The sequence below is a fragment of the Wasmannia auropunctata genome, unplaced genomic scaffold, assembly GCF_000956235.1.
Source record: "Wasmannia auropunctata unplaced genomic scaffold, wasmannia.A_1.0 LD336076.1, whole genome shotgun sequence".
NCBI lineage: Eukaryota > Metazoa > Arthropoda > Insecta > Hymenoptera > Formicidae > Wasmannia > Wasmannia auropunctata.
This window is the reverse complement of record NW_012026814.1, coordinates 2,395,062-2,466,659: the sequence shown is the minus strand read 5'-3', so window position 1 is coordinate 2,466,659 and position 71,598 is coordinate 2,395,062. Positions and strand designations below refer to the sequence as shown.

The following is a 71,598-nucleotide window of genomic DNA, read 5'->3' as shown; positions in this document are numbered from 1 at the left end:
GAAATTTATAAATTCAATGCTGTAGATTTTATCATTATTTTTAGATACACGGTGATACAGTAAGTAAATATTCAGTTGATGAATATTGTAATGCGGACCGGAAGATTGATTTTATTCATAACCCGTCTCTGTTGAACAGCTTACTAAATGTAAAGACCCAAATTCGAGCCACACGTGTATATGTGTATACGTGTGTAACAACCCAGAATCAATAATCTCTAGCACGGTACATCTCTTGTTCCACGCGTTCGCATCGGAGTATTCTCGTGAGTATTCCCGACTTCGTTAATTGCTAATTACAGTACATCGTGAAATATTAACGACGAAATCAAAGTTACCGTTATCGGCAATGTGTACGTATATATCGCTCATTAAGAACACCAATTAAGATTCGCTAGTTAATCGAATTCCCTCAGCGCGAAAGAAGAGAAAAGTTATAAATTCCAACTCAGATCCTTCGAAGGATATTGGGATTAAATTTTTCCATCACGTTCTAACAATTAGACGTAATCATCGATTAATGTGCATAACGGCGAATTGCGGCCTTGCCCGGGTTCTTTGATTATCCCAATCTAGGTGTTGACGCTACCACCGTCATATTCAAAGGGCTTTTCCGAGACACCAAACCACAAGCAGTTTAGGTACTATATACGACGTTAATTGTCACTTCTTTGGTCGAATTTCCTCGAAGGCTTCGTGTACGCTCTTGCGCGCAAATGTTGTTACTTACGTAACCACGTGAGTCTGAAGTCAAGTATCCGCACACGCATACATGTGCACACTAAACTTCTATACGATTTATATATGTATATGTTACCGTCAAAACCCATAACCTGTTGAAAGTTAAAACCCAAATTCACTAGTTAAAACTATAGAATGGTTGATTAAACGTAAAACCGAAAACCTATGTGGACAGTATAATTATAGACTTCGTTTCGCTCCATAAACAAAGGAACGGAGGAGGAGTTGAACCTCGCTATACGCGCAGAAAATCAAAAACCTGTGTGAAACAGTACAATTATAGATCTCATTTCAACTAAATTTAAAACTAATTTTAACTAGTGAAATCGGATTTTAATCAGATTATGGATTTTGACGATAACATATACATATTGCATGTCAAATCTCGGAAATAAATATTAAACATTTTTAAGTGACCTCACTGCAGTAATGCTTTGGTATCATTTCAGGAGTTTGAGAAAAATAATCTTGAAGTTATAAGAAACTTAAATTTAGATTTATCTTTTTCAAACTCTTGAAAGAAAGCGCATTGCACACTGCTGTTGCAACTGGATTCTTTAATTTCTCTTTAATAGTTGCTCGTTAGAAAAATCAAGATACATGAAAAATATGCTTTTCGATAAAATATATCCTACTTTTGGATGCAACACGTGCCGTGCGATACATTTGATTTTGATATTACTGTTTCACTTATTCAAAATGAACGGTTTCTACGTAAGTGACGTCACTTTCGAAAAGTCAGTCCTGTTACTTAAAGATCGTACTGTACGTTATTGTAAATTTAAATTGCGTTAACCGAGCGCGTGGTGTGGCGCCCGTAATGCATTTCCCAAACGGTCGGTGATGTATGCTCAAGCAGGATGTTCTCCATTTCCCGCCGCGGCGTATGCGGCCTGGAGGCCAGGATGACGGAACGGGGCGGGGTTGAAAACGGGCGGATGACGATTAACGAACGATTATTAAGGTGGACCCTTATCGCGGTAATTGCGCGGAATAAATCCAGGTTGCGGACAAATGAACGAACGAATGAACGGACGGACGAACTGAGCGAAAAGAACGAATAAACGGACGAACGAGCGAGCGAACGAACGAACGACGAAGACGACGACGGCGCCCGTAATTTTCTGGGTGGACGAGCGCTCGGATGACATGCTCGGTTTCTCGCATTACTCTAGCTGCACTCAGTTAACCGACGCGACCGGCACGGATAATCTTTTTAACTCGTCCGCCGTTAATCGACGTTCGGCTTCGCACCCCTCGCACGTAGGGAAGCCGCTGACGGCAACACGGGAGTCCGAGCGTTCCTGTTTTGACAAACGCGCCGGGCGACCCGTAAACGCCGATGATAGCGAAAATACCGTTCAACGGAGAAAGCAACCGGGAATGCAGCCAATTCCCGGCGTGATTTAAATTGGAGCTCACCCATGGCTTCCCCATTTTGAGCAGATATCGCTAATAATGCTTTGATTATCGTAATGTAAACGCTAGTCATGAACGACTAAACATTAGTCATTTGTCTGTCAAATGCCACTGATTTACATTACAGACGTATTCAACATATGTTGAATACGAGTGATTTATATAATGTATATATGAGATTTTATTTTTACAGAATTCACATATTATTATTTTTATCTCTCGGATTGCTTGGAGAAATATCTAGTTCTCTTCTAGAGTAAAGACTCTTTTTGATTCCAATATCACGTTCTATCGATGTACCTAACATGCAGAGAGACTTATCCCGACACGTACGCTGATTTAAGGGAATTCATATGAATCGATTCGTAATAAAAGGAGAGGAAGCAAAGTCACGCGCGCCCGTAAACGTTCCCTCCGAAAACGGATGTAGGGGATAATAGCGCTGCGGGATCATAATTACTGTTATTACATCTCTGAAACGAATCGCCATTCTTTATTATCTCGTTCGCTATCAATTCTCCCTCATATGTTTCCGCTTCCTCCCTCGCCCAACTCGCCGCGTAATTTTCATGTTTAAATTCATAAAACCGCTAAAGCGCTTTAACACTTAAGTAAACCAATTCTTTTTGAAATGATATTTTTACGTTCCGATTGGTCGGTGCCGGTGAACGCGTGAACAATGTTATTTGCCATCGGACGCGAATAATTAATATTCATTCACTTTGTTCTTTCACATATATCTATAGATTACTCTCTATTATTTTTTTAATATTTTTTTCTACCTACGCTTCACACTTGTCTCTCTCTCTGTCTTTCTCTCCTCTCTCTCTCTCTCTTTTCTTTTAAGTATTTTTTTTCTCCGATGCGTTTCATCCGCTTCCTGCTGTTGCGCTAACGATAAAAATACCTTACGTGATAAATAAAACAATCACACACCGTAATCCTTTTGCTCGGTCGGTCGACGTTAATCGCCTATCGATTCTGCACGCACGAGGCGCAGATAGAGAGGTACGCGAAGGTAGGAAGGAAGGAAGGAAACGAGACATGGTTACCATCATTTCCGGAACGGATGCCAGAGGGGACCCGATAATTGTTGTTTCTGTTATGTTCTCGTATGGCCAACCAGGCGAGCGCTGCGTGCAATGACGTTTTATTTACCCCTGGCATCACCATAAAAACACAACACACTTTGTAACAGGACAATATCACTTGTATCTATGCAATTGTAAACCGCGCACAATGAGAATAATTCAGCGCAATTGCCATGCTACCGGAATTATCCGAGATAATTATCTGTAGTACACTTAAGCCAGCTGCAAGCCTGTCACGTGACAATAACAAGCTAAGATATTAATTATACACTGAGCAGTTTGCTAATGCGCAACTGGTTACCTATCTGCTGCGGGAGTTAATTAAAATTTAAAGGTACTTATGTAATTGCCATGATGGATTTAGTGTTTATCTACGTATATTAACAAGAAATATAATTAATAAAATTAATATTTGATAAAGAAGTTTATGTCAGGACTAAAGGAGGGATAAGGGTACGAAGATCAATTTTTTTTAAACAAAGACCACAGATATTATAGTAATAATTCGTATTTAGTACATAAATTTAAAAATACATAAAAAAATGTATAATGTAGAAATTAATTTTACACAAATTTTGGTACAACAAATTTACAGAAACAGTAAATTAATGTCAAGTTCGTGTATGCAAAACCAACTTTCAAAGCAAAGTAACTAATATTTCCCTACTTTAAACTGACAGAAGTTGAAAGTTATTGCGTGTAAGATAATCTTTGATGTTTGCTTTTTGGCAATCGTTGCTATTTGCAATCGAAAAACATCTACATAAAACATGAATACTTAAATTAAAATTTCTCAAGTATAAAATGTAAAGTTACGGTGTCTGCCTTTTTGACAAGACAACTTAATTTCGTCCATCTATTTTCCAAACAAACTTATTCAATTAAGAAATATTATATGTATTTTCACTTAATTTTTGGTAGATGTTTAAGCGTATACACAAGCGTATTACGATAAAATTCCCAAAATTCTAGTACACAAGCACACAATCGTACACGGAAAGAACGATTTTGTTGAAAGGTTTAAAAATTTTGCTAAATACAGACCTGAAAATAATTTTTTTGTTGAATCATCAAAATATTTTGTTGGAATGTTAAAACTGATAAGCGTTGCTATAAAACGTTTTGATATTCTAGCAATTATTTTGACCTTCGCACAAAATTATTTTGATTATTGAACAAAAATTATTTTCAGATCTTGCAGGATCCAGCAAAATTGTTCTTTCCGTGTAACAGTAAGTTCTCTTTGGGACTCTTCTTCTTTTACTTCAAATAAAATTTCTTTTATCCTTAATTAAGCAAATTGCGACATTACCCGACTAGAAGTATCCTTTCCGCCGGATCTTTCAAAGATTCAAGCGATGCATGAAAGCTCGATTCGTTAATTCAGCACTCGGCAGTCGAGTATGTGGCGCTTTTCGAGGTGGATTACGACACGGATTAGGTATTAATTAATTTACAATTCGACGACGAGATTTGCAGGCCCGACGAAAATGTGAAAAGAGGGATGATCGATTCGTGTTGCATCGGCCAGTCATTAAATGAAGCCTGTTGCGGCGATCCGTTCGACAATGCCGGAAACCCCGCGTAATCCTCGCGTAATTCGAAGCCGATTTCCCGGAATTTCGGCGACCGAGTTAATGTAGCCCGCGTATTCCTGCTCGCAGTGGAAAATAATGATGGCTTATGGCAAGAAATTGCATGCGCGCGCGTTCCATCGTGAACCGCACGTATCGTCTGACATGCCGTTGATTAGTTTTACTCATAGATCACTCGCGAAACGGGCGGGATCGATTAGATATCCGCGCGATGAAAATTGATTCAAGGGATAATATCTCGCTCAATTTACAGAGAAGGGTGGCAAGGTGGAGCGAGTCGAAAGTCAACTAAGGGCGATTAGAGCAAAGGAGAGGAAGCGGTTGACGAAGGGTCTATACTATGGGTATGGCGGCTTACTGCCACCTTCGCGTTGAACGACCGCCGTCCCCCGCACATCTGCGTCTGTAAAATTGGAAATCGGTGCTAAAAAGATAAGGGACCCCATTTCCGCGAAGACGCTATCGCGACACGACGATCTTCGACAGTTCGCGCTAACTTCCACGATGCAGTTAACGAGTTCGTAATAATGTATTCGACGTACCCAGGCCCACGGCGTATTGCATGCTAGTTCCGGATGCGGCGTTAACGTAGATTGGCGTAGAGAGCTTATAATGTGTAACTTTTCCTGAAAGACTTCTAGTTCTATGAGTGCAAAATGTTTTTCAATCATCGTATATAAATTTTCATTAAATGATAACCCCACGACAGGAGCAAACGTAAAATTTTTATCTACTCACTTTTGTTTATCGTTGGTAAACTATATTCAATCAGAATTTCTGTGAGAGAAATCGGCTCTAAAAAGTTTTAACGAGTGATAAAACGATATTGATTGTGTAACAGGGCTATATAGGAATTTTTTCAACGATAATAACACATTTTTCGCATTTTGCGCCGCTTCACTAGTGAAATAACAGGGAGGCATGTTAACAACGAATTAACTTTGTTGGCTGGGAGCTTACAGATGCGCATGTGAGAGCTAACGAGCTATGCGCAACCGATTCAAATAGCGGACGTAATTCGGCAATCGCTAAACTGCCGAACCACCGCGGACCGCTATAGGCGCGCTGCATGTTACGAGATTAATATGAAATTAGCACTAATATGTGAATCTAATCATCTGATTATACGGACGACTTCCTCGACGGAACAAAATCGATTCTCGCGGCGGTCGCAAATCCCCCGGTCTGCCGAGCTATTGCGGCGCCGCGCGCCGGGGCATAACGCGCGCCGCTACGTCGACATAAAGTTAACTTTACACGCATTGACTTGCGTGGGCGTGCGATCAAATTTCTTCTCGCGTAAAATAGCGACTCGCGCAACGAGGTTATCGCGGTGCACCGTAACGCGCGTGTGCATAATTTTCGCGAAATAATTGACGGGCATACACGTAGCGACGTTGAATCGCGTACACACTTCTTGTAACTTCAGGTTACCGACACTTTATGAATGCGTCGTGATTGCTTTTATACGACGTCCCATCACGACTCGATTGCGGAAAAGCGAGCGTTGTCGCACGGATGAATCGATCGTGTAATTTTCTCCTAAAAGAGAAAAGGGTGAACGAAAATGGAAAAGGGAGAAAAGGAATTGCTAAAAAGGAGATTCATTATTTTTACACGAAAATTAATTCGTTGCAATTGTAATCACGTTTTTTTAACGCGAAAGTGTGAAATTCGATTAGTTGATGTACGTATGAAGTTCGCAGAGATAAAAGGAGGAAAGTGAAAAACTTTCTCAGTGACATGTACTTGATTAATCCTCTGTTGGCACACGCTAGAACGCGCGGAATCCCCGAGAAAATCACGAACATACTCGAACGCTGTGCTGGCATGCGCGTGTTTCAAACCGATCGCGCGATTACCGAGGTAATTATTTATCACTGTTGCAATCGACTGCCGCGAGCAGCACCGCGGAATATCACCCGGGAAAATCTGCGCTGTATCGCGTCGGCATTGCGACGCGCGAGCATGAAGTGGAGAGAGAAAAAAAAGAAGGCCAAAATGGCCCTCTCGTGACCCGGCTGCCTTTCATTTGCTGGGTGGGAAGCGATTAATTATGTGCTCGAAGGTGCGCAACTCCGTTATACGTGCAGGTGACCTGAGCCTGCTTTAAAGTTGAAGTGGGTCAGTTTTAGCGAGATGTTGAACATGATGTTGGAAACGCTGAACAGCGATCGTAAGACGTTCGAAAGCGCGAGTTTTTTAATGATCGGTTAAACGCATGCAATTAAAACGCATTACATGATTTTGACAGCGCGCGATTCTCTATCTCCGTCCGCTACGATGACAAATTAGAGAGACGCGGACGGCAGATTTATCAATCGATTAATGCACTATTTGTCATACGCAAATGGATATTGCGAGCAAATAAGCGCAAAAATGAAGTAAATTGCCAATATTTTATCGTGAAACAGATTCGTTTTGATCCGAACGTCTATATACATGCTGGTAACAATGAATCCGATGTCGAAAGAGTGAAATATTTGTTTGTGTATAAAGCGTAAATGGCAAAGCATAATAGTATCTCAATCGAGAAAAATTGTTGAGAAAGAGATATAATTTTCTGCAATATATCCAATTGTATGGATTTTTATCAAAATCAAATATTATAGATTTCGTAAAAATTATACGATGCTCTCTATATGCATAAAATACATTGTAATAGCTATTTATTGTCATTAATATCTAATTACTGGAATATTATAATTTAATCGATTTTCTATTTCGCGCTTATGCTTTGATAGTTTCTATAGAGCGACTAAATCGCGATTAAACGAATTGAATAATGTGCTCATAATCGCATTTAAATATCGGTAAAAGTTAACCGAGAAGAAAATGCGCAACGATGCGCGTTAATCTCATAGATTATGAATAGCGTGGGAATATTTTACTGTTGTTCTCATGAATGAACAAATGTTTGATTATCGACGTGCAACGGAACGTGATGCAAACCGTAACGTTTAGCGTGCACGCCCGTTTCTTATTTTTTGCGTTTCAACATGTCGTGTAAATGTCTCGCTTTTTTCTCACGAACATACTTGTGCGCACGGCCTTTTTTCGCGCGAGCGATAAAAATGCTTAATTTATTTACCTATCGGTTTACCACGTCCAGGGTCAGTTGCGCGATGAAACAAGGTCACGACGATGGTATCTTAACTCTACACCTATCCACCTTATAATCCAACTGAATGAACGCTATATAAAATATATAGATGTATATACTTTGGAAAATGTGCGGATTACGTATTGTATATCTACTAAGCCGTATACGACGAATACGTGACGAAATTCGATGTATCATTGCACATTTTGTTGAATTAATCAGTCCAGTGACGAATAATTAATTGTATCGTTATACTAATTATTCTAATTTATTTTCAATTTACTATACTAATTATAGTTATTTTCTGTGTGTGTGTGTGTGTGTGTGTGTGTGTGTGTGTGTGTGTGTGTGTGTGTGTGTGTGTGTGTGTGTGTGTGTGTGTGTGTGTGTGTGTGTGTGTGTGTGTGTGTGTGTGTGTGTGTGTGTGCGTGTGCGTGTGCGTGTGCGTGTGTGTGTGTGTGTTTGTGTTTGTGCACATAATATATACTAATAATCAAACATTGTAGATCGATAAAGCTAATTGGACTTGATCATTGAACTAAATGAAATGTTGTCCATACTCATATAATTACTTCATACAATTTATACAAGAACGTAAAAAATTTAAGTATTTTTTCGTGTATATACATATATACGTTTATATGTACTTATGTATATACATATGTATAATGACATTTAAAAAATGCTAGAAGTATGTAACACCGCGATTACGTTGTACTAAATACGACTTGTAATATTTACATGGACGAAAGTAAATCTGCTACATCTATCGATTGCATTTTTGTAACGAATCCAAAACTTTCACGTAAAACGAATGATACGAATATTTGTGTACTTTATCCGAGCAAAACGCGAGTTTACGTGACTTTTTTAACCTGATTTACTCCGGCGATTAACTCGCTTCGTGCCCGACTCGATGGAACGCGATTTCCACCATGTTGACGTGAAGTCCTGCTCGTCAAAGTTGCTTTTTCCATGTTTCGCGGTCGATCCTTCATCATAGCTGCGTTCTGATTTTCGATCTTTACGGAATCCTCAGATACCGAATGCATTAAAAAAAGATGGATATTGATTAATGACTTTCATCACTGATTATTCCATATCTCTCCGTTAGATGTCTCACTAGCATTACATCACGAAATCGGTGAGATGAAGTCTACACAAAAAATTAATCAGTAATAAATAAATAAATATTAAAAATGTTAATATAATAATATATATTATCTAAACGTTATTATATAATATATATAATATACATTATTATACTATATATGTATATTACATATAATATACATTATTAATAATATAATTTCAAATAGAATAAATAAAACTCACTGAACCGAAATAATTTTTTTTGTGTCTAATGTTAAACAAATATAAGTGGAAAGATAAAAAATAAAATAATTTTATTTTATGAAAAAACATATTTATATGCAGATGCATTATACGCAAAAAAATGTTAAATATAGACTAATTATTTTTACTAAATCTGTCTAATATAATAGTGTTTATTATTTTATTACTTTGTTTTTTTAATCTCTTAAATATTTAGCATCATTCTTAATTGGATACCATAGTAGTTAAAGTGTTAAATATTTAGCTTCAGCACATTTAAATATTCCAAAAATTAATTAAAATTCTAAAATGTTTTTAGAAATACAATATATTAAGCTAAAAGCATTTTGTTTTTCAAATAAACGATATGTAAAATATACTTTGAAACAAGCATAACATATTTTGATATAATTGAAATTTATATGAGTATGCTTAATTCATATGTATATATTGGGAATTATTTTCGACGCAGAAAAGAGGAGAACGCCGAAGAGTCTTCTTATTAGAAGTTTAGAACATCATACATTCACGTAGAATACAAAATAATATCATTATAAAATCATATGGTATCATAAAAATGTCATTAGGACTTTATTTGTCATTTCTAAGTCACAAATAATGTAAGAATTGACATCATGACATTATTTGCTTCTATGTTTTGGGTAGCTTCTTAAGAGGAGAGACCCATTTTATTAGTATACGATATAGATTATTATAAGATATTGGTAATCTAAAACAAAGTCAAAATATTGAACTACGCGATTCAATTTCGTGCATTATCAATTGCTTAACGTAAGATAATGTTTTTTTATAGACAATTTATGTAAATCCGCGGCATCTGACTCAATTTACAAGACAACTCGATAAACTCATTATGCAGCTAACCCGTATACAAGGTACATTTATAATTATTTCTTTCGTCATATTTATCTGGCGAATTAAATTTGTTAAAATTTGTTGATAATTTGTTAATAATTTCGGAGTAATGTTATTCCATAACAAAAAGCGAGGAATGTGGTATCGAATGGTTTTAGATTTCATCCAATTATCAACTGTCGACATTAGGTCGATGTTCTCTCTTAGCCGTGCTCTCAAGGTTTTACGTTACTGTACGGAAGGTTCGTTAGGATAATCATTCAACGGCGAAATTATTTTCGATAAAAGATAGCTGCTTATTCTGTGTAATAAAAGCGGATTAAATAAATCCCGATGCACGCGATGATAATGCAAAAAATAACTAGTCTGTATTTAACAATTTTTTAGCATATAATGTATCTGCATATAAATATATATTCTTTCGTAAAATTTCTATTTTATTAAATAAAATTTTATCTCATTATTACCTTAATATTGTTTCAACATTCATTAACATCCGATATTGTTGCAATATTTTCGCAATGCTCGTCTCGAATCTTATTGCATTGCGAAGTAATGAAAATGGCGTGAAATAAAAAATTAAAAATATACGTATCTGTATTGTTATATAAAAAATTATAAATACGATATATTAAAAAACTTTCAGCTCTTTTCTTTTTGTTTCATGTAAAATAACTAATAATTTGTAGTTTTTACAAGAAAAAAAATTAAGATAAAAACTGATTCTTGATAATCTGTTGTTAAATTGCAATATTATATCTCACTACGTTATGCATTAAATCGAGTGTGGCTTTTCTGTGTGGAAATATAGAAGTGGTGGCGACAACCTTTGGTTCACATATAAAGCTTCACGTGCCCGCATTTGTGTACTTTATACCAACATTCGGTATAACGATTTCTTTCGCTACAATACCTGCGACCAATAATTTTTATTTATCATAGATAAGAAATTATTTGAAATAAATTATGTCCCGTTTTGTTACTTTAATCATCTTTTCAACGCCACTGCGTTAATTGAAAATGGAAATATAATTATATTTTGGTTATACTTAACAAACTAAACTTAAGATATACTATTTAAAAACTGATTAAACTGGAGAAATGTGTGAAAAAAACTTATTTAAAAAAATTAAAAATTTAGAGAAAAAGATGAGCAATTCCATTTGCGAATTATCTCTTTTATTCTCATGCACAATAGACATATCTTACGTAATAACGTAAACAAGATGTTTCTGTACAAACGTCTTACGTCTTACATTAAACTGTAGTTTTATAAAAATCACGGCCAATTGCTACATAGTCAATCGCGGAAATCGTATTTCATTCAATCATTCAATTTCTAAAATTTCAAATAACCCATTAATCGAAATCTTAAAAAAAAGCGACGTAAGATATAAACGACGTAGATGAAAACAAATTTATACACTGATTGTGAGTAATTTATAAGATTGATTATCACATCAAATATCAACAGCGTCGCTTCGTATCATTTCTATAAAACAATTTTTTTTACATAAAAAGTATACGTTCCATACACTTTCAGAGATATTTAAAAAAAATCATTTACGTAACATTTATAATCATTCTGAATATCTTATCTAATATTGAAGCAGTTAAGACTATTGTGGAAAAAACATATTTACATGTTCGTATGTACGTTATGTTAAAATACTTTCAATTCAGATGCAAGTGTACGATATCTGTCTCAGAAGTAACAAGAGTATTTTATTTTAAAAATTATTAATTTAATTTATACATGAGAGAAATACGATCTCTTTCAGAATATCTTTCTTAGGAACGCACTCACTGTTCACAGCGATTTTATCACTCGTGATAAAGTTTTGGAAATGAGACAGACTTCGTACTTCTCTTTCTGTCACCATCTATCGCTTCTTCGTTTCTACATTACTTTGCCACGAGAACACAGACTTCATCCTGCAAGTTTCCGAAACACTATTAACGTAAACTGTTATGTCACAAATATGGATACGTTATGCGAATATGAAATTTATCTTTGCAAAAAATTAAAATATTTCTGCGTTATGAAAAAAGTTTGAATCAAAAATTCTCACTTTAATCTCCTCCAATGAGAAAATTACTAAAAACATTTTTAATGAAAATATACCGAATTCAAATTCTGCCCATTAAATAGATTAAAGTTCGTCAAATTTTTTTTATATGAAAAATTATAATTTGTCTAAATTTAACTTGAAGGCTTATAATTAGTTAAAAATTATAATTTTTACACTCTTGGCCATTTCCAGCCTCTTTTGCTGTTATCTATCATATCTATAATTCGGGTTAGTGAAAAACGTTGCCTTAAGCGTAATCGAGGAAATGGTCGATGCTGAATTGTTTTTAAATACACGATTCTTGGTCGACCAAGATCCTCGTTTATGTCGCCACAGCGTGTGAAGTGTCAATGAAGCTTTGCTGTGATATGGCCGATGAGTTTTCCCTCGTGCGGGCGCATATTTCGGACACAAGTGACACTTGAACATTTTTTGCGATGCCGACCTCTGGTGAAATTGAACATTCTTACTAGCAATTTTGAACTTTTGATGTCTTACATTTTGCGAACCTAGTGCAGGTATAAAATATTTCTTTCGATGATCACGGTGCCATATGACTTGTTTGGGCGAACTCTGTTTTCGGGACTGTTTTCGGGACCGTTTCTCTTGCAGCCTCTGATGATTTTCCTTTTCATCCGACCTACTCGGGGATCCCTGTAATGACGGTGATCTCGAAAGTCGATCAGCGGCTTGTGACGTTAATGACAGCTGATTTTCGTCCGACATACTCAAGAATCCCTGTGGCGGTGATGATCCCGAAAGTCGATCAGCGATTTGCGACGCCATTGACAGCTGGTAACTGCATGTAAAATTACTATTAGACGTATCGATAAAGCTATTTCTATTCCCGTTATTGTGATCGTTCAAATACGACTCAAGATCATCGTCCCTATCGTTCTTGAAATGGCAGAAGCGACACATGACGAGATCACGACTGCGTGCCTCGCGGTTACCATTGCTTCGGATATCGTCATCGTCCTCGTCGTCGTCGCCGTCGTCGCCGTCGTCGTCACCATTGGTGCCGCCTATACGACGGTGCGACCGCTTCTCCTCCTCCGTAGGATATGCCATAGTCGTTGCAGTTGCAGGGGACTTTACCATCTCGTGGCTGCAACCACCGCGGCACTGTTCCATAAGTTACGTTCGCGTCATTTTTCTACCAACGTACGAGTGTTCGTCGTAGCACGAACGTGAGAGAAACAAAACTGTGTAACTAGATAAGAATACACATCCAGCAACAATTACGCGTACGCAATCAGAGTCGCACGCGCGGCCTACGACACCGAAAGCAAACGAAGCGTGCACATGGTGACATATGTGAGATCGATAGAGATCTCGTTTTTTTTTTAACTAAAAATAATCAAAAAATGACGCCAGAACGTAACAAAATATAGGAGGAGGAGTGGATAATGACACGCGAGATGACGAATCGTTAGACCGCATCGCGAACGGGTTACGATCAATATATATCGATTTCGCATTAAATACAATTACAGAAGATATCATCGAACGCTTCATAAATCGTCCGTACAATAGCAATAACTGACAATCAGAATCGATGACAAAAAGTTAATGTACAGGAATCGTGACCCGTCGCCAAGCGCGCCAACATTAGCCGGATGAGTAAACGTAAAATTCGGAAAAACTTGCCGTTTAATGTTGTGCGGCATTTTTTGCGCAATTATAATGGTAATCAGAAGAATGGGGAAAATGCAACAAAATGCAATTAATTAAATAAAAAATCAAAAAGCCGAATGTCACGTGCAGCGGCGATAAACGCCGTGAGAGACTTACCCGAGTATAGTGCTCGGTGGTATCACAGTGGTAGCAGGTGCAATCGCTGGAGTCGGAGCTGGAAAAACTGGTGGCCCAGGTGGCGGTCGTCCTCCTCCCACGGGACTGTAAATCCAATGAGCAATAAATATTCGCGTAAATTATTCGCTTGAGAATGAAGGTGCTCTAAACTGCTGCAAGAAGATTGAACTTGGAAGTTTACGAATATTTTCGTTATGCGGAGAATTCCTTCGCAACATTGCGATTTCTAAGCAAAGGAATAAAAATAAGTAACGATTTTTAATATTTATATGTTTAAAACTGTAATTTAATTTAAATTTAGTACTATTGAGTGTACAATAAATCTGTATGAAAATTTAATGAGTTTAGAATCAATATTATTTTCTCATCTAGAATTATTTTGATGCAGCTAGCTGAATTTTGTCAAATCCAACTAATATAAGATGCACAAATGACTTCATCATATTTCACTATATCAAATACAAAGTTACAGATTGCCTTACTGTAAAGGTTGCTGGTGACGATTATTTGGTACTGTATTTTGTGTGGTTGATGTCGACGGCACACTCGCTCGATGAACGTGCACCTGATGCATTTGCAATTGGTTCGCGTCGTCGGCGAGAAACGGGCACCTCGAACATTGTCTTCTATTGTGCACTTTTAAAACGTGCGTCGCAAGTCGCTCGGCACGCGCCGCTTTGTACTCGCACAAGGTGCATCCAAAGGGTTTCGTATGAGTATTCATATGTCGCTTTAGACACCAATTGTCCACTCCAGTCCAAGGGCAGTACGGACAACTGTATCTTAATAAAAATTTTATTTTATTAAAAAGCTTCAATCTAATTAAATTCGTTAAATTCGATACTATATATGTATACAGAAGGATTTCTTATCAAATGTCACGTTTTATTTATCCACGTGTAAGTACACGAGAATTTTAAATTGCACAAATTCGGTTCAAACATAACTTGAAAAAATTACATAAATTAAATAAAAGTAGGATGAAACGTGATGTAACTTAAAGATACAATTTACAGTAATTACAATAGATGTAAAACTCACCGTTTTTCTTGCGTGCTCTTGGAACCACCCTTGAGATGACTCTTACTATTGCATCCCCCGTTTTGCAATCGCCTGCCTGTATTACAATTATTCGTGTCGGATTGCACGATACCCGCTGGAGAAGGCATGATTATCGCTTGATGAAGACCGGTGGTGCCAGTGCCAGTACTGACACCTGATGTGGCGGCGTTCGGCTGTAGCTGATAGCCTTTGTTGCTAGCGAAGCCGAATTGATTACCCAAGTGCTGTTGCTGTGGTTGCTGTTGGCTGCTCATGCTGACAGTTGCCGTCGTTGCTGTCGTATCCTGCAGTGGCTTGGGGACGTTGCTTCCCGGGTGTCTCCGTATCCTCGTTACTTCGTATGAGTGATCGCGATGCATCCTCGTGAAGTGCTTTTTTACGTGATCCGCGCGATTAAACGGTTTAATGCATACGTAACATTGAAACGGTTTTTCCTCGCGATGGATATTTTCATGTCGTGTATAAAGATCTCGTCTGTCAGTGCCGTAAGGACAATGCGGACAGCCATAACGCTTACTGCTCGTGGATGCCGCAACAGGAGTAGACATTATGGTGGCGTTCTGCGAAAATTTTTTCTGCTTTAATATTATAAGATATACAAACAATATATCATACAGTCTAGAGAAACAAAGATATTGAAAGCTGTTTTTTTTTCGATTGGTTTTTAAATCTCTTTTGGATTGCTGAAGAAAGTAAAGTCAAAGTTAAACTGAAATATGTAATTAAAATTATTGTATCAAATTAATTGTTATTGTATCTGTTTGCATCAATAATGCGTATTGGTTTCTATGTTTTTATTACAGTTACACTATCTTATTTTATTTATAGCGATCAACTTACAATTAGAGTGACAAATAAAAAGAAATTGTCTTCTTTTATTCGCGTCTTTTTATTAATCTAATTTTCTTAAACATTTTGAAAACTAACAAAATTCTTGTATTAATTTTTTAGAAGTGTCATCCTTTCAGAATTGAATAAAATTATTTTTTTACTATAAATTTACTATAAATTAGATTACGAGACAGCTAGTAAGCATTTGATGCAATATTTTATCTCAGATAATCTTATCTTTTTTAACATATTCAGATATATATACATATATACATACATACATATAATCTGTTCCAAAAGTAATGAGACTATTTTTGTCGGCCCAATTAGAATTGTCGGATAGTAAATTCATTGAACCGGGCCTTTAATGCGAGAGATCAGGTATACACTATACAGTTTAATCCTTCTCAGTTGCTTTCGAACCTTTTTAGCAGTCGATACCGTCAACAAAATGCGTTGTAATTTTTGTGTCTTGGGCGAAAATTCACAGCACAGTCTCAATCGCAGCCATCAAATTCTGCGTGAAACTGGAAAAATTTGGTTTCGAAACGTTGAAGATGTTTAAGAACAGCTTATAGGGACGTTGCTTTGTCTTCAGAATTTTTCTTTCGACTGCTAGAAAGGCTCGGTGGCAACTGACAAAGAAGGGTCAGATTGTATACCTGACATTCCACACCAAAGGCTCCGTCCAATGGACCCTGATTCTGATTGGGCCGCCAAAAATGGTCTCATTGCTTTTAGGACAGACCATGTATATACGTATGTATGTATATTATATAGTAGTATTTTATTGTATGATACCTGTTGCAAATGTTGTGGCGCAGGAGCGGATGGCAGTTCTTGCAAGAGGAAGCTCGAAGTCACCGGCAGTAAAGCCGCAGGTACAGTTTGCGTTTCTTGGGTTCTTCGGGAAGGAGGGGCCGCCCGTTCGGCGCGTTCACGGAGTCGTTCTAAATACATAACTACATCTTCGGGTTTTAAATCTATTTGCAAATAATCTTTACGTGGTGAGTGATGCCTGTTCCTACTGCTGTCGGCTAGGATTCTCGACGGGTGAAGTTCCATAAAGTGCTCGGCAGTTTCCCGCGGACCACTCGACATAATGTCTCCTATTAAAATGGATAAAGTCGATTTAATTTCGAAATCTATATAAATTAAATTAATATAATTAACTCAATTAAGTATAATTAAGTATAATTAATTATATAATTATATAGTTAATAATTTGATATAATTAAAATTATATCTGTTATATTTAACTATATAATCATCAAACTATAAACGCGAAAAGACTAATTTGACATTCAAATAAATAAGATAAAACATATAAAGCGAATAAATTTTTAACTATTTATAATTTATTAAATTTCTTTTCAAAAGGTTTACGGACCACGATATTAAAATAGGTCCGCTGTTTTATGATATACTAAAATATTATATTATTATTATTATCGACATTTTATCACAAATTCGATCTATTTTCTTATAACTGAATTCGACATGATATTATTTATTCAATACAAGTAAACACAAATTTTTACTCTTGTTTTCTATTTTTTAAAAGTAAATGTATAACAATATTCAAGAAAGTTTAGCAAAGTATTTTATCTTTTCCAGTGTAAATCGAAGAAATAAGTGTAAGCGAAAAATGTATCGTCATCGTTCAAAACGGTACGATCGGTAATTAGCAAGGGGACCTTTCTCGCTATCTACCCCAGCTAATCAACTTATTTTTATCTTGTATCAGCTAAACTTTTTACACTATTGGATAGAAAATTACTCAACTATACCCTGTGTACTCTATCGATCTAGACCTTTAAGCGTGAGATCGTAAACAAGTTAGTCTCGCAAAAAAATTTTTAGAAAGGTTTATGCAATGTTTCTGGATACGCCCGAGTATTTAAATTTCATTCGTTGTATAATATTGTAAGAGCATTTATATCTCTCAATTATTTGTTATATGTGCAGACCACATTAGAGAGATAACAATACCTAATGCTTCGGTTGAGGTAACCACATATGTAAAGATATAAATAACATTCTAACCGAATGTTATTTATCCTAAACACTATGATTATGATAACCGTGCTGATGAGCATACCTTAACAGATGTATGCTGTGTAACATCAATATAACTTAAATTCACATGCATTTTTTTTTCAAACATAAAGAATAAGTGTTGTAATATATTAATTTTTTCATATCAATTTTTTCCGTGTGTATATTTACCACACTCGTCGCATCGCCATATAGCTTTCCCGGCATGATAAGCTGCGATTCGACTACCGTCGGTTCCTTTAAGTGGTTCGTCCTCGTACGTCCAGTTTCCATCGTCACTACCATCAGTACCGTTTCCGGTATCATCGTCATTTTTGTAGGAAACTGACGCTTCGAACTCGTTCTGCACGCTCGATGCTGCATCAACGAAATTGTGATAAATTGTATTAAACTCTTCACGTTTAATGACGAAAGAAACACATCGTGTTTTTATGAAGCACGTTTGTTAAATCGCATCAACCCAGTAATTATCACGTGAGAATAAATACAATTTTGGAATGTTTAATTAAATTGCCAATTATAAAATAGAATTTTCTTGATTGGTGAACGTTAACATTAAATAATTAAGATTGAGTTTACTTTGAATCTCGAACAGTTGTGAATGATGAATTGCATGGAGGGCATACAATTCCGATTGCATTCCTATGATGTATACGTGTTAAGTAAAAAGAGATGTTCACCATGCATTTATATTATAAATAAATTTTTAAATTATTTTCTATTGCAAATTTCCCGATATTATACAATTTATTCTTTTTTTTAATAAATACAATTAATAACTGATGATATTTAGAGAATCAGTAAAACAATAATTATTTTTAACTTATTCTACAAGATTTTAAATGAAATCTTAGCATACTTCGGTGATCGGGATCCTCGCCATAAAGTTTTTTGGTAATTTCTCTGAACATATCTTCGTAGTCCATTCTCGTGCCGTTTCCTTCCATTTTAAGGAACTACAACGGTCACAGTTTGCAAAGTAATAAACCTTTTTTCTTTGTGACCCAGACGCAGTTTAGGTACCTGCTCGATGAGTCACCAAAGACCTAAACATGAAAAAAGAATTTCTCTTTTCAATTTGCTAACAATAAGTCTATTGTATTTCACAACAATACAGTCACAGGCCAGTTTATAATACCAAGAAATATATTCATTATTTCTACATTCTACGATTTTAACAAAGTATCCAGAACAATTTATTTATTTAGATCTCACAGGTCTTTAATACATTTTAAAAATATTTTTTTCATCGAAGCTGCACTTTTATTCTAAGCAAAATCGAAAATTTGTTATCGTTTTTTTTTAATCGTACAATATGCAAAATAAGTTATGTTAATCTACTTTTACAAATTGCTCACGCATTCTGTTGAAACTAAGTCCGAAAAATTTTCGGCGTAGTAACGCCATAGTAACGCAGTTATTTGATTATATTAAAAACATTTCTTTGCGCGATAGACATATGATGAGCCAAATTTTGTTGAAAATGCCATTGTTTGGCATATTTTCTTTCCAATATTTAAACATGTCCGTCGCTCTTCATCATTTGACTAATGGCCCTGGTTCTTTATAATTGTGAAGAATATATAAATTTTCATTTTTGCGTTTTGTTCTAAATAATTTTTATAATATTATATTAATTAAACAGACAAATTTTTCAAGATTCCATATAATTGCAGTCAGCGCTCGCGAATAATTGTCACGAAAAATGTTAGTTATCTCGAGGACAGTTGTATTCTAAATTTTTGAAATACTTTGAATATTTTCTTCTATTACATTATTATCATCTTCACCGTTAAGAAATGACCTTAATAACAAGTTTAAATATTTGTAGACTGATTTAGATAAATAACCTTGATTATTATTTATAAATGGAAATGAAAGCTGATTATTATTTTTCCATTGTTTCCATTATGTTTACGATGCTTTATGTGTTTAAATGAAAGTAGAAAATTGGATAAAAAAAATTGCTTTTCTTTTATTCGTCTAAGACAATTATAAAAGAATTACCAAAATTACGACAAATTTTTAATACAACAGATTTTAATAATTGATAGATAAAATTGTGTACATTAATATATTAATAAAAAATATTTTTCATAATATAGATTTGAAATTATATTTTTCATATAATGGTGCAGATATTAGCATTAATATCGTTGTGTTTGGTGGATGGCTAAATGAAAATCGTTATGATGAGTCATAAGAGAATGATAAACGAAAATGAGAACGTAAAAGCTTTGTTGACAGTATTTGAGCAAATTCCCTTCGTGCGTTTATAATGTTTATATCATAAATGGAGAATCAATACATTCAGAGCGAATTATCGGAGCGATGTTTCATAAGAACTAAGTGCGAAGAAGAAGCGTGGTAGAGAGAATGAGGAGAATAATGTGCAAAATTTTATAACGGATGTCTTAATGACTTTTGCGGGTTGCTGCAAGATTAGATTCAGAATAGTTAGACGATATATAAAGTGAGTCACGCGATTCGAAAGGGCTATATCTCTCTTGCAATCGATAATGGAGAGATACGGCATGGAGAGATATGGAAAAACGTTTAAAAGTAGAATGACGTCTAATTTTTTGTTAACGCTAATAATAATTTTGTACACGAATACAATGATGCATTTGTAATACGTAACTGCGTTTTCAAATGTAGTTAGATGGTTTTTTTTTACATTAATCAATTTATTTTATTAGCTGCGAGAGTTCCTTTTAAATTCTGTATAATCTCATATAGTATAAAAAAAGCTTTCTACTTTCTTAAAATTGTTATGCATTATAATATTTAAATAAATAAAAGCAATTTCTCTTTAAAGAGTAATACTTCTCTCTTAATTATTAAGTTTTTTAAATTTTGCATGATGTTCTATCAAAATTAAAATAAATATATAAAATTATCTCCCTCTTTCTGTTTCTCTTTAATTAAGTCTTTACTTTTAACAAGATAATTATTTTTACTATTACGTTAAAATTTAATAAGAAATATTTAAGAGAGGCGTACATTCTCGTATTTCAAATTTTAACTGTTCTATTTTGCTCGCAGATGGATTTCTAATGGATTTATATGTGTTTTCTCGGATTTATCATAAATTGAGGTTTTTCAATTGGTATCATCTCTTTTGCTTTTTCTCATAAATACCGTGTTTCGATTGATTTCGATCAAGTGATGCATACAAAAGAATTATTAGCACTGTGTTCTGCAGGGGTGGCGACAGCATCCGGAAAGAGGAAGGAGCTAGCGTGTATTGATCGTCACGATTGCTGCTCGAGTAACTGAGAGGGGGAGACGAGCAACCCCGCTGGTAACCCCGTGCTACGTGTGCGTGCGCATATACCAAGATCGGATCTGTATATGTACACAGAGGGGGAAGCAAGAACGTTTCTATGCGTGGAAGGGGTTACTGCGAAGAATAAATCAATATGCCCCTCCGCCACCGATCGGGGGCACGTCCCCTAGAAACGACAGATGGTGGAACGTAGAGGGTGTTCTAGAACGTACTAGTGGAGCTTCACGTTTCTGGCGCTGGTTGAGAACCTCCACTTTATGGCGCAGAGAGAAGGAATAAAGAAGCCCGAAGGAAGAAGAAGGAGAGATGACACAGCGGCGGGAATATGGTCGGTCGGAATAAAGGCAAAGACATAGTCCCCGAGAAAGAGAGAAAGAGTCAGACAGATAGATGAAGAAAGAGGGAATGAAAGAAAGAAAGAGAGAGAGAGAGAAATCGAGCGAGAGAGTGAGAATAATCGAGAAAATAAAATAAGATAGGGAGAGAAAGAGAGAAAGAGAGAGAGAGGGAGAGAGAGAGAAGACACGCGCAGTGCTCCATTCAAATTCATCCGGAAATTATGCCGGCTAACCAAGGACGTCAGGCAGGTCTCCTCCGCGCCCGCGCATGCACATGTACAATCGTGCACACATACATAATGCGACTGAACACACGCATACACGGTTGTTCGTGTTCAACCGAAAGATCCCTTCTTTTCGCTCCGCTTTCCGCCGTTTCTACACGCGGCGGAACGCGCAAAAGCGTCGATTCTAACAGCGCTCGTTCTCGTCCCGTTGCCGTGAACGCGTGCACACGTCGCGGGAAAAGCCGCATCGAATGCCGCCGGCCCGTCGGCCGCGCTCGGCATCGTGTACGATATCGCGGAGCACCCGCGAATGGCCGCCCCCGCGCGCACACGCGCGCTTCCAGAGCACACATGGACACCCGGCATCTCTCTCCGTCTGCCTCACTGCGCGCTACCCGTCGAAACACCGACGAACACACGGACGTCGAGACGTCGCACATATAGCCGCGCGCTCCGCGCGTCTCGATGGGTATTCGCGTGCGGCCTATTCGCGATACACAATACGTCGGCCGCGCGGCGGTAGCCTCTCCTCTCGCTCTCGTTCGCGCCACGGCTCGTCATCATTCGTAATCGCACTCACATTCGGTTCTCCACTTGCTATTACTTCTCACATCGCTTTTCTCATCGCCCCACACTCTGCACTTTTCCCTGATCGTTCGTTTTCGACGTATAATCCGGAGTACTCCCGCTAGAAGAAGCGAAGCAATATATACGTCTCGAAAGGAACATCCTCGGTGAAGATACTGTTCGAGATGTGATATCGTACTGACGCTGGACGATGATGACGCCGAACACGACGACGGCTCTCACGGCACACGAACGCGGTGAAGATACACGGAGGAGCACGGAGCATGGATGTAAAAGCACGTTAGACCTTAAAAATTACTTACGTGTTTGTGCCGCTGACAAAGACTAAGTGCAAGACGCTGACGAAAATCGTTGTTCGAGGAAACGTTATGCTGGTTCGGTTGCAGGTTGTTTCCTCGACGGCAGTCGGGTGGCGAGTGGGTGGGCAGGCGGGGTGGCAGGCGGACAGAAGTGGGTGGCTCAGGCGGGTTGGGAGCAGTGGTGTGTGGGTGGTGGCGTGAGGGAACCCAATACCACCCTCCTCGCCCATTCAATCCTCCAGCATTAGGGGGAGCAGTCGAGCCTGTTTCCCACTCCCCTCCCTCCCACCACCATACATCCAACAGTCCACCACACATCAACAGCTGGCGACGATAGACCCGTTTGTGCGTGTATGTGTAGACTCTGTCTTACATACATATACCTACACAACAAGACATAGTTATACCCGCCCTCGAGCCTCGAACTTCGAACCTCCCTGCACAGGCTATATACGTCTCTCTCTACACGTGTTCACGACGCAGCCGAGCAGCTCTCTACTCTAGGGGCGAATTAGGTAGTGAAAAAGAAAGAGAGAGTTGGAAGGAAGGGGAGGCCTTGAAGACCGTTCAAATCCTTTTTCAGAGAACTTCTGAAGGGTCTAAAATTTGAAGGAATGCGTGCTTGTAGATTTCTTAGCATGTCGTCCTTTTCACCCTAAATTTTTTTTTTTGAAACTTCATAATAGTATCCGAAAAGAGAAAGTTGAAAGATATTCGATTCGCAAAGACCTTTGAGACTGGCAGGAAAATTCTTATTTGATAAAGGTAAAAAAAAAGAAAAGAATGCTTCAGACACTCACAAATTATCAGACATTACACAAATTTCTATTTTTTCGAACATGATGAAATGCATGCCAACAATATTACTAATACAATTGTTCATTAGATTTGGCCTCTAACAAAGATTAGGCTCTAGAGAAGATTTATGTTGATCGAGTTTCGTATCGTTTTCTCGTAAAGAATACAAATAAAAATTATTCTGAAAACTGTATCAAAATCTTTATATTTCTAATAGCACTCCATTCAAGATTAACGAATGATACTATAACATATCGTATGAATAGAAGATTTTTAATATCATCGGTAGCTTTATATCTTTAGAAGACACCGCTGGCATATACGTAAACGCAGAGCTAGCATATCCAAGGCAAGAGCACTGGTATACCAGAAGCCCACTTCAGCCGATAAGCAAGCAGTCGACCAAACCGACTGTTCCCAGAACCAGTTTGGGTTCTGGGTCGGCATTCTTGGTTCCCTACCGAGAGTACGAGAGGTGTTGTACCAGCGGCTCCTGCCGCTCCGGCAACCTTCATTTACATTCCGCCCGGCGTTACCATGTGTAACGTTCCGTGACGCGGGTCTGAAATTAACTTCCAGCACCCCGTCACTTCGTTATCATGCAGCCGGAGGCCGCCCCGTACACGGACGAGCGCGGATCATTCAACGGGAGCGAACGGGGAGATACATCTGCATCCGCATCCGAGTCGCAATTTAGGAACGACGAGTGCATCGGGCCACTACCTGACGTCGCCGTATTGATCCCTACCCCCTGTTCCGACATTCCCTTACGCTCGCGCGTCGCCCGTCTCTTCCTTACGTAGACGCGAGATAGAAAAAACTGACGGAGGGATGATGATGTCTGGTATTGGCCGCGTTCGCGTGATCGATCGGACGCCGCGCCGCGGACGGAAGGAGGAGATGGTACTTTAGCGCGAGAGAAATTTCCGCTCTCGCACCACAAACGCGGAACTACTTAACTTAAAAGCCGCTAAAACGGCGATGTGCCAAGGACGACGGCATCGGTTGTGGGAGGGACGGGAGAGGGTGGGAGAGGGATAGGAAAATGAGATTTGCCACGAAAACGTAATATCCCTAAAATACACGACGAGAGATTACCATAAAAATCTAAGCATAGGTCTGCGACGCCCGTGGCGATGCTCGTGTCTCTATTTATTTTTGCGTACAGGCGCGCCTCCTTTCAGAATGCGATGATATTTATAATTATAAAAGAGCCTTATATCCATATTTTGCAAAAATATCCTCACATTATCGTTGCCACAAATGCGTTTTGCTTTCGCTTTCTTCTAGTTCTCTTATATCACTTTTATTATTAGCTGTTTATTAATCTATTATTAACTGCGCTTTATATAAGATTCAAAGTTCACCGAGAGAAAGATAGTTTCAACCAACCGAGAATTGATAGTTTTAACTCTTAACACTTTTGACATCAATGTTCACCGTGATTTTTACTGAATAAACGAAACAAGATTGAAATTGTAAATAATTTCTAAAAATAGGACTACATTCTATTTTTGCAATTGCGTGCACTAATATGCCATACTGTATTAAGAAGATTTCTGTTTACGTTAATAATGGTTTGAAATTATAAAGGATCGATATTAAATTCAAAGATTGTCTAGCGAAAGAATTTGCTTTTTCCGACGGAAAAAAGAACAGTGACAATTTCGAATATATCATCAAATACAATAGGTTTTTATCTTAAAAGATATAATAATACATAATTATATAATATAATTAGCAATAACATGATTATGATCATCATTTTATATATACAATAGTTATTACAATATTAATATATTAATATATTAATATAAATAGTTATTATTATTAATGTAAACAGTTATATCATGTAAATTAGAACGCGCTTTCAAGCTCTCTCTATTCATTATTTCATTATATTTTACCGAAATTTAGCTGTTTTTTCAAGAGTTACAGCAATCTGTTTATCAAACGATTTTGTTCATTTATGTAACAGATTCTCTTAATATATTTTCAGGATAAAATTTTATTTTCGTCTCTTAACGTTACTACTTGTTTATTACTAAACCAATATTCTGTTTCAGCTTTCGTTTTACTTTCCGTGCTTGAAATGCGAAAAGCGTGGTAATTAATTACGTCTACCGTGTATTGGTAATTCATCATAACTATTAGTAGGATTAGTGTTACCATTAAGAGAACATTCCACTGCATTATTTTGTAATGTTTCCGATTTATGCTCTTGCTTTTATTCCGCGCTCTATTCTAATCGAGTTACACGCACACGGATTTCCGTCGTCGCGATCATTGATACAATTACTCATCGTGGCGAATCACGGTCGTAACGAAGCTTCTGTGATAGCGAGGAATCGCGAAAGCATCGACGGGTCATTCGCACGCAAGGATCACGAGTACGAGCACCGCCGGCGACAGCGGCGACGGTTGCTCGTACATCGGCCGATGGCTCGACCATCGCGTCGGCGTCGTTGGCGTCGGCGTTGGCGTCGGCGTCGGCGTTCTATGATGGTAACAGCGTCGGCGTCGGTCTGCGGAGACACGTCCGCGCCGGGTAGCTTCGCGTCGCGGCGCTTCGCGTCGGCGTCGCTGGAATCGTCCGCGAAACGGGCAGGCAGTGGTGGCCAAGGCACCGTGTAAGCGCGTGTAATCGCCATATTGGCCGAACTCCGGACGATAGCTCCTCGCGGGTCGCGGAGCTCCAAAGCTCCCGGTGGCTTTTCTCCAACCGTTGCCCGCGTAATAACGGGGGACGCGCGTAAAGTGGAGCGAGGGCGAGCGGCGCGAAAAAAAAAGCGGCGAGGAGAGGACACGCGATAATACCGGATACGCCTTCGAACGCCGCATCGGACAGTGAAAAAGAGCTAGAGGGAGGGAGAGAGAGAGAGAGAAAGGGAGAGAAAAAGATATAAGATAAAAGGATAAGATACAACACGCGGACGTAGCAGTGATAAGTGTTACCGTATACGCGCGACACAAATCGAGGGAGAATCGCGGCGATCGATTGTGGCGGTGCATATCCGAATATCGATTTCGATCTTCCTACTTCGAACGTATACACTCTCTCTCAGGCCGTGTCAATCGACGATTTTTTTCGCTCGCAAACTCCCGCCGTCAGATTCTACGTCGCTTCCATTGCAATCACATTCATCAGCTCTTGTTTCCGACAAACGTCTATACAAAGAAACGTCGAATGTGCTCCAAAAACAGCACAAGCTGCACCTCGTTCGAAATCGTGCGAAAAAGGATTGACAGCTTCCAATATAATTGTCAATAAATTCGAATCTCTTCCTGAAACTAATCTTCCTAAGAAGCTTTTCCCGTACGACCGATTTAGCGGAGGCAACGATCAACGTTCGACCGGAAGTCTTCCGATACCAAGCGGTCAGTCTACGAGAAGCTAGCACGAGGATAGCCTTCAGCAGTCTACCTTGCCGGCGTGACATCGCGCGGGTTCGTCTCTCTCTCTGGTCTCGCGACCGCTGCCAATCAATAACCGGCGCATCGACTCGCTTACGCTCCACTCTCCTTCCCTTTCTCTCTCTCTCTCTCTCTCTCTTCCCTTTCTGTCTCTCTTTGCCTCATCTGTTTTCCTACTACATCACGCTCTTACTTTCAACGCTCCTCTCCTTCTGCTTAACCAAACACGCTTTAACATTCTCTCTCTCTATTTCCTTTCATCATCTTCCCTTCTCTCTTCTTACTTTTCTCTCTTCCCTACCTATCTCTTTCCTCCTTGCGTCTTCTTCCGCGCTCGCGCGTGCGAAGTACGCGGGACGAGCGCCTGTCAGCACGATCAACAGCATCAGGAACATAGGCAGACGCAGCGGTAGTATCAGCAGCGATCCGAGCCAGCGGCAGCAGCGGAGACATTTAAGCTTGGCCGCGCCAGCGCCTCGCGCAACATCTTCTAACAGGCGCGAGTACCTATTTATAATTCCGTCAAACGTAACGGGGAACGAAAACTGCGATATCGCGATACAGCTGCCTAGGTCAGCCACGAAGAAAAGAGATGTTCAACGTGAGATTCGGCATTGGCCCGAGAGCATGGCACGGCGCGACGCAGCCGCACCTTTAAAACGTAAAGCGTAATTGAGGAATGTGATGAGTCGATCGCGTGCGACGGTCTCGCCGTTCTCAACGTCGTTGTCATCGTCATCGCCCTAAAAGTTCAAGGATTCGGTCCCGGTTGGCTGACCGAACAAACGAATTTTCGGACTCTGAGATACCACATATCTCTATGGGGCGCGACAAATTCGCTCGATCGTATCGCGCTGATCCTTGAGAGCAAACGCCATCGGTAGCGAAAGATTTTCACTTCCTGTTCCTCTCTGTGGGTCTCGCATCCGCGCACTCTCGTCTCTCTCTCTCTCTCTCTCTCTCTCTCTCTCTCTTTCTCTCTCTATCTCTCTCTCCCTTTCTCTCCTACCTCTCCGACTCGGCCAGTCGATCCGCGCGCGCGGCTGTCCCGTTAAGAGAGAAGGGTGGAGGGCGCCGTGAGAGGGTGACGGTGGTGGAGTGGTATCGTGGCGCGGGTGGTATTAACGAAGAGGATCGCCGAGGGAAAAACGACGGACAATCAGCGGCAGCAGAAAGCGGAAGAAGGCGGGAAATGGATGAAATATCATGCGCGACGTCGACGACGTAACCCTCCGCTTATTGGGGTCCGCCGTTGTTCAGTGTCGTCGCGCGACGTCGCCATCATCGTCGGCGTAGTAGCGCCTCGCCCGATCGCGAGGCGAGGAAACCGCTTGGCGGCTGGTTGCTCGGTGGTGCGTGCACCTATGTGTCCATCCGCGAGTCCGTGAAGGATTCATACGCTGGGCTGTTACGCGGTTTCGACTGAGGGGTACTGGTGCGCGCTGGGAGCATGCGGGCTTCGGGCGAGGCCCGGCGAGGCGGCTCCGCGGGAGGACCGGGCTAAAGGAACGATCGCATATCGGAAGGGACACTCGCGAACGCGGGCACGGTGCACCCGCGGCCGTGCCCGCACCCGCACCCCCGCATCTCGGCGCCGCGCCGGTCACGCGCCGATTAGATTGATCCTGAAGACGCGGAAAGCGAGCTGGGCTCGCTTTCGGATGCATGGAACATGATAGAGGTAAGAGCCAAGGGACGTGAACGTACTTGTAATCGTTACGTCTATCTTAAGAAAGGATTAAAGACTCAGCACGGAACAGTAATGGAGTCGCGCTGATCTTCCCCCGAAGGGTGATTTAACACACATGGCGAACGTCGCAGTTAATTCTGTGAAACGGGAAGCTTAAAAAGCTATAATAATAATAAAAATTCCTACGTATATTCTCAACGTAATTAACGGTCTAATTTTCGGAGTTTACGAAGCCTCTTCTAATTTAGTAACATGCAAATAAACAATGTAGCCGGATTGGATATTGAAAACCGATTGCATTCAACCGTGCTTAAATTATCCCAGTATAGAATTGGATTATTGCAAATTAATTCTGAAATAGCATAGTATAATAACATGAACAAGGACTCTATTATCACCGGTTAGAATCTCGCTCGAAATATTTGCAGCTTGCCATTCGTTCAATGTTCACGTAGGGGGCATAACAAATTCATTTGAATATGCGCATACACTTGCCCCGATCGAAATAAATTTACGGGATTATCGGGCGAAGCTTGCGAGAGGAGGGAAAACGGGAGCTTGCAGCTTGCACGTGCTCCGCGATTGCGTGCTGCATGAAGCCAACACCATTGGGCCATTGACATGTTGACACGCAGCTATGCGTAAACACTATCGCCGTTTCAGAATCGTTTTAAACGCAGCGACAGTATTTGCATCTGAGGGGTGTGATGAGAAGAAACCGACATATAAAATTGTATTAAAAAATGTCAATCATTCTCCGTGCCAAACTATACATTCCAGCAGAAGTGTTATTCTGTTTAATAACGACTATCAAAAATGAACCTAGTAATAATTAATAAACGTAAATCATTTATTTATTATTCTCATTTTTAGTATCATTAATTAATGATCAAGTTTAAACTCTTTAGTAAGCATTGTAAAATTAATATGAATTAATTTCCAATATTATTTTTATTTAATTATTACATTAATAATATTTTATTAAAATATTATATAATATTCTATTAAAAACACAATCCTGTAACGCGTTTTGCGGGGATATGCATGGCTTGGTGATACAAGATCTTATTTATATTTAAGCTATTTTGAAACTAACTTATGCAAAATTCATTAATCGCCTAGCAATGTTTCCTAAATTTCGCAGTGTTCTCCGTAAATATCGGCTCTTGTTTCCACAATGTCTGCCAAAACAAATCGCCGAGAGGATTATTGAAATTTGCATCGTTATATTATCTCGTAACCGAAGTCTCGTTTTCAGAAAGACGACCCGCCAGATTACGGAATGGAATTCACCTCGTATACAAACCGCGCGGTGTGTTTTACGAGCCAGCCGCTCGAAACGCGGTTTTTGCGCGTGGTCTCTCTTCGATTTCCGGCTTCTATTTCCTGACCACTCTAAATCGCCGCGCTCGCGTAAATCCGCGTCCGATTTCATATAGGTATCGCCGCGCTATAAATGATTAAACGACGGCCCCCCTTCCCAATCTCCGCGATCCCGATTGTCCAATTTCGATTTCCTTTCCCAATTGTTTCATATCCATCTTTCTCTCTCTTTCCTCCACGCCTTTCTCTCTCTTCCTCTCATCTTCACGCGGCTCATTCGTATGCGCCCCAACCACGTTTACTCTAGGATACACGTGTACACTTTACGCCAGTGCCCGCCGCTGTTTATCAACCTCTACCCACATCCCCTATAAGCGACTGTCCGATGTAGTCGTTATCGCGCGAGGCCGCACGGAGAGCGGGTCATCGATATACAACACAGTGTAAAAATAAAGGGCCGCACGCCGTTACGTGCATGTGCAGGCATACACCCAAACTTCGTTCCGCGAATCTCTTTTATATTGCAAGAATGAGCAAGCCGCGTTGAATATTTTTGCCAGATTTGGACATTGAAGTAAATACATGCGCTCAGAATTTCACTCGTTTGTTCGAATTACACTTCTTTTTCGTTTAGCGAAATAGGAACAGATGCAAAGATTCTGAACTGTATCAAAGTTGATCTTTGCGATATTTGCCTTTGAAATAAATATCTCCTGATTTTTTATTATTATTGCAATAAAATATTGGTAATATTTGTTAATATTTGTTATCGCTATATCATATCTCTTGTGTAATTTTTAAAAAAGAAGAGAGAAAGACAATGTATGATCAACGTGAAAATATGCGCAGCTAAATTATTGATTTGCTCTAAAACCAAGAATGTTATGAGCAGAACTGCAATTGGAAAACGTCAAAACCTACTGAAAAACGATCGGAAATATACTAATTTCGAATTGAGATCGCGTTCTTAAATATGGCATTAAGGGTTTAATCCTCTCCTTAGACTTTCTCCGGGAATCCAATATCGGTCAGCACAGCCGTCTGGCGATCATGAATTTTAAATACCGGAGACCTCGAACGGAACAGCGAACGGAAGAATAATAAATCTCCGGCTACATCTCTCACTTCGATATCGCCATCGCCGGGCCACGCTGAAAATACAAGCCAATCGATACGTGCAGCTGAGCGTACGACAATCGTATCCGAACTAATTGGTTGCTTTTTGAAGGCTTATGTGTCAATTATCGTACAACCAGCTTATTTTGACTAAAGCTTAACTTTATCGTATTGCCACACGCGAATAGATTGTCCTGTTCTCTTCTTAGGATTTGTTATTGTGAACTATTTAAAATATCGGAACTTAATGATTTCATACTAAATGCTTAATTGAAAAATCAACTTTTAACGTAGAATCAATTTAATTTATTTCCCTTCCAAAATTTGTCAAAGTTATTTTCAACATAAAAATAAAAAAAATTGATCAAATTTATTTATCAAAATTAAATTCTTATAATTATCTTCGTCTTGCAATAAAAATATCTGTTTATATCTTGATGGTAAATTATACATATTGATATTTAATAAATGATTATTACCTTTGTACACTGATTAGATTATATTATAATTATTATTATAATTAAAAAATTATATAGTTTAATTTTCTATTAATATATGTACTAAATATGTACAATACTAGTATTAGAACTTCATATTATTAGTCTGTAACCTATATTTGAAGATATGTTTAAAAAAATTCAATGTCAGTCACTTTGCGTAAACAAATCACAAAACCGACAAGTGGTCCATTGTGTTCCGGAAGGCACTGATTTAGTAGAATTCTATTCTTAGAATCAGGATAAGCTCGTTCGCACGTGGTGCGCGGATTCAGAGGGCGGATGTCGCTTCCAGATGTCGAGTGGACTTGGTGCAACCGCAATGGGGATCGGCGTTAGTCACGGGACAGGCGGCGAAGGTGTAGCTGGTGGTTGCCGCCTCCGTGCACAGAACCAAGGCCAGGCCTCGGGGTCCACGATGCAGCATAGTAATCCGCAACAATCGTCTCAGCAGCAGCAGCAGTCGCAGCAGCAGCAGCAACAGGCGCCCGCGTCGCAGCAGCAGTCGCAGCAACAGCAACGCCAGGCGGCCGGATTCACGGGCCGATCGAAGAAGGACAACTGTTGCCTATGCTGGTGCTGTTGCTGCAGTTGCTCGTGGTATTATCGATCCTGTCCGATCACGTCTCGTACATCGATACGATTGATTCTAAAGGAAATCCCTGATACGAAACTCGGTCATCTTTTTTTGATCGCTCTTTTAGAATGTAAATTTAACATTTTATAGTAATCGCTTATTTATAAGACAAAAAATGATGATAACTTTTATTTAAAAAAAATCAAATGTGAAAATTCTTTTTATCTCTTAGATTTTTATTTGATCTATCGAATTGTTTTCCTTTACAATGACGCGTTGAATTGTCTTTTAAATGGTTAGCGTACCGATGTACGGAACATTTTATTAAATTATGAAGGACATTATTCGATTCACACGACAATGGACAAATCGTTAATGAAGAATAGAGATGTAAAGACCTCCGAATCGGGCGAAATGACTTCAATCTCCCGTTTTATAATTACGTGCTTGTGATGGCGAGTTACTGAAAAGTCAGCGCAAAGAGTTTTCATTGTAATCGCTAGCATAAGATAGATGAAAGCGAGCAACGCGCGCTATTATCGTTATCGCGCGTCTATTTTCGTGCTTACCTCATCTACTGAACCTCTCGCCATTGAAACGATATCGGTCCATTGTCTTTAAACTCTCGCGTGTGATCCATTTATTGCTGTGCAGACATACCTACATATTGCCTTTCTGTGTTTCATGCCACAAGTAGGAATAAATGGTAAGCAGGCCACGGACTGTGTGCGTTAATGCTGCTTGTTTGTTATGTCGATGATGATGCTATCGTAATGCACGTATTACGGCTCACAGAAACGGGGTTATGCACATACCACGCGTCCTTCCTACGCGAGCCATCTTTACAGATTATACGCGAGTAGCCTACTCACTCTGGGCTGGCATCGACCCGAAAGAGTCTGTCTGAGGTGCAACGGCATTTCCTGAATTCCTACCGCGATAGTATGCGATTGTATGGTGTATACTCTTAACTGCCTCGTCATATTAATGTGAAGGAACTTTTCGAAAAATACTTGAAATGTAAGGAGTCTCTTCGATTTGGCCATAAGGTTTTTATTTGTTTTATGTTGCGTAACGTTATATTCTTCCTTAACTCTCGAAGGCAAACGCACCCTCGACAGCAGTCTAAAGCTTCATTCAAAAGCAATAATATATCTGAAATTACAGTTTTTTTAATACATAGTTGTCTCTTTCATTAGTTATATTATAGTTTTGTCATAAGTTGAGAAAGATTTTTAAAAGAAATTATTGTGTTATATTGAAATAAAATTTCAATGGATAATAAATCTACAAACACACAATGAAAAATACTATAAAATTACTGAATATTATTTTCTTATTCAGTTAAGTGAAAAAAAATTTAAGAAACTTAGAAATAAATGCAGGTCTGATCGATTTCAGATGGCAACTAGTACAGAAACAATCATTTTCGTTATTTGCCAATTGATCAAGTCGTGTAAACCGTTCAGAATCTCCGTTTATTTCCGCAGTTGTGGTTCGCAAACTTCATAGGACAGCCGCGTCATCAAGCACAAAGAATCGGCCTTCCAATGACCCGGTTCTATGCCTGTTATCGACACGACTAATATTTTCTTTCGGTTCGATGCCGCTCGTTTACGTCTCTTTGTATCTCGTTATCCACAATCTCGATTAAATTAGCTATCCCGACGATCATTAGTCATCATCCATTATCATTTCCTGCTGTATTTGTGTGTGCATCCGCCAGATTTATACTCCTCCCTCAACTACTCATTTTTTATATCTTTTCATTTCTCGAGGTTACCAAGTTTAATATTCATTTTCCACACATCTTTCCTCGCTGCCTGCCTGCCTCCCTTCATTCCTGATTATCTATCATTACTTTTGCGTTTATATTTCTTCCGTTATGTTTGCTAATCAGAATCATCATGTAATATTACAATTGTTATAATTAACTCGTTTGGTTATCAATTGCTATACATCAATATCTATCGATAATCTGTGATAAATTCCTAATCGGCAGAACCGATCGAAAATCCGCCTTTCATTTATTATAATTGCAACGTAAAGTAAATTAAAATAATTGCACGAAAACAGACATACAAGGAAAATTATTTTTAATTATTTTAGAAGAGAACTATTTTTAATTATTCTCTTCGATTATAGAGTAATATATAAAATCTACATAGAATACAAGTAAATGCTACTTTTTTCGAATGCGATTCAAGCAAAATGAATTAGCTGGTAATTTTTCGTCATTCATATCACAATCTTTTCAATTAACAGTCTCGATTATCCTACACGATTTTGCTTATAACAATAACGAGAGGCTTGCGAGATAATTCTAACGTGCGCTGTCGTCTCAGTTTGGCGGCAGTCGGCGGTAATTCGACGGGTACCGGCGGTGCGGGCGATCAGGGCAAGAAAAAGGGCAATGCCGGTGTCGGCGGCGATCACAGCAGCGGCATCAGCGTCACCGACTTCGCGGGTGCAGGTGCGGGTAACGGTCTCGACGGACTCGACGGCCTCGACGGCGGTCCGGAGCGCTGCAGCTTGGAGGAGGTCCGAACGTGGGGCTCGTCCTTCGAAAAACTGATGAGGAGCTCCGCCGGCCGCAAGCTCTTCAGAGAGTTTCTCGTGAGCGAGTACAGCGAGGAGAACATCGCCTTCTGGCTTGCCTGCGAGCAACTCAAGAGGGAGAGCAATCCCGAGACGATCGAGGAGAAGGCGCGCTACATTTACGAGGATTACATATCCATACTTTCGCCAAAGGAAGTGAGTAAACTCTTCGTGGAAAATACTTACTTATACGCGTGATAAGAAATCGTAATTGTAACTCGTTTAAACCACCCAGGAACAGCCAGCAAATGACCGCTGATTTATTATTTACATCTACAGTTATATAAAGTGATATAATTATGTTGCCTTATAAAAATAGTTGCGTTATAAAAATAGAGCTATAAGATATTTTTATTATTATTAAAGTATAATTACTGGCGACAGCTGAAATTTGCGGTAACTTCAAATTAACATTATGATTTATCGTTAGCTTCTCCCCAGATGTCTTGGATCTAGTCAAAACTATTATTTATCTTGAAACACACACACACACACACACACACACACACACAAAGTTTTCATATTTTTTATATGTTTTTATGTTTCTTTTCTTTTAATTTATTTAGTAATTTGAAATCTTTTTGAATTAATTTATTTATTACTTTTTTTCTCGCGATTATTAGATAGCTTTAATAAAATTTCGCTTATAACAACGTAAGACAGACAGTAGTATATTGTTCTTGAATAAAATAGTGATATTATTTTACATTAAAATAGTGTGAATAACAACATCATGTACACATATATAGATATTGGTAAAATGACTATTGTAAAGTGGAGTTGTAACTATTTTATGTGACGCTTGAAAGTACGCGACATTAACAAACTGTTTTTATTTTCTGGGAAAAACGTGCTCTACTATCATGGTACGTTCGACCGAAGTAGAGATAGCCTGGAAATATATAAGCAATTTCTAACGTAACCATCTATTTAGTTAATATAATGGCATACGCAGCGTCATGCGATCAGTATCTACTACTTTGAATAGCCCGTGCGATGCATCATAAGCACTTACACATTTCATAACATAAAATAATTCCTACCAGAGCTTCCAGAGCTGTTAGCTTTGACGATAGAATCGATAACGTTATTGGACGTATTATCTAATTACGCCATTTTATCGGATGCGAAAAGTCGAGTGTACGGACGCGCAAGAATTAGAAAAACGAGGCAGCGAAATTAAATGCATCAGTTTGAAGCGAAGAGAGATATACTTTTGCAATATAGTGTTTCGTTTGAGAAAAGCTGCGAATGCGCGTGACTGATTTCTTCCATATTAACCGACTGACCTAGTGACCCAGTGACCCCTTTAACGACTTATTCACCCAAACGGGGCGAATGCACGAACCTTCTTTTGCTATTCGAACATTACGGCAAATTGTACGGTACACGTCCGTGCATTATTGCAATCACCTAGATAATTTTACGAGATAACGTAAAAACGATCGCGGCTAAGGGTACGTCGTACACATATTATGACCTATATAATTCTCGGAAAGTTTTTTCATCGTTGTTTATAACTTTGAATATATCGGTGCTTTGCCACTTTTGTGATAAAGAAAAATTGTTGCGAAATTGGTTAAAAAACTTATGTATTAACATGTTCATCTTTATCAAGGCCATTGGATTCGTCTTAAAAATATTATATGTCCTTATGTATTATGTGTCCTTAAAAATATTATATCCATATAATTAGTTAAAAGAATAAGAGATGCAACTTATAAATTTTATTATACATTATTGTTTTACAAGAGAGAGGGAGAGAAGAATCATCGTAAAATTATTTATATGATACAGATAATATAATAAACTATTGTAGAATTGAAAAATTTTACTACAATACATAGGATAGGAAGAAAAAGTTGCATGTAAATAATGATTTATAAATTAAATATTAATAAGATACAAGTTGCAATTTCATGCAGAAAATTCTTAGATACATGTGATCAACAATATGTCACAAAAATTTTAATTGATCCACATTCTTTGTTGTTTGCAGGTGAGTTTGGACTCGCGGGTGCGAGAAATCGTGAATCGCAACATGGTGGAGCCTACGCCGCATACCTTTGACGAGGCGCAGCTGCAAATCTACACCCTCATGCACCGGGACTCGTATCCGCGTTTTGTCAACAGCGAGATTTACCGAAGGGTGGCCAGAATGACTAGCAGCGGTCCGCCCAGCCCGGGCAGCGGGCAGGAGCACAGTGGGAAGACGAAGAGCAAGCGAGGAGCGACGTAATCGTGATCGTGATGGTCCAGAGACGTCGGGAGCGCGGACCAAGACCTCTAAAATCAAGCACCTTCATCAAAGCCACGATCGGCCGAGCCGTTCGGCAGGGGCTTGCAAAACACCCCCCTCGTCGGAGAGCCTCCGTCGAGGCGAGGAATCGCCCGAGCGGACATGGCTGACGAAGCTAATCCCCTCGCAGGAGGGAATCTCTCCATCCCTCCCCCCCCCCCACGGGGGTGGACGACGAGCTTTCTGGTCGCGTCAGATTGCTCGCACGGAAGCCGGGAGCTTGTTCAGTGATTCGCTCTTCCACGCGAAGGCGCAACGGGGCCATGTAATCGCGCTCGCCATTGCACGCGAGCCATTACGACACCGATGATGATAATGATGATGATGATGATGGACTGAACGTACGACGAAATCGCGATCGCGGTCGGTCGCGTAAAATCACAAATCGTGGCGTTCCACTTTCAGCAGTTCGGTGCAGAGCGCATGCACACGCGGGGACGGTGGATCGTATAGCCGGAGAAAGGAAGGTCACGCGATCGCACGGGGATGACGGGCACCAAAACGCGAACACCATCGATCCTCCCGTGTCCATCGATCTTCGAGCCTCGCGATCTTACCCTCGTTGTAGCTGTAACTTAACAAAAGAGCTCGAGTAGAAGATCGACTCGCGAGCTTCCCCTTTCTCTTTCGCTCTTCTCGGCTTAAAAGCGAATTCGATTTGAATCACATACCTTATGTCTTTCACAAGCCATTACAAATAGTCGAAGTATCCTCTTATATTTATTAGCAAATAAGGCAAATTAGATTCTGAGTATTTTTTTTTTTTTTTTTACTTAAATTTGCGCGTGTAAAACGTTGACGAGATATGATTCTAACTCAATTTGCCAGAGGCCAAGCAGACTGAAAGAGGTTGACTTAAGTATGGCACGTTCGACGAAACGAGATGCTCACAACATAATACATAACTATAATTATCTGACACGTTTGATGTTGAAGAGATGATGATGATGATGATAATCGCCACATATTTCTAGTCATATGTATTCGACCGAAATTCCGCGAGTATGCATTTTTTTGCGAAGGGACAAGTTCCACTCGTGAATTGAACTTTCGCGGAATAATGAATACTAATCCCTCTCTCAGGACGCAATTGATTCCCCGGACGGTTTTTATCGCGATTGTGTCTCCTGTGATTTTAAGATTAACGCGCGTAGCAAGGATTAGTCAAGAATGTCGCGTGTCTTCGTGAACATAGGTTTAATCTGCTCAAGATCGAACTTACTGTTTGCTCTCTTTCTCTTCCTTCCTCTCTTTCTTTCTCCTCTCTCTCTCTCTCTCTCTCTCTATTTCTCTCTATTTCTCTCTCGTTTCCGCGACATTACCTTCCATGAATGGGGGAGAATCGAGTCAACATTGTCATACAGCCCGCTGTAACTTCAGGGTAACGTATCGTAATGCATTTTTTATCGCGTGCACTTTTCTATAATCACCAGTAGAGTCCGCGAGTTTTCCTCCTCGGGAAGGACGAGGTCGCAAAAAAATCGTACGTACACTTATCCAGAAAAACGAGGATATTGTCGAGAAAGAGAAAGGGAGAGAAAAAGAGAGTGTCTTTTTTTCGGCAAAACATCAAGGATACCTCGATTCGTTTCGCTTTCACCACACTTTTACGGGTTACCGATGGACAGGGATTTTCGCCACTTCTGGTGCGTCATCCCCATGGCGGATATTGAGCTACTGCCAGCGAGAACACACCAAAAATCGAACGTGCGTTGAAGTCAACTAATGTGACGATCACCAAAGAGAAAATGACACTCAATCGACACGAATCACATGTATACGCATATACACGATTACACAAACACACGCGCGCGTACGTACGCATACGTGTACAGAGACACGCACACACATGTACTGACGCTGACACAAAGCGCGTACGCTCGTATAGAATCTAGTCATCGTCACGCGGAAACGCGCGATCGTGGAAGAAAAAGGCCTAAACACGAGAAAAAAAAATACCAAGTGTCCCTCGAAAACTCGCGCGAAAAGTCGAGGCTGTCGCATCAAAATTGAACTGACATCGTCGATGAGAGCAATGAAAGAGGAGGAACGCGAAAAGAGAGAGAGAAAAAAAAGAGAGAAAGAGAAATTTCACACAGCGGAAGAGGCGCTCGACGAAAAGCGAGGCGAGTTGAGGCGTCGCGGTGCGGACGTATCTTTTAACGCTAATTCATAAGTATAAGTATGGAATAGGATTTAAAATAAAATAAAAATAAAGTAAAAGAGGGTGACACACGACACGAGACATCTCGAGCATCATCGACGTTCGTAAACGATGCACGATCGAAAAGCCCAACCATCATTCGCGCCGCGGCGCCCGCTTAATTGCCACCGGAATTTCCTCTCGTCCGCGATGCGCTTCGACTCGAACGATTCACTTCGCCTTCGGATTTATATCTTCTGCTTCCAGAAGTGTCGCACGAATGTTCCCTGTAGTATGTTTACATCTGAGATCTAGTGCAATATTTATGTACGCGCGTAGCACTGTGTTTGACAATGGTAAAGTAATGCAAGCGCTGGAGGGTCGTCTCAGAATACTATTACATGAAGAAATATGGGAAGGTGTCAGAAACACGCGACTAATGTTAAAACGCAAAGATTAATAGCCAGCTTAATATAAAGTAATGTCCCGAAGTATAACTCCTCCCGGCGCGCGTTCGTATACTTATGTCAGACACAAGTCATGCGAAATGAATGTCAGATGTAAACTTGCCGCCACCGTTAGCATCTCGTCTCACGTCGTGGGACCGATCTCTGCGTCACGATCGGGGAAAGAGAAACGACGACGACGCTCGGCCGAGACCGCGACGGCGTATCGCAAGCTCAAGAGACCTCACATTACGTACTTATTGCATACTTATTCTTTTGTTTTTTTTTTCCTCGCGAAACAATATACTCTCAGGAATTCGCTGGCATGCATATTCAGTGGATAAACGTAATATTCGCCGCGCCATGAAACGACCAAGAGAGCGATAGAATTTCGAGCGCATCGCGGCGCGCCCGCGCGATCTCCACTTGCGACATAGATCGGTATTACGTCGCGACAGGTAGACAAGTCAACCATTATAAATAACACATAAACAATGGACGCGCGTGAACTCTCCCGGGGATCATCGTGATTGGGAGGCGTGAGACGATGTTATGAGCGCGCGTCTCTCTAGTCAAATCGAAGTTGTCGGTATCGTCGCGAGCGGATAGCACAAGCGACAACACTCGCACAGTCAGTCAGCGTTTGGCTACTGCCCTGTAGATAATATATAGATAGGTATAATGAACGAAGGGATATTAATGATTATAAATATAAATATATAAATATATATATATATAAATATAAAGAGAGAACAAATATATATATAAATATACAGAAAAATATGTGCTATGTTCCACATAGGTGCCGAATGCGAGCGTGCGAGAGTAACCGTGAAAGAGAATGCGAGAGGGTGACGCGTGAATCTTTTTAATCTTCGATTCTTTGTTCGACGCGAGGACAGCCCGTCCGCCGCGACCGAAAACGAAAGACGGGTACCTAGTGGAAATTTCAAGTCGATCTTAAATTCTAGCATCGACGCCGTGCTCGCGTGACACCGAGAAGCGGAAGACGAACGTGATACGGTGAAAATCGTAAGCAGTGAGAAATTGCGCAATTAGATCGAGAGAGAAGAGGATAGAGCGACAACGGCATATAAATAGGCGTAAAGAAGTCCCTTTAAGACTTGTAAATGCAATATTATCTTATCATTATTCTCGTTATTATATTATATCGTTATAGAGTAATTATCATTATTACTGCTGTTATGCGACTATTGTTATCATTATAAATCCTTGTTTCGTTTGATTTCTTTTCGCTGGCAATTTTTGCAAGCAAGTCGCAAGAAGTATTGTGATATAGAAATTTTGTGATATAGAAGTTAAATCCGTCTTCGTCGAAGATACTCGGACACTCTTCGCTCTCTCCTCTTCTATCTTTAGCAGGGCTGTTCATTAAGGACCTCAACGCGACTTCCGGAGGCCTCGCGTCGGCATCGTCGATGAAATTAAGCGGTGAGATTGCTCGAACGTCGTCTTCACTAATAAACGCACAAATTTTCTCAACCTTCGATCCCCTGCTTCTTTTTTCACGAGGAAATCTCCCTTAAAATCTATGTAGGGCGGAGAGGTAAGGGCATGCCAGACCCATCATCAGCACAGCTGCGATCGTGCATGCAATCTCTCCCGACCTTTTGCATATGTTGACTTTCCGACTTTTATTTTCGAAGCAGCCAGTGACCTCGTTCGGCGCAACGTGTACAGGTAAGTGTAATTTCATAAATTTGTAATTAAACCTATATTTGTCTTTAAATGCAAACGATACGAATTTACTTATTAGATTGAATTTTATACTAAACTATTTGGAAGAAGTATTTCGGACAAACAAGTATTGAAAACGAAACGCAACAAATTTTAATTTAATATTTTATTTATTATATTGATTTTGAATAACATATTATTTAATACATATACAGTTATATGTTAAATAAGATATATTGTATATGTATCAAAAACTTGTTATTATTTTACAGCAATAAAATACGTTATAAATGAGAATACTGGATAAAATTTTACTAAAAAGTTTATTATCTTGTTTTTTATTTAAAAAATAGATCAAATACTTATACATAATAATTAAAAAATAATATAAAATTGATATTTATCAATTTTGACGTAGTGATATAAAACAACTGTTTCCCTGAGACGGTCTAATGGAAGCTGAATTATGTGCTGTTGACAATATAGAACAGTACGTGGTAATATTGTGCAAATTTATATTTACAATACATTATTATAAAATAACACAGAACTACTAGAGAATTCAAAATTTGACTAGATTCAATTTAATAAAATTATGTTTTAATGTGTGTAAAATCAATAAAACTGATTGAACATCTTGAAATTTGTAATGCACAATAACGTTGGATATAAAAATCGCGTAAAATAAAAGACTTTAATATCATTTACAATTATTTAGAAATAAAAATTAGTCTTGTCACTCTTTCAATGAAACAAATTGATTATTGCAAAAATAATATCTAATTGTATCAAAAAATATGGATCTGATTACTTTATAAGTTATAATAAAAATGTATAATAAAATTTATCAATTTTTATAATATAAAATAAAACTTGCTTCTCTACAGATAATCTGGTGAAAACTAATAATTTATGCACCATTAACAGTATACTTATATATGTACATATATTTCATCTACTGTTGACAATGTAGAAATTATACGTGGTAATATAATTTATAATTGTAATATATGTATTTTATTATAAAATAATATAAAGCTTATACTTAAAATTAAAAAAATTACAAAATTAATGCAGCGTGCAAAAATTTAATTATTAACAACTGCTAGTAAAACAGTGATTATAGGAATAATCTTGTTATTAATCCTTCAATATATTTATATATGTATTCTCTGTGTTATGAATTTAAATATTTATTTTTATTATAATCTATGAAAACTTTATTTACATTTAATTATTTTTCATTGATAATTTTATATCAAATGAGAAGATATCATCAATTGTTAAAGTCAATAGATGCATAGGTCTTTCGTCGGTTAAATAAATTGTCAGTATACAATCTCATTATCAACTTTGTTAAAAATAACTTTAGTTGTATTTGTCCGGAATGTATGCCTTCTTTATTTAATGTGCATATCCTAATCATAAATAGAAATGTAGAAATAATTCGTAATTCAAACTCAGGAACATAAATTCCATTTTTGGAACTAATTGTAAGTAACTGTATCTGGTATGCATATTTCTGATATATATTGTTTCCTAGAATAACGCATTTGTATATTAAATAAAAAGTTCATAATTTTAAAAAATATATTTAAAAAAAAAACATTTATGTAATTTAAATGCCTGCTATAATTTTCGTCTAAAATTTTGTTTTGTATTGACTGATATTTATCCATGACGCGATGCCTATTTTATGCATTATATTTAATTATGCATTATAGTACTTTTCTTGCACTAAATATCACGATCTTTAACCACTTATTTTTCGTAACAGTCCTCAAATAGATTTCTTTTTGGCATGCCTTCTAAGGGTCAATCGGTGAATCGAAAGGTTTCACGTGTGTTATGTACTTGTATGTCTTATGTATACGCGCAGCATCTCAGCCGTGGCTGCAAACTATCGTGATCGTAATCCATAACCGCGCGAGTATCCATTCCAAAGAACCACAGACCTCATGTGAAATCCGATGCGATACATACAACAACTCCTGGACAAAGTATACCTTCGCGCTCCCTCGCTTCGAGGAAGGAGAAGTCTGTCTTTGAAACATGCACCCGCTTTCTTCACCTTACAAGCGTGCAATCCGTACACATTAATAGTTAAAAATGTTTCTCAGCCTATATCAAGCATAAACGTCTATTTGTGGCAAATATGAAAATTCGACTTTCTTCATTTTCATATTAATTTTCAAATTAATCGCAGCACTATAATCGGAATTTAAATTTCATTTTATGTAACTGAGTGCCGATAGAAATATCTTTCTTCAATTAGAATAATTTATATCAGTAAAGATTATCTTAAGCCTTCTATAAACCAGAAAACCTACGGTTTTAGAAGATAATTGTGGTGGTCTATGAAAAAAAATTATACTATTATAGATTAAATGGACTTTTTAAATAAGTTTTTCTTAAGATAATTTTTCTTTTTCAAATCTTAAATATTTTTATTTCTAATACTAATCTAAAAAAAAGTTATCTGATTTTTTTATTATTGAACTGAGCGTTATTCGACTTTGATTAAAAAATTTGCAGGGAGAAAATTTGCATAACCTCTTTTTGTAAAATACTTTTCAATAGCTTGATAATTTCATCCAAGTAACATAAAAAATGTTTCATCAGAGAGTAGAGATACTTGTGCGTATTGATCTGTACAAGGCTAAATACATATAGCTTTTTTCGCGTGTGCAGTAGCATCGCGCGAGTCATCGTGAGCACACACACACATACACGCGCATGCATTATCGTACGCACGTCGCGCGGCTCCGTATGTGCTCGATATAAAAATCCGTTCGCCGGCATGAGTGGCGTCGGCTTTGAATTTTTTTGCTTCTGCCCCCTGGCTACCGGCGCGGCGCAGCGCGGCTGCTCTCCCGGGCGCGCTCCGATGGAAACGATCGTGATCCAGAGGCCAAGGAGAAAACCGAACCAGCTTAAACTCTTTCTCGGCCCCCGCCCGCCCCCGTTTGTCTGCGCTGCGTTTCGTCGTGCTGACATCGTTTTCGCGGCCTTCCATACCCGGCTCCTCTCCGCCTTCCTTCTCCGCTTTAACCCTTTCCAGTGGTGGCCGCTCCTTAGTGAAACCGCGTATCTGGAATTTCTAGCGGCGATCCATATGCGATTTTACTGTAAATCGCCGTAGAAGTGTGTCTCCGAGTCTCCGATAACGATATTATACGATAACAATACTTCTTCGTCATCGTTGATCAACTTATTGACTGTTGTAACTACGTTTACGTTCATTATATAAAATTATTCATGCTTTGCATTTCGCAAATTACGTATTACAATTTCGCTCTCCTTTGCATTTACTTTAAGAATTTTAAATCGTCTGTAACGAAACAACCATCATTCTTTTTATATTGGCCCGGAGAAAGTGCGCGACTTCTGAGACAGGCTATATAAACCTGGCCACAATATTATAAAACTCATAAAATGATTCACGGCGAGCGCTCGTTCATCACGTCGTACATCGTCGAGTTACATTGCCTCGGGATGTTACTTTCCGCTTCAGTGTCACGTTGGATTACATCTTCCGTACGTCCGCATCGGGCACATGCTTCCTCTCTCTCTCTCTCTCTCTCTCTCTTCTCTTCCAGCTACGTAGCATTCACCTCGGTGGAAGGAATTTTATACGCGAGACGCGTTCGATGATATTAATTATCTCCTCGTTCTCAACGCGCATTACTGAAATTTGTTATCGTCGCTGGTAATCAAATACTCTGCACGGAATCTGTAATGAGAGGGCCTCTGGCTTGTCTATACACGAAGAGAGAACGCCGACAGAGTCTCGTTCTTTTCTTTCCCCTTTACCGCCGTATGTGACATTCGCAAAATAAGGCATTTCCAGTAATTCGCGGTTACAATATTGGGACTGGATCGGCGCCGCAGGATTCTCTCTCTCTCTCTGGGCGAATTATACGCGGTTATAAAGAGCTTTCGTTACGGCCATTATTATTAGCTCGACATGCCATTCGCGTAGTGACTATTATTTCCATATTTATGAATTCTAATAAACTGTGTCGAATTTCGCTATAAGAAATGCTTGAGGAAAAAGGTCAATAAATCTAACATAACGGATAAATTTCCTGTTGGATTAAATTAATTCAGCAGAAATTTTTAATAAACTTTGCAACTTTGTTCCAATCGAAACTGGAATTGCGTAGACCGTTTTAATTAACGGAATCTGTTTATAGATGATCGTCATTAACGAAGAAAGTGAAATCTCAAAATTCGAAGACCGAAGGACAAATAATATTCTGAACTATAAAGTCTGATAACACTTATAGCGAGAAGAAACGAGAGAGAGAGAGAGAGAGAGAGAGAGAGAGAGAGAAGGGGAAATCTCACGTACGATCGAAAACCTCGTTTGAAGTGTACCGTGTTCGATTCCGGGTCTCATTTGGTAGAACGGCCTTGAAGAGATCCGATATGCGATATGCCACTCGGAATCGAGGTCACTTTTGGAAATGGTTGTGTAAATCGTTCAATATCCAATGCTCTGATAATTTGTTCGATAATGAGAATTAATGTGCGCTTTCTGTGCGTGTCAAGAACAATTATCACTTATTTAGTGACTAATTTTTTTTAAATATATAATCATGTAATGTATAAATTAAAGAAAACTAACTGCAGACAGATAGGAGAATATAACTTCGCATCAGACAGAGAAAATATGTTATACTGACATGGAAATTCTCGCGTAAAATCTAGTGATTATTTTTAGAAACATAGAAATTTACACGTTTATCATTAGCTTAATATAATGAAAATAAAATAAAATTACTCATATACTATATTACTAATTTACCTAATATACGATCAACTGTCAAAAATTCCATTGCTTGCTATATATTATACAGAAGCAAGTACATGCACAGCGAGAAAAAATTGATTAGCCTTATCGCGAAAAAAACAAAATGTGAGTATCCATTTAACAATCTTTTCTAAAAATGTATGAAACAAATTTTACGTTTGTAGTATCAAAATAACAACAAACTGTTCTCTCCAGTGGGAACGAAAAGAAATGGTTAAAATCAACATAATTCTGTAAATCGGTTTTAAGTATTTTCCAACGATTAACAACGTAATATTTCTGTCGCAGGCTAAAGAACGTTCACGACTAGGAGCTAAAATAAGCGGATTAAATATTCCGTTCGTAATTAAATCCATCCGCTAGCAAAGTTATCTAGCTGGATGCCTATCGATCCTCGAATCGATCGAGCGATAATCATCCAGGCGTAAATTTCCTGAACCTCGTCCTCACTCTATCTCGTCTCTTCTTTTTCGACACAAAGTCTGAGGACGTGACTCTGCCAAGATGGAAAGGAGGGAACGAAGGGAAAAAGAGAAAAAGATAAGAGGCAGAAGAGGGCTGTTTTTACTCCTCCTCGCGCTGGTATTCCGTCCTCCTCCTTGCTCCCATTTCTCTCTATCCCTCTTCGCTATTTTCGTTCCTTCGCTGCGAACGTTTTCATTGCGCTGTTCTCCGTTTCTCTTACAGGGTACGAAGAACGACAACTCGAAACGCGTGACGCGCCTTTCGATGCGACCCGACACACGTGCACGCTCTAGCCGTCGATTGGAAAGCGCGGAAAGAGAACGAGGAAAGGGCATACGCATGGAGATCTATCGGAAGCTGGGCATAAATTAGAAAGGGAATTGAATGAAGATACAGGCATATGAAGTACACAATCTGAGGTCTCAAGAGATTAAAAATAGACTGAATATAAAGTAGTTTTCAATTCCATAAATTTCATTTAATTTCTTTAATTCAAAATTCACACGGAGTTGTTCAAGATAACAATATTTATTAATATATCTTTAAAATATTTTGCCTTGGTTACAAACGTATGCCATAAGATTTTAAAAAGAAAAGGAGAAACAGTTTAATTATTTCTTCTTAATATTTTAATTTGTTGAACGGAAGAGAAAGAGAGGGAAAGAGAGAGACAGACGATGTCAGTGGCGACGAAGAGAACGCAGGAGATATTTCTCGACCAAATAAACGCGCTTCGCGGTGCGGGAGATCGCGGCCACGCCCTGTCTTCTTCTCTTGCCGCTGTTGGCCTTCCTTCGACTCTTCGGGACCGAATGTACGAACGAACGAACGAGAGACGCGGCGAAAGGAAGTGGAGAGCGCGTGTGCCCGCTCGTACACGTACGCACGCAACACACGCATACATACACGACATATATATGTGTATGGGTGTGTGTGTGTGTGTAAGGGCCGCAGAGGTACCGGCCGAGGTCCAGAGAGGGCCAAGGGCGCCTCTCTCGAAGAAACTGACGAGTCCTCTACACGATGAGAAAATCCTCCACCCGGGAGGAGGAGACGGTTTAGCGCAAAAGGACCATCACGATATTACCTGTGTACGTATGTGTGTGCGTGCGTGTGAGAGAGGAGAACGTTGGGTGGAGAACCGAGCGGTAGAGAAAGGACGAGGGTGCATCGTCGTCTCTGGACAACGACCGACTCCTCGCTCTATCCCTCTCCGTTTTCCTTCTCCTCGGCCACTCCGGTCCTTTCTTCCCTCACCCACCTCTCTCGCTCCTGCGTCTTCGCGCGCGCATCATTTATTAGAATGAAAACGTCATTACCAATCCGGCCGTAACTAATGCGCCGGTCGCGCAGCCACTTAGGGATAGTCATACGACCGGATAACCAACGCGCGGGTTTCGGAGATGAAGGGAATCGTCGAAATCATCGTTAGGACGTCACGAGGCGGCAAAGGAAGGAAGAGTGGTCCACGCCAATGCGGCGCCTCCTCGTACCAGGCTTTATTGTACGTTGGGCGTGATTTTAGGCTTAGGATGAGTAGCGGATGATGGGATCTAGGAATTGGTACCCTGGAGGGAAGAGAGCACGTTGAAGGGTCATTTAGTATCTTGATACATAAAATATACATGTGGCGAATATGTAGGAATATTTTTATTTTCTTTCACACTTTTTCTCTTATGGTATATATATATATACATATATATATATATATATATATATATATATAAACTATTTAATTAATTTGAATTAAAAAGTATTCGCCGTCACCGTTAATGTACATGCATGTACGTGATGTAATGGCTAACTTTTATAAAGAGAGTAACAAGTTCCGGCTCGTTAGAGTCTGTTATGTCATGCCTGTTCTCTGACAGCTGCTTCTTAGTAAATCATTATATTACCTAATTCCTCGTCACTTAATGCAATCAAACTTCTTATTATTCCCACCGCGCGCTACTGTTTATCGGATTATTATAGCAACAGTCATCACATTTTGCACTAATCTCTTGTCTCTCTCCATTCGAGACGTAACAAAACATTGATTTAATCGATTTTCTTCTCTCTGTACCGATCCAAGTGTGATTTTGATACTCGATGATGGCGTGTCAGATTGTTTACAATCTTTCCGCGACGCTGCCTCTTCGGTGTTTGCGATTTAATCGCAGCGAATTTACATTTAATCAGCATAACTTCCACAAGACATAAAATATTAGAAGCCAGTGGGATAGGCCAGGTAAATATCTCTCAACAGCCGTATGATAGCAGCTCGGATTCTTGTCGCTCCGCAACGACCTTCACGCCGTGCAATAGTCATTTTTCACATAATTGTTGTTTCTGCGGTGAACCGTGACACATAGTTAACTGCGTCTAGGCACTGTGCATATTACGACGCGTTATAGTTTCATTCTGATATACATTTTATGGTATATTCCACTTTCCTTGCGATTGGAGAGGCATATCCAAGGTTCGAGGTCGTATGTCCGTGCGGGCATATCGTTTTTGTCATGCATAACTGGTCGATATCCTGTTGATATATCAAAAAATTCTTTTCGTGCTACGCTCTGAAAATCGCTTAACATTTTACAGATAAATATAGGAACATTTTATATATTTGGATACTCATGTATCATACTTAATCTTATCATTCGAATAAATTAAATAAGTAAGATAACGAATATCATTAATGGCAAATGTAATTTTATATTAGAAAGTATTCAAATTATCATATATGTATGTAGATTTTCTAAATATAATTTTATTTGATAAGAAAATCCGTAGAGATCTAATAACGTAGAGAATATTCATTATTACATATATGTCATGACATTATGGAAATTTTTATTGTATTTTTAAAAATGAAGATTTTTTTTTACATTCAACTCTATGACTATTAAATTTAACGCGCAAATATCACAATTGAACGTTTTTTCGTCGAGTATGATATTATTCGAAGGTGATTTTAGCGATTTCCGAGCCGCAATGGCGACTGAATCGAATTCCGCGGTCTATTTCTCGGTACGGGCGAGATGCACGAGTCCGATCGAGTAGGCGGGTTTTCGCGGCGAAGAATTTCATTGAACAGTTCTTTGCCCTAGGCCGTGATCCGTCGCGGCCGTAATAGGCAGGAAAATGCCTGCAGGATGTGACGGAATATGGCAAGTGGAGCTGCTCAATTCGCTGAACTGGTCCGGCGTGTGTGTTACCGCGGAATCGGTCGCAGCTGACACATCGAATGCCTAAGTCGGCGTTTTTCCAGGCGCGAGTCTACGAGTGCCGTCGAGTCAACAACCCTTCGGCGTGTCCCTGATGCTCTAAGTCCGGTGACAACACTGACAACGTGATCAGTATATACGTATATACATCACAGAACAACCGGATTTAAGATCGTAAATAGATGTGAATCGCGATTATCACAATTAACGATCAATATGTACGTGAATATTCTATTAATTAACGAAAGTTCTCTAACAAAGATAGATAGAGCTGATATTTCTTCAAAATCAAGATATGAGACTCATACATCCTACACGTATAAATATTTTATAGAGGCTAAAAACTTATCTGACAAAAACATCCCGGGTACTTACAGAAGGCCTTCATGGCGATCTTGATTTCAATTCTGGCACGGCAAATTGTCGAGTCTCGCGCTGACATATGTATATATCGCGATGCACACGAGACTTCGTGACCACAAATATTATCTTGACTGCTGGAATGGCGCTTTGAGGAAGTAAACAAGCTGTGTCTGTATTCGCGTCTGTACTTCGAATACCAGCTCTTTTAATTCTTATCGTTTCGAAGTTTTTTAAATCGTTTAATCAACTCTTAAATCCTTCGTCTGACTCGTTCAATAAGATCGATTACAGAATAAATATAGATAAGGAATGATTTATAATAATTTCAAAATAATATAATGAGTTTTGAAAAATTTATCGTAATAAGATCTGGTATAATGTGAGATTATATCAATATATTATTTTCTGTACTTAGTGAATATCTCGTATCTGATATTTATTTTGGATGACTGTACATATCTCATTTCGCCAGAAAGTCATTTCCTTCGTGTGCTTATACCTGATTTATATCAGACGACTAAAAAGTTTCTAAATGACTATAAAATTATTTCCGATAAGGCATTTATTGATTATTTCTAATCGAGCATTTCGAAGCGGAGCCGAAGTTTATCGGTTTGGAGGTCAGGAGATTCCTAACCGATAGCAGTCAATGAAATTCCGCAATGAAGACCGAAGGATCGCAAATTGGTAAAGAGATCCGGTCCCGCATTCCTGCAGTCATGTGCAACGCATTGGCGAAAGGCGCTCTCGTTTGGTTCACGAAATGGAAAGGGGCACACCCTACCGCGGAGCGTAGTATACCGGATTATGAGAAATTTGCGTGGAGAATCCACGCGAGAAATCCATTCATTAAATCCCATTCATTAAATGAATATCAAGTTTACAATTATATAGATACAATTTAGATATTGCTTCGATAAACTATGAATATATTATGCAGTTAATATATAATTTAAGAATTATAATTTAATTAATCGAAACGTTACATGCTATCTTCTCTACATTATTTGACTATACATTTTATTGTATTTTCAAATTATTCCGTCGTACATGTCTCAACGTCAGTAAATTCAATACTGACGAACGCGACAACGCCTTATTTTAGAGATATCAACGGCGGAGACATCAATGCTGGAGACATCAACGCCGGAGACAGTTGTGCCGGAGACATCAATGCCCGTACTCTTCGGACGCGTTAAGTTAGGATTAACTAACTTCATACTTGGGTGATTAATTTAATAGTCGGCAAGCAAGCGCCAAACACATATCACTCGTCGAGAAGCATCGCGCTACCGGTGTACACCTTTTTTTTTTTCAAGACATACCTCGCGTGTATCTACGTTGCAAATCAGTTCCATAAATAGCATCGCTCCACGCGACGTTAAAATCAGCCGGGTACATCGACGTACACGGGACGTACGCGCTATATATCAGACGCGGCTTGAAATTCGAAGTGACTCCGATTTTTCCTAATAAACCTGTACTCGGCCGGCTACCGATGCACGCTAAGCACGACGCTGCATGTGTTCCACGCTACTCGCAGAGCCGGGTGTCAGACGCGCTCTCGATCGCCTGCGTCGTCGTCTCGGTAGTGGTGATCACGTCGGTGGTAGTGGTAACGGGCGCGTTCGATGTATCGACTGGCGACATCACGTGCGTGCATATGCCGCACGTGTGCGTGCACGCGTACGTGCAGACGGTTTCGCGTTGCCCAGCGCGGCGGTTTAGCACGTACACACACGCACGAAGCAAGGTGAAAGAATGTCAAATGATGATTGGTCATTGCGGTGGCCAATGGGTCCCCGACTTCTCGTCCGGTAGGTAGGCTCTCGCCGTTGCACGTACCGGCGCCGCCTCCTGGTGCAGCTAGCTATCAAGGCGCATAAAGTCGCGTCGCGTCGCGATTCAAGCCCGCCGCCCGTAATCGGCACCCGCATTGCCACGAGGGAACCGACGCGCCGAGGCTCTCATCCTTCTCTTCTCTGCTCATCCTTTTCATCATCATCATCTTCTTATTCTTCTCTTCTCTTTCTCCTCGTCTTCCTCTGCGGCTGCCAGCTTCTTCCCTTCATGCTCCTTCGTGACTCTGATGCGCACGCCGCCGGTTCGGCGATGAGCCGATGACCCTTTTTTGTCGCGCTGCGGTCGGGATTAAATGCACTTAGTGTTCTCGACCTCTTGATATTCGACACAAATGCCGCTACGATTTTTGACATTTCTTCGTTTGTTTACATCCATTTTGATTAAGATGTAAACATTGTATTAATCGTTGTCTAATCATTTTCTTTAATCTGTAAATTTCATAAATCACTTGAAGAGTAAACTTATGATATAGAAAAACTGCATATAAATTTTTCGAATTCTTAAAGAATAATTAGATATTCGTGTATTACTTCAATAATGTCTAATTATTGAAAGTTGAAAAAAATGCACGTTTTTTATAAGAATTAAAATTCCTCGCATGCACGCACGTGTGAAAGTTATAGAACGCGTATGTTGATGAGATTAGAAAAATTATATTATCAAAATTATTTCGAGCTATACATTTTTTCAGCGTTTATCTTTATTACTTAGTAATATAGCTGTCTACAACAAACTTTCCCGAATTTATATTCGAAAGTAAAAAAATTGCATTAATGGTACGATGTAATGATAACAAAATGCAAAATGCTTTATCAGTCGATATAAACCTGTCACCATAATCGTTATCGTTGCGTCATTAAACGTGAACATGCTTCATTGCTTTATACTGCAGATGTGGATTATACTGGTTTAGCATTACTTTTCTTTCCCATTTTATTCATGTTTAATAAGCAATTTTGAGTATTTTTGTTTTATTTACGTCATGCATATTCATCTTATTCCTTAAAAACAAATTACAATTTTCCGTAAGACAAGTTCGTTGTTCTATATATTCTTATATTTATCGTGGGACCGTACTTTTACATTATTAATAATGATGAATATGTTTACTGGACAAAAATCTCTTTTTGGCAGAAGAATGAAATATTGCTACATAAAATTAGGCTCTATCAAACTTTATCTTTCAGATACTCATCAGTCATCATGACCAGTCGAACTGTCGGCCGCTTCCTGTTGCGACATGGCTCGTCCTTGTCATGAGTATCGCTACATGAGTATTTACTCAGTCTCGACTCTCCTTAGTACCGTTAATGCGATATCAACCTACCTACTGTACCAATTGATAACCGACAATGCACAGTTCCAAAGTTCCCGTTCATCGGCACAATTTTAAACAAAATTGCATTGCAAAATATCGTAGAATTATGTAATATTTATAAATAACAAAATTGCACTTTTGCTAAATTCTGGCTATATAACAATCAGTTATTGTTGACAAATCGAATTTTTAGAACTCTTGAAGTATTGAGAAATGAGATAAATGAGATTAAATACATTAAATTCATTAATTTTTTACAATGCTCAGAAAAACTTCTCGCAGTTACAATTTCAATCTGTGTAGTAGCATCTCAGTTGGCGTAGTAAACTCGAAATTCCTCCGGCGGACAAACGTGTTTTAAATAAGATTTCTTTGTACGCGTACGCATTTTAACCTACAGAATCAAGGACACCGAATCTGAAGAATCAATAGCATGTATCGGGATTCCGTGCTACGTCATTCTGATATCACACATCACCATGGATTCTTTGCCTGTTTTTCAGTTGCATTTACGTGACTCGCATTCGGTTTAATATGTGCAAGCAAGCTGCAGAAGTGCGATCGACATTTGCTAGATTGAGAATTTTTTAATATTTTTTAATATATAAAATGACATTATACATTATAAAAACCGTGTGTTATTAACATATATATATAAATCGAATTTGATTTATCGGAAAGATTATAAAAATCATAATATAATAATATTAAGAGGTATAGAATCGGTTGCCAGAACCGGACATGTCCACCTGTTTTGCCGCATTAATTATTTATCGTTTAAATCAATGATGCATGAACCTGTCACACATCCGTGTGAAAAAGGCGGATTTATTGGTTCTAATTCTAAATTCCTCATATAACTGTCGGGAAATCGAGCAGTTATTTCTACAACATGAATAAAGGAAATATCGCGTTTCCGCGCGTTCGAGCCGATTTAACGGCTCGCCGAACGTGGAAGCTCGAGAGACGCATAATACCATTTGCATTATGCGCGGCCGCTTTATCGGTTTCCACGACGTATTTCTACCGGTCGACCGTATAAATTCCGCGATAGAATCTCGACAAATGAAATTACAGGGCGGACCCCCGTTAGGTCACGCAACAGCGTAAGTCGCAATAGAGTATAATCGCCGAGCGTCATCGCGTCAATTGACGAAAGCGCGAACGCGAAGCCGAGGGAAGGGGAGGTATGCGATAAACACCGACGATAAAAATGAACGAGTCGCGCGGAGGAGCGAAAGGGCGATCGGTGACAAGATTGATCTTACGACGACGATAGATTGTATCGTGTACATGAGATCTATTTACGGTTAATTTACGCGACACGCCACGTGGTCCTTCTCTCACCGCGATGTCGCAACGCGATTTTAACGGCGCAACGCCCCGGCGACGTTGCGACGCTACACACGGATGTGTATATTTATCTACGTTGTGCTCTTTGCGCGTTCGCGATCGTCGTAAAATCCTTCGAATCTTCTGACTATATGTACGACATATAAAGCTGTAGCGCGATTAAAGGGAGCGCGCGGAAATATAAGAGAAGAGAAGACCGAGAGATATTCTCGAGCGTCGTCTCGAGGAACAATAATTTAGAATCGACCGTATGGTAACTGACTAATTGCTTATAATCTTGTTCGTGCACGCGATCATGGAGGTGGTGTTATCGAAACGAGTTGCAGCGCTAGCCATCGCGCTATCAGTCCTAATTACCTGCAATATTGCGTAACGCATCCTCTATGCGGCGGGACAGGAAATATCTCTAGCTCTATTTTTAGAATGTAATTAATTTAAAATATTATACGATGTATCTCTTTGGCAATGAATGAAATAGCTTCAATGCTTATATTATAATATACTTATATTATAAATATTCATATATACGCATAATAACACCTTAACAAAATCCTAACTAGATTACATATATGTATAAAGCTATTATAATGTATCTATACATTTATATTTAAAGTGATTATCATTGCACACATATATCATTATAAGTTATCATTATAGTAGACGGAATATTTGATAAATGACTAAACTTGCATTTTAAGGATTAAAGACTTAAAAGTTTAGACGTGCATCTTTGTGCGTAAAGAGCGCGTTATTAACATTGCGTAAATATATCCACGCGTCATTCGCACATTACGTCTGTATATGACATCGTAAAATATCGCGCGATAGATAACGCCATACAAGGCCTCTGTCGTCAGTAGCGTCAGGGCGGATTAAGAAATAGATGTGAGACCATGGGAAGGAGAGAAAGAGAAAGAGAGAGAGAGAGAGAGAGAGAAAATATCGCGCGGATATACACCGTCGATAGGACGTCGACGAGCACGTTCCTACGTGCTGCGGTCATTCGGGGATCGGCAGATAAATAATTACCGATAGCCCGCTCCGTTGCGAATACGCCGCGCGTTCGTATACACCGTCATTCTCGGACGAAGGCCATTATGCCGTCGGCCGCGCGATAGCAACATTATACGAGGCCGTATACATCAGCATTCAGCCGACGCCTAAACGCATAAATTCCATCGCGGCGCGACGATCCGCCCGAGAGCGGACGAGCGGAATCGCGGTGGATCGTAACCGATCTTCAGTATCCCCTTCGTCCTCCTCTAACTTCGCGGCTTCTTCGTCTTCTCCCCGTTCGCGACCATCCTCGTCCGCATCGTGAGCGGCTGCTCCGCGCGTCGGTCCGCGGGTCAAGAGGGAATTCTTACGAGGCTGGTCCGTGCCATTATCCTCTCCCCTCGGCTGAGCTAATTTATGAATGGATTATGAATGGACGCGTCTCTCTAATGGCCCCTTCTTACGGTGCGCGCCGCGCGAAACGCGGCCGCAATAGAAAATCGGCTTACAGCCTACGGCTAAGAGAGGTAAGGTAAGCGCGCGTGACGCGACTGAAATTGGGCTCTCGATCGAGCGACGGAGCGTTGCCTCCGCTTGGATTTACTGACGTCTTCTCGCAGCATCCCAGCTTGGATGCCGCGCGCCGCGCCGCGCCGGTCCGGCATTACCTGTAATCTCGGTGCTTCGGGTGTTGTAGAAGAAAATGATTGAAGAGTCTTCGATTAGTATTACAACAACTACTACTACTACTGCTATCGAATTACAAATGGATTGATGCAATGAAGCCCTAAGTCTTCAACCTGATATAATATAGCGTTGCCAATGAAAAAAAAACCACGACTGTAATTTGAAAGAATTACACATGCCTGTTACACGTGTCAAACGTGTATAAAGCTGAAGATTTATATAATTTTACGGTAAATTCCGAGAATACTACACGTAATTCTTAATGAAATACACCTATGAAATACACATCAGAGATTATTAGAAATTTCGATTATAGAAACCAATATCGATTACAGAAATCAATTCAAAATATTGATAACTAACAAATAAGATAAAATTCAACTGCCGCGATTTCGAAATGATTACAAGAAAAAACATCATCAATTATCATGTTATTAATAAATTAATAGTCAATATACAACAAAGTTATCCGGCTTCTTTCAGTCTCGTGTAGTTTAAAGTTACTTTATTCGCGGTACTGATGGGCGTGGTCCATTAGATTTCGCAAATAGACCGAGATTGTGGTAACGAGCATTATCTGTAACGCTCACGTGGCTTTTCGATAACTTCCGCGATACGCTAATTAGAGCGATGTCGGGCATGAGGAAGAGAATCTGGCTTTACCGTGACAGCCAGGCACGAAAGTGGAACGCCACGTGTTGCCTATTATTAATCGACCGTTAAAGAAAACGATTGGGAGACGGCGGGAAGTCAATGATACGTATAGAGCACGGTGATAAACGCCTGTGCGGGGCAGAAAATCGGCGGTAAATTGAGGTATTAAGGGAAACGATTACTTATTGGCGACGCGAACAAAGCGGCGCAAACCGGATTTGGCATTCGGTAAAAAGCGCGTGTCGATTAATGCTCGAGGACGATTGTGCGCAACGGCGGACGCGGAGAAAGGATTACGAATGCATAAACGACCTGGTAATCGGTTGTTATATGGTATATATATCGGAGCTGCCGATAGTTTGACAATCCCGTAGAATTCATAATTGCCCATTGACGCTCGGGCGCAATTTCTTGCGCAGCGCTCGATGACGCGCATAATTGCGCGACTCTAGCCGCTATCTAGCTGATAGAATAATGTATCTAAGCGTTCGCGTCGGCTGAACACGGCGGCGGTCGTTAATACCTCGCCTGACGGTCAATGGTCAACAGTCTCGTTGGTCGGTGACCCCGTGCATCACGAGGAAAAACAGTGATTTATCATGCTGCACAGTGCGTATTAAACCTGCTTACAACTAGCCGCTAATTAATAATTCAATTGCGTGCGACACGGTGAGCAGCACGCAAATATCGTTAAATTTCCGCTTGCAAATAGAGCCATGTCTTTTTACTCTTCCGCTGAAAACGAAAACCGCGTGTACTCACAATCAGCTCGAGAGACTAGACATTGAAAGATAAAAATTATTCTTATTTTATTTTATATTTTTATCTTATATTTATCTAACGTGTGTATTTCAGTATTAAATTATTTACGTTTAGCCTCTTCCTGTTCACCGTGCACCTGCTTACTTTGCGCCGATCATACGACATTTAATTTAATCGCGACATGTTGCAAAAGGCGCAAAACGTGCAACGGAAGGGCGAGGCCTACTCGGGGGATGAGGAATGATAAATGTCGATCGTTTGATCGAATAAGTCAACGCGTAACCAAACGACAGCCGACTATCTTCGGATTAGCTGCGCGCGGAGCAGCTTCCTCCGGCGGACTCGTGCAACTCGCTCTGAAAAATCGCGAAACTCTCTTGCACGACGTGCGTGCCTCGACACACCGACCGCGGTCGGTTTCAGGAAAAACAGTTTTTTGTTCGGTCTGTTGTCTAACAATAATCGCCCGGTGGTTTGCGCTCTCGCGTGCGCCAATAGCGCGAGGAATTATTCTCTCGCGCAGGAAATCTAACGCAACGCGAGCATAAGTTTTACCTATACATATACCGCCGTGCGACGAGTTTATTGCGGTTATCCGACGCGAGGGTAGTCGGAGCGGAGTGTAATTTTCTACGATGACGTTCTTAACGCCCGTCAATGGTCCTCGTGGCTGACTGACGGCTTTCAATACCGCGCGAGTTAATTAGCACGTTAAGCACGGCATCGGTTACGATAGTTTCTATACCGGGAAAATACTTGGCCTATGTCAATATCTCCAACGAAACACGTCGCGCCCGGTGCAGGAGTTATTTCGTCGAGGTGTGTATTGTCTCGTTCCATTTGGAGTATCGGCCGCGTGTCGGCTACCGCTATCGACGTCTTCGAGAAAGGGACGTTACGATTATTAATGATTAATAATGTAGACGTCAGGAGGCCGGGGCGTGTTATCTCGCGCGCGTTAGCATTCATTATTGCGCGATATATCTGGCGGGTGAGTTGTCTCTTTTTGCAAAACGGCAGACGGCAATATCGCTCTTATGCAATACGTTAGATTCCATTTGGCTACCGCGGCGCGGCGGCGCGCTTATTGCGGTTATCTATCGGAGCGTATAGAAAAAAAAACTCAATTTCCTCGATCGATTTCTTCGCCTGGCAGCCGTTCAAGGATCAATCTCTCGAACAATTCCCGAAGCATTTTGCACTTACATGCTTCGTCCATTAATACACTTCATATTGTACAGCTCTATGGCGGTGCGGAATAAGAAAAAAAATACGGCAGTTTGACATATTCCAGCAAATCGATAACACGCGGAATGCCTTTTCATATTAGACTTGTGTAACAGCGTGTTGCAATAATTCCGCAACAGTATTTAAACAGATTCCAATTTCCTCAATTATTTCCTGAGTCATTCCGCAACGCCGTACAGACGGGCGAAATCTAACAAGTGAAACATATCTGTTAAAACTCCTAGACGATCTGTAGGCCTAGAAAATTCGTTAAACTTAAGCTTATACCAACCGTCCCGCGCGTTCGTTGAAGCTCTAGCCGTTAATGCGATGTCAAAAGTTAGGCCAACAAATCTCGGAGACGTTAGAGCGACCGACGGCGGTTATAATTGAAGGCGGTAACCGTCGCGTCGGACAGACGGCTCGAACAAAATCTCGGATATAACTGCCGCGCGATTTTTCTTTTCCATCCCTTTCTCTCGGGGCGGACGTTAACTCACTGCAATCGGTTCGGGGAGAGACGAGTATCCCCCCTCGCGCAAGAGGCGCGCGTCGTGACGTTCTCCACGCGCCGCGACTTATCAAAGGAAGTTCCAGTTCCGTTCGTGACCAATGTCCGGTTAGCCCGGTTTTCCCATGACCCTGCGAACGACGAAACGAAAGCGGCAACGATCTTACTGGCCGCTAAGTCTCATTGCGCGCATATGTCCATACGGGGGTTTTGGTAAGTTCAAACGGTTTCCTCTCGCCTGTCCTCTCCGTCCATCCCTCGTGTCTCTCTCTCGTCTCGTCTCTCTCGCACTCGCGACGTCAAGCGGGTTGCAGAACGATCAGAGTGGACGAAGACTCCCCCGATCAGGTTTTCGTTCCCACCGAACCGGTGGCGACAGCGGAGGAAATAAAGAATTAAAAAAAAAATGAGAAAGAAGTCGCTCGCGCAACCCCCCGGTCATCGATGGTCATCCCCAAAGGAAATCTCCACACCGTCGTCGCCATCACGGCCGGACAGAGACCATAGTTACTGTCCCTCACATATTCCACGTGTATATTCCCTCGCCGCGGTCTCACGAGTTTCGTCGCAGGTTGTGCGCGGGCTCTTCTCTTTGGGGAGGGTGACCGAAACCCCGGTCCGTATCACCGGGTATTGTGAAAACCGGATTTCGATGGACGGGCGATAATGTATGCGAATGGTCATTGCGCATCGCGCGGCTCAGGAAAGAGGGAGAGTGCTACTGCGATGGGCAGGGCGCATCGTCCATGAACATTAGGTTTTATTTATGTAAGACGATTATTTCAGACTCCAGTTTCGTTCCAAACACTTAAAATATTTAAAATATTCTAAAAACGCAATTGAAATAATGATACAGTAATTTTTAACGTCATATCAATGGCTCTCATCTGTTTTTTCCCGTACAAATTATTGTGAACAAATAATAAATTTATTTTTCTCTTTTTATTGTGCATTTTAGTAAAAAGACTTCATACAAAAATTAAAAATGAAAATAATATGTTAATCCACGTTTGCTTGAAAAAAAAACAGAGGGAATAGATCTCGCGAACTCTTTCGTTTTTACTCCGTGACGCGGTCTCACACTGCCTACGGCAGGTTGCATGCCCCTCTCCAGTCATTCGGGGCTCAAGCGTGACCCGTGATCGGGGCCATCGCGAGAGGTGCGCGAGGGCAGCGCATCAGGTATTGTCGAAAACCGGATTTCGCGGTAATGTATGCGGATGGACAGTGCGCGCACTACAGGACGAACAGTGGCAAGGGGTTGTAGGTTCTGCGACCGGACCTTCCGTACTCCTTCTCCCTCGCCCCGTCGTCCTTTCTCTTTCTCTCTTTCTTCGGTCCGTGAACGGGGGAGCTGAAAGAGAAGCGATGACGGGGATACCGCTCCTTGCGCAAACCGAGGGGCCTACCCGATGACCCCGTGGAATCCGGAAACTCGCTAAACCGGATCTATTGGTCAGTTTCACGTGTCTTACGAGGGCCTCGGCTTACTCCCGTTCCCCTTTTCCGCGCTCCTCATCCTTCATTCTCCTCCGGGTCGGCATTGAGCGCCGGTGCATAGCCCGAAGGGCTACACGAGCACGGGTTCGCGGCTCACCTGTATATACACCTACCTGCGTACACGTACATACATATACACGTGCTTTTCATTTGGTCCGTGTTCTCTTGACCGCCGTATTCTTCTGGTGTATACGTGCGTATGCATGTACGCGAAAGACAAACTACTATCGACTCGGTGAGAACTGGACGTTGCTACACTCGACGTTCATGAGAACAATAACACGCGAAAAGAAGATGTGCTAATTTACAATCTTAAATGGAAAACAAACCAAAAATTTAAGAATAAATTTATTTAATGACGTAAGAGGTGTGTGATGCATAAAAATCAAAACTCCATTGCATTTCTAAAGCTTCAACTTTATTTTCTTTCTCCTTTATTTGTTTCGCAAAATTGTTTATATTAAAAGTGAAAAATATTTAGAATCAAATATATTTTTTTGCAAAAAGTTAATCGTTCAATTTTCTTCTTTAGAATATAATTCGTTCGCATTGTTACATTTGTAATTGTAAGTTTGCAATTATGTAAAAAATTTCTGTAAATTTAATCTGATGACTGAATTGTGACGACTATTAACTCATCCTTCTTTTCAAAACATACTCTTTTTCATCTTGTATATCATGAAAAAGAGTATGTTCTGAAAAGAAGGATGAGTTAATAATTGTCACTATTTAGTCATCAGATTAAATTTACAGAAATTTTTTACATAATTGCTACCAAACTTACAATTACAAATGTAACAATGCGAACGAATTATATTCTAGAGAAAAAAACGAAAATTGAACGATTAACTTTTATTTTTTGCAAAAAATATATTTGATTCTAAATATTTTTCACTTTTAATATAAACAATTTTACGAAACAATAAAAAATACCTCATCCACTCTTCTGTCTCCTGTGTCGAAAACCGCCGATCCAGCTGGGAAAGAAACTGTGAAGATCGTTTCTCAGGCATATTCGGAAATGTTCTGGAAAATGATCAAAGGATGATCATATTAGAATCATAAAAGTTAAGTTTCAAAATAAATATTATATAATATTTATTTTAATAATGATCGATAATTATATAACATATATATGTTATATAATTATCGATCATTAGTCATATATTACTATTTCTAAGATCGTGGGATTCCATCGTTGTTTGTATCGTTGATATACCAAACTATAGTTTATTCTATATATTATATCGCTCAATGCATTTCTCTGTATCGTTTCTCGAGTGTATAATTGGGGGAGAGGGGGATGTGATTACATAATAATCACTCCGCTGTTTCCGTCCGGATTATCCGCTAACAATCTGGCGATCGGAACTGCGCGACGCGCGCTTCACATAGGAATCACAAGAACACACCGTGATCAATCGTCGTTAATTAAATAAACTGGGCGATTTGGTATCTGCGCCGGAAGGGAGTAGCAGTGATAAATAAACTAATCGCGAATCTGTTCTGCGTCGCCACCATTTATATCAATTACAAGACGCATGATCGATCGACCGTCGTGTTCATGTAATTATTCGTAGAAACACACGTAGTACGTGTTTTAAAGCAGGAAGAAATGACTTATGTTTGCGGCAAAGGAGACCATTTCTTCTTTACGTTGATAACGATCGCTTTCCTTTCTTTCTTTGCAACACGTATTAAAATCACTCGCTTATTTCAACGTTACGAAAAGAGCAAGTGTATATAAATGCTCATTTACGCTTACGAATTTTTTTTTATTCTTGGAAATGATTCATTTATAGAAAGATGTTAAAATCAAGTAATAGCTATTTTGTGTTATGAGAATCATAAAAGAGTTGAAATTTAGCTGAGATATTTCTCGAGTATATGTTATAGTACTTCTCCTGTATCGGTGAGATTTTATCATATTATATTCATCACGAATTCAGTGAGCTATTGCGATCATCGTTGTCGAGTATAAAAATGTCTGTTCTAAATCACTCGGTAGCGATAATTGTCAAATAAAACTATGAATCTACGATCACACAATGCAATTAATCGAAATTTATTCGCGCTTTCGAATCAGACGAACAAGATTAAATTCGGATAAAATCTTATAGATCAACAAACTAGCAAAATATATTTAAACAGAAAAGTATTTTATTTCGATAAACATCCGATTAGTGGGAATATTGTAATTTTTATAATACCGAAGTTTTAAAATTGCTTTCATGTGTACGTGTAGATATCGATGTGAGAGTATAGCTATACGTATAGCTACGTCGTCGATAAAAATAGCATAAAAGGAGACTGCAATAAAAATTTTAATTTTATTGGTCGCATGACCTTCCGTTGCACGATCCAAGTTTGGCTAATTCTGCTTAATTTATAACAGTGTTTCATCCAACTTTCGTGTAAATATGTATATATAGATATGGTTTTAAAACCGAAAAGTAAATTATCGATTTTTTCAAATATTTTCTTCCATATTTTTCACGTCGACATCGATCATTCATCTAATCTTTACGTTTGAAGTACACAATGTATTGCATTATGTTCGATTTTTTTTATGTCAATAAAAAATGTGCTATTTTGGACACTTAAATTATAATTCTTTTAAATCTATAATTATTATTTTTATTTTAGTCTCTAAATATTCTTTTCACTTTTCGATTTTTACAATCATAGGTATATTACAGAATAATATACTTGCTTTTCATATGCGTTTGTATTAAAATAATCTGGCATATTGTAACAAACAAGTGCCTTTCACAGATGCGTACTATAAAATACATGTTTCAACGCGTGTATTATTCGTGTATATTGCGACGAGGACTTTGCGTCTCTTATGCATTCCGAAGGCAACGTCCAGTCGAGATATTTGCGCAAACAATCGTGCCCGAGAACTGTTGACTCGGCTGGACGTTTGCTTTAGCCAGGCGTCGAAATTATTCGAAATTTGTCAGAATCCCTTTTTGCAAGTCTCCTTCCAGAACGATGCGTTAAGTCAGGTCATGTTATGGCCTTATCTCCCACACGAGGCTACACGGAGATGCGGAGAAACTCAAGAAGGCCCCGAAACGGTTCACCGGCGTGCCGTCCCATTCCGGCGGGCCGGCCGCCTCTCGTCCTTTTGCGGATTTAATTTATGGAGCGATTTTAATGCCTAAAAATATACCGTGTGCACCGTCCGTGTGTCCCGCCTCGAGATTCCAAGCGGTTTCTGGCCTTTCCAGATCCTCTCGCTCTCGCTTTCTCGTTCTTTATCGTTCTTTCGGTTTCGTCCCTCCATCTGCCGAGGCGATGCGTGTGCGAGTATCGCGTGCTCGCACACCCACAGAGCGCGTGTTGCTATCTTCGATGGACTTTTGCTAAAAAATTCACGCTGATCTCGGTGCGTGCGTGTATGCGTACGCGTGTACATGTGCACGAATGCACTCGACGTTTCATACGTAGCTCTCGATCGAATGCAACTGAATTGCAGATATAAATCGATAAAGTACCTGGGTATCTTACGCGCCCCGGGCTTTTCAGCGTCTTTCGCCGAGTTACGCACGAAACCGCGGCGGAGTTATACATTTCGCCAGCGAGCTCTAAGTACGATTTATCGTCGCCAGTTGCGTGCACGCTCCTCTGCCGCGTGATTCTCGCGACCCACTCGTTTCGTTTTTTTTTTTTACATTTCAGACCTATGAAAGAGTAGCCACCATCTCGCGTCTCCGCGCGAATCGGCAGAGTCGAACGCGAGTCAGCGGATGAATTTTTTTAATTCGCGGTTTAATCTGAATACACCGGTCGTTATAATTAATCTTATCGCAACGATAAAGCCGTACTTACGGCCGCTGCGGGACGAGCGTGTAGATAGAGTCGGATTATTAAATTAAATATTCCACGTAAGACCTTGCCCCGTCTACTATTCCGACGCGTTAATGTACACTAAATTACCGCGTAGAACATTATCCCCCGGCTCTTACACCGATAAATGCTACTTATATCGAGCGCAATAATTCTTGTCGGATCAGCGATAAATTATTTCGGGTCCCTGACATAACGCCGGTCCCCACGCGCAGCGGCGCATCCTCGCTCGCCGATGACTTTTGCACCGCAATCGTAGAGCGGCAGTCGGGGTAGATTTCATGCTATCGGGAATACGATATACCGAATTAACGTAAGTATCTAATTACAAGAAAATTTTTACGAGCGACTGCAGTCGATATTTAAGGAAGAAAAGTGCCGGTTGAGCGGAATATCGCTTAATTACGCCATGTTAATCAATACATTGATATAAAGCCAAGATAAAACCGCGTTACAGCTGGTCGCATTATTACGCGGCTATCATATTTCGCGTATCAAGATCGCGGAAGAAACGTATTCTCGCGCGCTCGATCTCATGACGCGATACATGGCAACCTCTCGGGGGATAAAGAATCGCGCGATCTTCCGGTACGAACGTGCCCGGAGCGATGCGCGATCCGTACCGCGAAATCGCGGAAGTACGCGCACCGCTACGTAATTTCCCCAGGAAAACGGATCACCCTCGTCCATCTGCGCGAGAGCGCCGATGGTCGGAAATTGCGGCGGTGGCTGCGCCGCGCCGATGCGCCGAGATTCGATTCCATAATTCATCGATCCCCCCTCCCCCTCTGACGCCGCGCGATGCCCGGGGTGGTGTATACCGCGCGGATTATTAAAGCAAAAGGGGAGGAAAATATATTAAACCACACGCGCGCGCGCGGAAAGGGGGGCGAAGGGGAAGTGGAGGCGATAATGGTAACCGCGACGCGCGGATATATGCGCGGATATATGCGCGTATCGGTAAGGTGGAGCCTGTATCTTGGAAATGGTTACGCATTATGATTTACGTTCGCGCGCATTGGCTGCAGTTGCAATCGACCGCGCGGCTACTCGCCGACGTGCCACGCGTGCGTGCGTACGTGCGTGCGTGTACGTGCCCGCGTCTAATCGCGCGACATCGCTGTACATAAGTTGTCGCTGAACTCCGACTGTATCGGGAGAGAGCAACGGACACGAGCGGGGGCGGAAACGACGGTAGCCGATAGGCACGCACGCTGGTAACACATTCGGAATTCGGTTTTATAATTAGATAAGATCGCTCGAGTCCGTTTTAATTAGCTTAGATGAATGGATCCTCGTTACGGGCGAGCGCGCGTAACGCATGCTTGCATTAGTATCGTTTACACGCGCCGCGAAAATTACAGCCCGCCCCAGCTGATTATATTCCTCGTGCGATGCTCGTAAATGATGTTCTCATAAACGATACAGATCAGTCACACTTTACGGTTCGTTTATTATTACACGTGAATTTACATTTTTTCACGTGCACGCGCTAAAAAGTATCTCGCACGATCGAAAGATACTTATTTTCGTTATAGTGATCATAAGTAACGTAAAAGCGCTGTGTCACGATCGAGCAACTAGCAATAATGATATGTATTGATCTAGAATAGTTGCGCAGGATGCAATTTGTATTCTGACGATTTCAAATGGAAAAGGCTTTTTTTATCATTCCGTTCGAACTATCGTTATAATCGAAGTTTATCATCACGATTCATGAATTATCAAAGCCATCAATAATACCCTCTGTTTAATCAAAGAAGTTGAAATTATCACGAAATTATCCCGCGCGTCTAAAAACATCAAACAAGAAAGTAACTCGCCTTATATTCATTATGTCACATGCCGATATCGATTCCCACGTCGAATCTAAATTGCGAATACCGTGCGGCTGTTTGCGCGAAAAATTACGTATCCACCGCCGGAGTGGTACTAATACCTTATACCAATCATTTTTCCGGGATAGTTATCGCGCCGTGGCGCCAGCGAAGATCCCAGCCCTCGTCCCTGCAGATGCGACGGCGCCGCGGTGCGCGTCGTTTTGCTCGCGCATGGCAGCTCGGAAACATCCGGCTGCGGAATGACGTTTACGTGTGCGGTACGTGCGCTCGCGCCGCCGTCGTTGCACGCGCACACGTTGGTCGGTCGTGGTCCGTTAAGTACCTCCGCGTGAGGCGCACGCTATCTCGCTCGACCCTGATGCCTGCATCCGCGACCGATAGCGCCGCGAGCAGATACGCGACGAGATACACGCGACTCGTTCGTAATTTTGCAATTCAGATCCGCGTCGGGAGTGATACGCCGATACGATACGGCGGTACGTGGCGCGATGGCGCGCAGCTTACGGATGCACGCTTTACGCACCAGGGGAAATGCAACGCGACCGCGTGACATGCAAGATGCATTTCGAAATTTGTGCTTGCGAAGGCTGGTTCGGTACCACGATGATGATAGATTACGTAATAGTACTATCGATAGACTACGTCTTTATATATTTGAACTGTCTTTACTCTTTTACACAGGATGATCCAGCATTTCTCATTGTACACAAAATTCAGCACTTGGAACAGCGGCTGTTAAAATTCTACTGCATAGGATTATCTCCTTCGCGAAAACTTGAAATTAATTTTTCATTTTTAGCTTTTGAAATACAAAGTTGCTCAATTAAATAACGCTTGTCTTACGAGAGTCGGGGTTTTTAATTCAACTCGCAAATGGTGATTTATTAAAATTGGCGCTTAATTACGTAAAACCGTCTATTTATCACCATATTAGCTAACGTGAATAAATTTACAAATTACAGCAGGAATATCGAGCACGAGGCGGTTGGTCGCGCGGGCGGTCGCAATCGCCGCATGCGTTACGGAAAACATGTATATTGCAAAATACGATTAGTGCGGAGCCATGACCATGATAAATATTAATGGCCACTAATACGCCGTCGTCTTGTATCGCGCATTAGTTTTCTGCATACTGCCGCAATAACCCGCCGTTTTGCTCGTCGCGCGGGCGCTGCAGCGATTCCTCTCGCAATAAAATAATCGTGGGACGGAATCAGTATATCGACGACGCCGTCTAGCCTCCAGCATGCGTCGCGACGATTTATTCGTACGCTAAATGAATCTACGCGAGAGAGGATTAGAATATATAATATACTCGACGGTACTTCCTGCGATAGTAAAGTCTAAGGACATTTTCTCGAGGAGACAACTTCGGCGAATCAACTTGTAGGGGAAACGGCCGCGTTTGTACGAGTTCATTATCGCCTCATTAACTCTATTTATTCGCGCCAATTAAACGCTTACACCCGAGACGCGCCAATTAAACGCACACGTCCAAGACGGCTAATAATATAACTACTCTTCAAAATCGAGAGATCTCATACCTGTGTCGTTTACCGCGAGATCTCCCCTTATCGCGCCGCATACTGTTATTATAAGCTTTAATCCGACAGGTGATCTCTCGGTGAAGCCACCCGGAAATCTGCGCTGGCGTCTCAGGCGTATACGCGATTCGCGCACCTCTCCGGAAGTGACGGATTCGACGAGTTGACGTTTAGATTAGCAGAGACGAGATGGAGGGCGGTATCGCGATTCGGTTTTTGCACGTCGCTCGGGCATGTCGTGGCGGCAAGAAGTTACACGTTACGTGCGATCGGTTGCGCACAATTTTTCGGACGGAGATAACCGCGCGCGCGGTTAATCGGAGCCGCCGTCCGTATACGTTCTGCATTGCAAAGTAAAAAGAAGGCGATGGATGCCACGAGCTGCAACCGCCAGCACGTCGCTCGCGCAGAAGAGAAACGATCTCCTTTCCGCCATTGATATTTAGATTGCCTTCCTCGCGCTCCACGCCGTGAGATCGCTATAATTCAGAGCACTCCTTTTTACTCTCGTACTCGATTTCTATATTTGCCGGCAATTAGCGATCGCAGCGACTAGACGCTGATCCGCCGATCGGAAAAAATCTCGTGATTCTTCGCGGGACGATCGACGAATGGCCGCACGCCGTCCGAGGATCGTCGTCGTTTATCAGTTCTTTATCTCGGACCGGTTCGTCGCGGGAGACCTTCCTTGAGAACGCGGTCGCGCGCCTCGCCTCGCCGCGGCAGCGTCGCACTCCACGTACGTTTGCAATGCGTAAATAACGTTGACTTCATAAAGCACATTATACCGCAAAATCTACGGAGCGCGGTTCTATAAATCAAGCTCGCACTACCCGCCGGCTACAGTCCTGCGGGCATGCATGTGTATCGCTAATGAAAATTTGTAGAACGTTGTTATCGGCATGCCGGTCAGGCTGACGCATCGTTTGCATAAATATCTTTGACAGATTTCTAACGATCCGATGACTGTAATTATATATGAATGAAAGAAATAAAAAATAATTTTCACTACCGTATGTCGCACGTTTTCCAACCTCAATAAAATACAGAAATACAAATAATTTTATGATGAAATTTAAGACGAAATTTTTATAATATTCTGTAGTTCTTCCTTCAATCGATAACGTTTAACGTGCAATAAATTAAGTAAGCTTCCTGTAAGCTTCGGGCTAATAAAAAACAAAATTGAAATTGCTTCCGAAGGAAAGACAGACGAAATAATATCGAGCAAAGGCGTGTTACGTGAACGCGAAATTTGCATGTGTCAATCACTTATGACCGCCGCGATCCGACACGGTCCGGAAAGAAGGAAAAAGCGAAACGTGTAACCAGACGAAATTATCGTGCCAGACGCCGTAACGCTTGAGATACCCCGCGGTTCTTTTTCCATTCTGGGTGAATAAGCGCGAGCTAACGGAACACTTGTTTACACTGGTCGCATTCGACAATCCATAAATCGTGATTCGACGTCAGTGTGCGCATACATCCCCCGCCGCTCGTGCGGAGCACTGTTCGCTCGCTCGCTCGAGCGATTATGATTGGTCGAGTGATTATGATCGGTAGCCTGTTTTCGCGGAAAACCGGCGCGTACAAATCGTCTCGCATGCCTGATCGTAATTAATAACGTAAAAGGCGCCCAGAAAGTTGTCATGTCGCGAGTGAGGGGAAAATTGCAATTTGCCGACAGGGAATAGGGAAACCCGCCTCTGCAACCCGTGTTCTTGGCTCGCTACGCTTTCTTTGCGTCCCGCGACGTGCAACATCTCCGCCGCATTAATTATTTTTGCCTCTCGTATCCTTTAATATCGCCCCGCGCTTGATTCGCTCTCTTTCTCCCTCCCTTTCTCTCTCTCTTTCTCTTATTTCACCCTTATCCCAATCCTTTTGACTGCCTGACCGGCTGGCTGGCCGGTCGGCTTGATCGGCTACCTGGTCCTTCGCGTTACGCATTCAGGTCTTGTCTACATGCAAGATAATATTTCCTGTAACTGTATAACAGATTTACGAGCAAGTCACCTCGGCGGCGAGAAAGAGAGATGGAGTGTATGTGTGTAGGATAGGAAGGCTATCGCGGCTCGCTCGCTGCGTGAAATTAGACTTAATGATATGGTTTTCGACCGGAACGCGGCGCGGACCTGCCAAGTTGCATTTGCTATTAAATTCTATGTATCGTTGATGAGTGACAATTTTTACATCAGAAATAAATACGAAATAAAGAGCCGAGGAAAAGTTCGAACAAATAAAAAAGTTTCAATTGTATAGTTGAATATTCGAATGAGTTTAATTTTTTTTAAGTAAAAAGTTACATAGTTCGATTCTTGAGTTTTCATGCAAAGCTACTGGATCCCTTCTCTCCTCCTTCTCTGTCTCTATTTTTTAAGATATTAAATTCACATACTATCTTTCTCTGTCTAATTACCGTTGGAACTTATTTTATATTTATTTTCTCTATGTAATCTAAATATTCAGGATTATTACATAACAAGCGTTGTGGATAATGAATAAGATAATTATGCGGGAGTAAAACATTAGATACTCGCCTTCTCTACATCTTTTTCTGCCAGGCGATAGTAGCAAAATTTTTTCTCTGTAATTTCTGTAAGGCTCATTTAACGCCCCATTAATGTTTTTCTTTTATGCGAAACAGTTATGTCAGATCGCCGATAAAAATTCTCTTAATATAAATCTGCATTTTTCTAATTCCGCGCTGATTCACATGGCATTCTATTTGTATCAATAGGTTAAATGCACCTTTGAAAGTGCCACCGTCTAAAAAGCAGCTGTCTAATTTACATAATGACACCGGGTAAAAACTAGTTCAAGCAGCGAGTTTTAAATAAACGTCAACACGCCCAGGTGTTAGATCTTCCATCGCCTTTGTGAAATCGCGCGTAATCAAGCCGATTACGAAATCCATCGATCAGATCGAAGTAACTTTTACAGACAATCGACCAAATTTTATTCGTTCGATGTGCAATAAAAGTACGCGCCGTATAAAATACGCGAAAACGCGATTGCAATTGCAGGCGAATAATTGCAGTGCAATTAATTCGGCGCATTAATAAGCTGTGCCGATATGTAACTTTCTAGGAAATTATTGGCGCACATGTTTATAGTGCGGGATGATGTACGATATCGTGTACTTATCGGATTTGTACACGGCGACATTAACGATATAGTCGATATAAACGATATTATCCGTTGTTCTTACGAGATAGTACTTATATATTCGACGGTGACGTTGATTAACGACGCGGCCCGATTCGCGCTGATAATATGCAGTGCGGTATCACACG

At 40.3% G+C, this 71,598-nt stretch overlaps 3 protein-coding genes across 8 annotated transcripts in view; 1 reads left to right on the top strand and 2 right to left on the bottom strand.

Moving 5' to 3' along the window:
• LOC105449497 overlaps window positions 1-9,017 on the bottom strand; it is a 46,229-nt gene extending 37,212 nt beyond the window's left edge. The window contains exon 1 of the mRNA XM_011688751.1: window positions 8,825-9,017. Within this exon, the coding sequence (XP_011687053.1) occupies window positions 8,825-9,001 (177 nt within the window). The 5' untranslated portion in view covers window positions 9,002-9,017. The remainder of the gene's footprint in view (window positions 1-8,824) is intronic.
• Window positions 9,018-11,317: 2,300 nt separating this feature from the next.
• On the bottom strand, window positions 11,318-22,952 carry LOC105449279 (protein charlatan). 6 transcript variants are annotated; one of them, XM_011688403.1, is made up of 9 exons: window positions 22,743-22,952; window positions 18,858-19,044; window positions 18,170-18,355; window positions 16,742-17,049; window positions 15,089-15,669; window positions 14,530-14,829; window positions 14,027-14,131; window positions 12,731-13,031; window positions 11,318-12,095 (listed from the first exon to the last, which is right to left on the bottom strand). In XM_011688403.1, the coding sequence occupies exons 2-9, from the start codon at window positions 18,943-18,945 to the stop codon at window positions 12,066-12,068; spliced, it is 1,899 nt and encodes a 632-aa protein (XP_011686705.1). In that variant the 5' UTR covers window positions 18,946-19,044; window positions 22,743-22,952; the 3' UTR covers window positions 11,318-12,065. The 6 variants fall into 6 exon arrangements, with proteins under 6 accessions (XP_011686705.1, XP_011686701.1, XP_011686704.1 ...); XM_011688399.1 differs by adding an exon at window positions 22,433-22,540 and having other exon boundaries at window positions 11,318-13,031; window positions 22,743-22,951; XM_011688402.1 differs by having other exon boundaries at window positions 11,318-13,031; window positions 14,530-14,823.
• An 8,920-nt stretch (window positions 22,953-31,872) lies between these two features.
• LOC105449275 (regulator of G-protein signaling 19) lies at window positions 31,873-39,246 on the top strand. Its single transcript, XM_011688392.1, has 4 exons — window positions 31,873-32,177; window positions 32,852-32,860; window positions 34,500-34,908; window positions 36,752-39,246. The coding sequence occupies exons 1-4, from the start codon at window positions 31,873-31,875 to the stop codon at window positions 36,989-36,991; spliced, it is 963 nt and encodes a 320-aa protein (XP_011686694.1). The 3' UTR covers window positions 36,992-39,246.
• Window positions 39,247-71,598: the final 32,352 nt, after the last annotated feature.

Coding starts and splice junctions, on each gene's coding strand:
- LOC105449279 (XM_011688399.1), bottom strand. CDS start 18,945: ATGGAAGGAAACGGCACGAGAATGGACTACGAAGATATGTTCAGAGAA. Junction 17,050..18,169: donor ATGGCGATGCGACGAGTGTG/GTAAATATACAC, acceptor CCATTTTAATAG/GAGACATTATGTCGAGTGGT. Junction 14,830..15,088: donor AAGAGCACGCAAGAAAAACG/GTGAGTTTTACA, acceptor ATTTTTATTAAG/ATACAGTTGTCCGTACTGCC.
- LOC105449275 (XM_011688392.1), top strand. CDS start 31,873: ATGTCGAGTGGACTTGGTGCAACCGCAATGGGGATCGGCGTTAGTCAC. Junction 34,909..36,751: donor CCATACTTTCGCCAAAGGAA/GTGAGTAAACTC, acceptor TGTTGTTTGCAG/GTGAGTTTGGACTCGCGGGT.